This window comes from Cibotium barometz, chromosome 51 (assembly GCF_041138505.1).
Source record: "Cibotium barometz isolate CiBa-2024 chromosome 51, ASM4113850v1, whole genome shotgun sequence".
In the NCBI taxonomy this organism is placed as follows: Eukaryota; Viridiplantae; Streptophyta; class Polypodiopsida; order Cyatheales; family Cibotiaceae; genus Cibotium; species Cibotium barometz.
Genome location: NC_141096.1, coordinates 17,752,122 through 17,824,210, shown reverse-complemented (window position 1 = coordinate 17,824,210; position 72,089 = coordinate 17,752,122). Strand labels below are relative to the sequence as shown.

Here is a 72,089-nt window from a genome sequence, read left to right as displayed (position 1 = left end):
GTCAGGGTAAGTGATGTTATTTATGCTTCTAAAGTTCAAGCAGAGAAAGGTCTTGCAGAGAATAAGGTTTTGCCAATCATAGGTAGGGATTTAGATGTCAACAGATGCTTCTCTTGGCTTAAAGAGCCAGTTCAGGAACCTAAGGTGGAGAGGGGAGAGACAGAGTATGATCTACAAGAAGAGGATGGAGTGGAAGAGCAAGTAGACGAAGAGATTGAAGGAGATGGACTGCAAATGGAGGATCTAGCAGGATTTGACACGAGGGGTGAGACAAGGGAAAATCTTGAGCCTGAAGAAGAACCAAAGGTGGTTGGCAATGAGGAAGTAGAGGACAAGATGATGCTTGAAGAACCTTCGGAAATGAGTCTCTCTTCCGAAGAGGACAGTGGAGGTGGAAAGCTGGTCAAACAGATGATCCTATGAGTGAGAGCAATGTTTATGTGCTGGATTCTGGGAATTTTCTTATTGAACCGGTTGAAGAAGGACTAATACTTGAGCAACCAGGCATGTGGGAGCCAGAGTCAGGTGAATTTGGGGTTATGAGGTCTGGGAATGCTATGCTGGAAGAAGACGGAAATTTTTCCACAACAGTGAATGCTTATGAGCAAGGTAATCAAGGGCCCAAGGATTTGGGTTGTAAAATGTTAATGCATATGCTTTTGACTGTGGCTGTGCAGTGGGCAAGTGAGGCCCAAGTATGTTTGGGATTGACCCAAGGAGGAAAAGATGTGGATGAGGGTTATGCAGACCCAGTTTTTGGTGATGCTAACAGTGTGCATGAAGAGGATAGTCAGAATGGTGAGATGCCATTAGTTTTGAATGAAAGGAACTCCCAATTGGTATATCACCTAGATGAACTAGATGGGCAGGTGTGTATAATTGGAAGAGACATGCAAGTGGCCTTTTGACCCTGGAGGCTGATAGTTTATGGATACTAACTGCTAGGACATAAATGTCCTGCACGCTAGGTGGTTGGCAAAGTATGTCAGGCGTTTTTCTGAGAGATATTTTGGGCTCGTGTATATATGTGTGCATGGCATGTGTGAGAGTTTTGCTCGGGAACGCCTTGGCAGTTGTACAGAGAGAATGGTTTTGCTGTAGGCTTGTTACAGGTTTGTTCGAAGTGTGCTTTGCTGCAGGTGGTATCAGCTGCTGTTTGACAGCTCAGTATATGTATGCGTCCCAAGGATGAGTGGGCATTGGAAGGCTGTAGTTGAAAGAGGGTGTGGAAGCAAGGGCCTATGTTGCCTTTAATTTGCTGTGAAATGGAAGGATGCAGATGGCCACGTATGTGAAAAGTAGGAAGGGATGGTACAAAAGCATTGGTGTGTGAAAAGGCATTTTGGATAGCCATCTTCTAGGCCTTAGGAATAAAATTTAAAAAAAATGATGACTATGTGGCCAACTATTTAAGGGCCACATGGCTGTTTGCCTTGCAGCCAGCAACGGCCAGCACGTGAAGGCGAATTCTGGAAGCTGGCGATCAGAAAAAGGTGTTGTTGCCGTGTGTTTGTTCGGGGCTACCGAGCGTGTGCAGCCACAAGCACAGGAGAGAGCTGCAAGAGGTGTGAAGAGGCGCAGCCCGGGAGCGCCCTGGTCTTTTCTGAGAGATCCGCCTAGCAGTGAGCAGCTGGGCGTGTGCAGTGAAAGAGACAGGGAAAAGCCTTAGAAGAGGCTGTGTGTGAGTGCAAGGCTGAGGGAGCCGTCTTGGTTGTGAGCCTTGGTGAACTGCGGCTTGTGTTTTGCAAGGGCTACTGGTGGCATACGACGGGGGCCCGGGTCAGTCTACAGAGCCGACGTTGAGGGTGTGAAGGCCGTATTGGTTAAGCGAGACGGGCTGGCGTTACAGGTTGGCGTGGAAGAAGCCCTGGACATAGAGAGAGAAGACAGTGAAGGGCGGCCCTATGTAAAGAGACCGCTTGCTGGGAGTCGACGGGACCAGAGGTGACAGCGTGAAGGAGGTGGTCGCCAGAGCCCGGGTCCAGAAGGAGTGAAGTTGACGAGGCGCTGCGAAGAAGGGGTCGCACTGGAGTCTACCAGAGACAGTATGAAGAGTTGGTGGCCGCCGTGTCTACAGAGAAGTGAAGGCTGGCGACGAGTAAGTGCAGGCGCCCTGGTGATAGTAGACAGCAGCAATGGTGGTTCTGCAGGCACGACCAAGTGAGCTCTGGAATAATCGAGGAGTGAAGCAGTGGCTGGGAGACGCCAATTCAGCAAGTACACAGGCTGGTGATTGGAGCAACAAAGAGAGGGCTACTGTTAGAAGCAAGGGACTGAAGTTGATGTGGCTTGGGCTGGATGCAAGAGAAGGTGATGCTGCATTGAGCAGTTAGTGAAGGGTGCTGAAGAGATTGTGCAGAGGATCTGTGGTTGGCGAAGCTGTGGTCACGACACACAGAGAGTGGGAGCTGCTGAGTTGAGGGTTAGCTGGTGTGGGCGCCTTCTGAAGAAGAGTGGCTGGTTTTGTGTGGGCGACGATTGCAGGCAGAGAGTGGATGCTGACCAGAGAGAGAGCCTTGGTTTTTTGTGTGTGTTGGCTGCAGTAGAGGTGCTGATGTGTGGGCTGGAGACAGTGGGGCTCGCCTACGACACTTGGCAGGTAGCAGCTAGACAGAGAGGAGCCGGGCTACAGACGTGAAGTGAAGAAGGGTTGCTGGTGGGGCGCCCTCTGGAGATTGCAGAGTCCGAGAGACAGAGGCTTGGTTGTCAGACGCAAGGGTGTATTCCCTTGGCAGTAAATCCTGGCCAGAGTCCTGGTTTTTGGTGTATTTGCTGATATTGTTGAAATGTGGATGGTGCTATGTGTTTGCTGAATGATCAGTTGTCTATCATGGTTTTGAGCTATCTGTCTGGCGTGGGTGGGTGGTGAAGAGAGAGAGAGTGATTTCTGTTTCCAGCATTGTGTTGGTGGTGCCCCCTGTGTTTATTGGGTGCTGAATGATCAGTTGTCTATCATGGTTTTGAGCTATCTGTCTGGCGTGGGTGGTGAAGAGAGAGAGAGTGATTTCTGTTTCCAGCATTGTGTTGGTGGTGCCCCCTGTGTTTATTGTGTTTTCCAAGGCTGCTGGGTAGGTAGCTGTAGAGGCATTTTTTCTTTTCCCAGCCTCCCGATAACAGATACTTGACTTAGTCTAAATATATATAGAAGCTATTGAAGAAGTTGAATCTTGAAGACTGTAAACCTGTGGCTACACCTATGGAGACAGATACTTGACTGTCTTCAAGATGCAGGAGACTCTTTTGATGCTAGTTTGTATCCAGCGGCTATTGGATCCCTTCTTTATGTGTGCAACAAGAGGCCAGATATACAGTATGCAGCCTCACAGTTGAGCAAATTTATGTATATCCCTTGTACAAAGCATTGGCAGGCTGTTAAGCGGGTTTTCCACTATTTACAGGGCACTCAGTATTTTGGATTATTTTATCCAAAGGGGGGTGAGTCACAGCTGCATGCTTTTAGTGATTTATTGGGTTGGATGTCATGACACACGAGTGTCCACTAGTGGGTTTTGCTTTCGCCTTGGTGATTCATGTATATCATGGCTCAACAAGAAGTAGCCTACAGTGGCCTTTTCCAGTTATGAAGTTGAGTACAAGGCAGCTTTTACAACTACAGTTGAGTGTGTGTGGCTTAGATGTCTTATGCTGATTTGGGTGTTGGATAGTCGTCCAGCACTACGATTTTCACTGGCAGCCCCATAGCATATTAGTAGTTTGCGAGAGGAACCCAGTGTTTCATGCTTGCACTAAGAACATTAAGGTGCATTACCACTATGTCAAGGAAAGACTCTCTTGCAGTAGAGATTAGCTTGGTCTATGTGCCTACACATGACAACATGGCAGATTTATTCACAAAGTCTCTTCCTCATGAAAAGTTCTAAGCTTTTCGTAAAGCTTTGGGCTTACTTCCTTTTCTGATCAGCCATACCCTGTACATGTTCACATCACCACTCCCAGGGGAGATTTGTAGCATTATATGGTAGTGATGCACGTGTGAACACACTTAGGACCGCCAGAGCACTTTTTCCCTCACTAGGAGGTTTTTTCCCTCGTGCGTATGTACACCCTCTTATCTAGTCATTTTGGGGTGTGTACTTATCTTTTATATCTAGCACACATTTGTTTATTCTAATCTAATGAGTTTGTGTGCTCTCAAACTTCTCTATCTTGTGTGTGTGTATTGTTGCAACCCTAACCCTAATTCCAACACACACCACTAAGGAGACTTGACCAAAATCTAGACTAACTCCAAAATACCTAATAAACTCTCCTTTGGAGTGATGGTGCAGTTGCATACATAACCTTTAATAGTCTCATAATCCAACACAAGAAAAGACCAAACATAGACCCTGCAAACTAGCTTAAACACTCATGAACATGGCTCAGAGGCTAAAAGCACAGCTCAAAGATTCATAAAACATAGCCCAGTGTGTAAAGGACTCAGAGGTTAAGTCCTACCTAGGGGATAAAGGCCACTTACATCCGCATACCAAAACAACCCCCCCCCCCCCCCCGACGGGTGTGCCTAAAGCAAGGGTAAAAAGGGAATAATGGAGAGGAACCTTTTACAAAAAACAAGGTATTGCAAAATCCAAAAAGATCCAAAAATATACAAGTCACATTTTGGGGGACTACTCGAGCAGAGAACCGAAGACTACAAAGTTTAAAAGGACTAGAAGTTGAGGAAGAAGAGTCTTCCCTTGATGTCCATAAAGATCCTTTTGTGTCATCTCGTTTCTAAGATTCCGACACTTAATGGTCAAGTGTGGGATGTGTACATGCAAGGATACTTCATAATGGTGCTTTTTGCAGTACTTCTAGGTATATTCCTTTTTGGCATGAAAGCCAAGCTAGAGGACTCAAGGGAAAGGTTGAACTCCTCCATGATACGTTATCTCAAAATATTAATGATACGAGCACTAAGTACCTTAGTGGCATGATGGTGTTGCAAAGGAGTACTGCGAGGCCAAAATCAGGCCGGTACTTAGAGTAAGATATGAGGAGAAGAGTGACCCACTGTGATGAAGGCAGGTTGGAATAGATCATAGATTAGAAATTAATGGCGAGACAAAGGAGCCATAATAGGACAAGAAAGACATTGCCAAGAAAAGACATAGGAGGGAAAAAAGAGCCTCCAAAGCCTATGGGCCAGATTGGCCATACAGAAGCTGGTAGGGAGAGAGTTGTGGTGCAGTGGAGGAGCCGCAGTGAGGTGTTATTGGCCGAGATATTATCAAGGAATATCACATGTATGGCTATTTATAGCACGAAAAGCCCATGATGATAAAGAGGTGACAAGGAGAAGCTCTCATCTGCGTATGGACATCATTGAAGACCTATGTTATCCTTCCCCTTCGGCACCATGAATGGCTACATTAAGTTCAGCCTACTATAGACAACTTATGTAACCTCATAAGTGCTTGTGTTAAGGGATGTATATGATGCTACAGTGGGCTAAATGGAGAACATATAGAAAAACACAAGGGAATAGGCAGCTATAGATAGGGTAGCATATCATAGGTGTGGCAGCTAAAAAAGCATCATTACATGAGGAAAACCCAGATAGGTGATAGGGGGATGTAGAGGAAAATGCAGAAACCACAAAAACTCAAAAACCATGGAAATGCAAAAAACCTAAAAGTGTAAAAACCCTAAAAATACAAAAACCCTAAAAGTGTAAAAAGCCTAAAAATACAAAAACCCTAAAAGTGTAAAAACCCTAAAAACATAGAAGTTAGCCTAGCTCTGATACCATATTAGAATCAGGGTGTCCTGGGAGAAGATATGGAGGACGAAAGATATCCATGATAGGTGTGTAGGAGTAAAATGCAAGTAGAGAGATGATATGGAAGCTCAAGCCATGTCAATGAGAGAGAGAGAGAGAGAGAGAGAGAGAGAGAGAGAGAGAGAGACTAAGAGAGAGAGAGAGAGAGAGAGAGAGAGAGAGAGAGAGAGTTGATAGCACACAATAGAGAGAAGTTGTACCACACAAGAATGATTGTTATGATAATACGTCCACAATTTATAATGCTTTTATAGGCACCAAGGCCTTATCTTCTAACCCTAAATAAGAGGGTGTTCACACCATTAAGGATACAATTAGACTCTAGACTAACTCTGAAATACCCAACAAGGACTAAGTGTCCTATAAGTATGGAAATACTCGCTTGGCAGCCTACTAATGTTATCCTATTGATAAAGTGATGCATCATATAGTTCACATGCATCTTGGAGACTAAGCCTAACACCTGTCTCTACTACTAGTGTAGCAAGCTTATAGCCTTTAAGAGAGCAAACTGTGTAAGTAGCCTCTATATGTACTTTGATTGCAACATCATCATACCACCATCACATTGCATAAAAATGTATGCCAAATAATAATACAACGAGCCCAAATCTCTTATCTCAAATGACACATGGAATTTAATCTTGAAGGCTAAAATCCTCTCCTCATTAGTACTTGTGTGAGCAGCATGTCGTCAACATATAAATTGATTGGCCAAAAAACAATCTTTAGTCCTTTTTACATAGAGGGTACTCTCAGTTAGATTATTGATGGCCAAAAAACAATCTTTAGTCCTTTTTAAATAGAGAGAGGGTAATAGAGAGAGGGTACTCTCAGTTAGACTATTGTGAGCAGCATGTCGTCAACATATAAATTGATGGCCATAAAACAATCTTTAGTCCTTTTTACAATCTTTAGTACTTTTTACATAGAGGGTACTCTCAGTTATAGACTATTGCAAAGACCATTTGTAACCAAGTATGTGTTTACTCTAGGAGGAGAAAAAGATCCTTCCATTCGTTAAAAAAAACAACCCACACAACAAAGGGCTAAGTACAACCACGATGGGCAGCATCACCTCATATAAGGGCGGGAGACAAATGATCAAAGGGAAAGAGATGCTTCTCCTTCAGTTGGCCACTCTGTGAGGAGAAGAAGGCTATCTCATACAAGGGGAGGGGGGGGGAACAACCATACAGGTGGTCTATAATGCCAAATGGGGTCATCGCCTCTATCCGTGAGGAAAGGTCTAGGCCTCCAAAGTCTGAATAAGGCTTCCCGCCGCTTTCGCATGACGGTCGGAACCTCCCTGTAGCTTCCCCCAACTGACCGCTGTGAGGGTGTGAATGATGTCAAGCCATATGCTCCTGATGGTCTCAGTCGCCACAATCATTTTATAGGTCCTCTCGGCCTTCAGTTTCTCTTGGTCTGAATTGGGCTTCTTCTCAGAATACTTGTCCGATGAAGCCTTCCCTTTGCCCTTGTTGTTGTTATTACAGCGTTTCGACCGTTGGCCAGTTAAGGCCTCAAAACCTTCGCCCTATGGAGGGTTCATGAATTGCTCTTCTTGGTCTAAGACCATGGGCACAAGCTCCTCCCATGTGATGCTGTTGAGCCTGCCAACCACTGGTGATCAATGAAGAGTAAAAGGCTGAGTATTGAGAGTGCAAATGTGACAGCAACATTATGGCCATATCCTCTGATGATATCTCTTTCCCTACCTGGAGAACTTCCCTTCTAAGCCTGCAGCTTGTTGATGTGCTCCTGCATCGTCGATGGCTTTGCAAGATTCATCACCTACATCTGAACTTCCAAGGAGATTCTCTTCATGGGTGATACCCTATTGTAAAGAGAAGCCAAATGCTACCAAATACCTCTGGTTAGCATCATATGCTTTATATGATTGATCGCCTATGGTTTGCAATTGAGGAAGGTGAAAGAGCGGACTCTGGCATTGACACGATCCCATAATTGTGCATGTGCCTCCCGTTCCTTCTGAATAGAGGGTAACTCCCCCCTTCTTCTAACTCTGGCTGTGGAACCCTAATAACAATGAAATCAGCCAAGTCATAGGACTCCAGAACAGATTCCATCATTACCTTTCATATGTCGTAGTTGTTCCCGTTCCAACTGGCGGTCCACCGAGAACATGGGGAGTGTCAGGATCTTCACATGCTTCTCAGCCATCTCAAGAGAATCTACCATCTCAAGGGTTCACAAGGTCTTGTGAAGGGAGGGTGGGTGGGAAAAAAGAAGAAGAAGAGGCTACAAATAGAATGCAAGGTGGCTGTCCAACAGTGATGGTCACCTTCTACACGATCTCCAAGTCCTGTACAGCCCAAAACAATCTCCAATCAGCACCTAAATCAGCAAACCCTCGACGTCCCACTGTCTCCAAGCTTCAATCCACCTGGGGCTCTAATACCATGTTAGAATGCATAGCGAAAATGAAGACAACTACTGTAGAGAGCAATACACAGATGCAAGAGAGAGAAGATAGTGTAACTCTGCTATATATACACCAAGAAATCCCAAAGTGCTCAATGACAAGTGTGGGAGGCATGGGGCCATTTTATATGGCCCTAGGTTGCTGGTCGGCCACAACCTCCCACATGTAGCAAAAAATGGGAAAAATCCAACCCTCCATGTACTACCACTCAGCTCGAGCTCGAGAGTATGCATATTCCATGCTCCATCGATCACAATGGAGATATCTGTGTAAGAAGGGGGGAGAGGTACTGCGAGAGAGAGGTATGCATGAACACAAAAAGCAGTACCTCTAAGCTGGAGGTCACCACCATCTCCCCTCCCTGGTCTCTTGGGCTGATCTACCAAGCTCCATCCTGGCCAGAGGCCATAAATGAGTAAGAATGTCGATGATGTGAAGATCCTAAAGATGATGCGATAGCTCAACTGCCTGATCCTGAATGGTAACAGCCACCAACTATGGATCCCACTCTATCTCGAGGGCTACAATCAAGGGGAAAGAGAAGATCAAGCGTTATTCTCTGGCATAGAGGGTCTGGAGTGGTGGAAGACCACACATACTCGAATAGGGGCTATGGTCTCTTTGAACTTGTCTGTCCCTTCCATCGAAAGACACCGGAAGAAACTATAATCCACAGGCTACCCCAAGATCCTAGGGGGGCACCTGCTGGAGACTCAAGTGGGAGAGCCCTCGCTGGTGAGGCTGCAATGGTCATCTCCACCGGCTCTAAGAAACAATGAATCAGGCGACAAATGGAACTCGCTGGTTGTCTCCTCTCTGGATCAGGGGTTGCAGGGGGTCAACGGGAAGAGGGGGGATGGTAGGCATAGAGAAAGAGGAAGGGGAAAATGGAGCAACTATGGGTATAGTCGGAGGCAAGGGTAAGGAAGGGGGGGAGGAGGTGAGGGGGAATGGGAAGGCAGAGAGTCTAGAGAGGGATGTTGCTGAGAGGTATCCATCGAGGAGAGGAAGACTGTTGGGGAAGGCTCGACGAAGAGAGGGGGAATGGGAAGGCAGAGAGGCTAGAAAGGGATGTTGCTGAGAGGTATCCATCGGAGAGGAAGACTGTTGGAGAAGGCTCGACGAAGAGAGGGTGGGGTCAACCTGGCCCACTGGGCATAATGAGGTCCAAAGGAGAAGTCGCAAGACGAGGAATCGGCAGGGGGGCGGAGGGACCCTCTCCGGGACCGCCGTTTAAGTGCTCGAAACGGTTCTCTGACAGAACAAAATCCTCCTGCATGCTACTAGCCTGGCATGCATGGTGGCGACGCTCAGCTCTGGTGCTCGACCGGCGGACCAAGGTGGGGGCCAACCGTCTGCCACTCTCTGAGACTGATGGATCATCCATGGTCGGAACCTAGTGCTCTGTAGCCTGGGAACCTACTCCTCCCTCGGCCCCATGGTGAGGATCTGAGTGGGAAGTAGGAGGGGGAACCACGGGGGGCGGGGGTCTCCTAGTTTGACGCCGAGGGCAAGCTCTAGACAGAGGGCCCATCTGTATGCAAATGAAGCATTGGCCTAGGAGGCCAGAATACTCCATGCACTGCTGTATGGGATCCCCTCAGAGAGGCTAGGAAGAGAAATGCAATGCATACTGACTCTAGTGAGGCCACACAGATACAGAGGGATGGGATCCCAGCTGCCCTTGCCGAGGGAGCGGTGGTGGTTGGGGGGGGCTCCACCACTCTCCCGATGGCACCACCAATAATCGAGAGAAGAGGAAGGTACTTGTTCCTAAGGCATGGGAAGCAAACTGTCACTAGGAAGCCCGAAACGCTAGCCAATGGGTCAGATGCAGGATCAAAGCCATGCTGCCCACTGAGCAAAGAAGGCTTGTGCTATTGGTAGTACAAGAGGGCTCAGCTGCATGACTCGGTTTGACATCAATGGGCGAGTCGAACTCCACCTGGTGGTATCCGCGTCCCAAAGGGTGAATATTGGTGATCTTTGCAGGTTTGCCACAATGAGGCTAGCCTGAAAAAGATCCCTAAGCTGTCCGCGCGTGGGGCGACTACTTTGCAGACCAGGGTGGAGGCCTCAAGTGAGGCAATAGTTGTGCAAGAACCTGAAGATCCGCTTCGGAGAAAGAAATACAAGCGACAATGGCTTCGATTGGGAATGACGGAGCGGCTGCCATGGAGTCCTCTTGAGGTTGAAGACCAGAATGAACCAAAGCTTGGCAAGAAAACTTAAACCCCTAGAAATCGGGAAGCAACAACTTGCACGGGAGGGGAGGGAGGAGAGAGGTGAGGAAACAAGAAGAAGAAGAATAAAGGAGGGAGGAGGCTCAAAATTTGTTTAAAAAAACGGGTGGAGACACACACAATAACAATTAAAAATATAAAAAATATTTTTAAAAAATCGGGTGGAGACACATAATAACAATTAAAAATTAAAATAAAAATTAAAATTTTTAAAAGAGAAAAAGAAAAAGAAAAAGAAAAAGAAAAGAAAGAAAGAAAAGGGGGGAAGGGGGGGCATTCCCAAAAAGAAGAGGCAAGCAAAAGGCTGACAAAGGGAGTAGCAAACAAGGGGGGCAACGAAAGGGGAGGGGGGTGGACAGCAAATCGAAGAGAGGGGGGAAGGAAGCAGGCACCGAAGCACAGAAAGGGGGGAGGGGCAGTGAAGAGATGAAAGGGGGGGACATGGGCCACTAAGCTAAGAAAGGGGGGGCAACAAAGCAAGGAAAAGGGGGGGAAAGAGAGGCACACAGCAGGTTGGGGGAAGAGGGCGCAGGCAATGCGCACGATAGGGGGGATCTAACGGGAGCTTGCCGACGAGCCTACTCTGGGAGGCTACTTAATGCTATATAAAGCTTTTCTTAACCTACATACTTTAAACTCATGTCCCTTCTCGATAATATGATAAGGCTAAGATACATAAATCTCCTCATGAAAATCACTATTCAAGTAGTCTTAATATCAAACTGATGTACATTTCAACCATGATACATTCCAAAATCACTATTCAAGATAGTAGTCTTAATATCAAACTGATGTACATTCCAACCATGATACATTGTATATATTAATACTCCTGATTGTAGTCATATGAGATGTGGGTACAAATGTCTTGTTATAATCTATACCCTTCTCTTGAGCATAACCCTTTGCAACAAGCCTTACCTTGTAGCGGTCTCAATGCTACCATCACCTTTACATTTAAGCTTATAAACCCACTTCCTACCAATGGTCTTTCTACCATAAGGAAAACCTACCAAATACCAAGTGTCTTTTTTAAGGATTGAGTTGTACTTTTGCATGATCATTTTCATGTGCTTCCTGGAAAGAAGATAGATTACTCATCATTTCATATACTAATAATGAGGGCATGATCCAAAAATAATAAGATTTATGATGAGAACCTGCACATATCTTGCTAGGCAAAGGAGTTGCTCATTCTCACAATTCCCTCATCAATAGCCTAATCTATGGGTTGAAATTTAAGATGATTTTCAGTCAGTATGGGCTAATTTTGTAGCACCTTGTTGAGCATCCATGTGCTCCACATACGGCTTCCCGGAATTATACAAAGATAGGAGTGTATCAAAGATGTCTTGTAAGCATAATTTTTGTTTTATTTTGCATAAAAGCACGGGATAAACTAAGTTCTCAAGAAATACAACATATCTACTCACCAACAAATGCCTTATGGCTAGATGGTAGAGTTTATACTCTTTGTCTTTTGAGTTCTATCTCATAAAAATACATTTTACTGCCTTATCATCTAGCTTATTACATTGTTGCTTAGGCACAAGAGCATATTTAAGACAGCCAAAAAAATTCAAATGTGTCACAGAGGTCTTCCTACCATTCCAAGCTTCATAAGGGGTAATTGTCTACAAGGCCTTTGTGGGGCATCTATTTAGCATATAAGTGGCACATATAACTACCTCCAACCAAAAAACATGAGCCAAATCTTTGCCTTTAACCATGCACAACGTGCCATATCTATGAGAGATATGTTCTTCCACTCGGCCATATCATTTTTTGAGGTGTGCAAGGCATTCTGCCATCTCCACATGAGAGATATGGTCTTCTAATCAGCTACATCATTTTGTTGAGATAAGGCATTGTGCATTGATGTTTTATGCCTCTGTCAACCTTATATGCATGAAACTCCCTTTGATATATACTCTCCTCCTCGATTTGTATAAAGGGTGCTAACTTCATATGTAGACACATTTTTCAACCATTAAAACAAACTGTCAAGAATATAAAGTCTTTAAATTTATAACACCCAAGTGTGCCTAGAGTAGTCATTATTAAAAGTCACAAAGTAGAGATATCCCCCAATCAAATGGTGTCCTCATAGGACCACATACATCATTAAAAGTCATAAATTAGAGACATCCCCCAATCAAATGGTGTCCTCATAAGACCACATATATCACTATATATAAGTTATTATTTCTGGAAAATCCTTATTGATCCATCTTTTGGGAATGATTCCAGTTGCATCTTACCCAAAATGCACCCCTCACATACATGTTTGAAAGGGGCCTCAAGATTTGGTTACTTTGACACCATCTCTTACCCTTTAAAGTGCAACAAACTACCAAAGTTCAAGTGACCAAAGTGGGCATGCCATAGCTCCACATCACTCATAGAACATGTACCCGTAAGTGAACAATCATTATACGCCAATCTCTCATACCTATCTAACCAGTGATGTCTCCATCACTCCAATCATGAACTATACACCTATCATCAATAAATATAACCACTAGGCCTACCCTAGTAATGGAAAAGACTATAACAAGTTCTTTTTAATGCCTAAAACAAAGAAAACTTCTGAGAGAGTAATTGTCCCATCATTTACCAACATGCCTCCTTGAGGAGAAAACTCAAGGGAGGAAACTAAATCACACAAAGAAGTAAGATGCTTTCTAGCACCACTTATAACACTTGAGATATCAAGTTCAACCAGTGTATATATGGGTAACATGCCGAGATGACAACTCTACACTTATTCCACTGGCATGTTTGGTGAGATTGGATGATATGTTGCCATTGGTTTACTCTATGTTAGTCTTAGTTATGTGAAATTGTAAAGTCCATGTCAAAAAAAGTAATAGCCAATATGAAACTCTGATGTTTCCATTGGTTTACACTATGTTAGTCTTAGTTATGTCAAATTGTAAAGCCCATGTCAAAAAAGTAATAACCAATATGAAACTCTGATCCAATTATATGTTGATACATTGACTTGGGAATCTAGTATATAGTGCTCCTAAAATTATTAACAAAATGTTCAGTGTGGGTAAACAAACCTTGGTATGATTAATGTTTTATGTTATTCTTTGTAAACAGCAAACCCACTTTTCATAATGCGATTTTGATATATACAATGACCATCACATGTATGTCAACAAAGTTTGATGGTTGGTCATGCAACACATGAAGGTTAAGGAAGAATGAGGGGTGTGATGCATCACATTACTTATGTGTATGATTTAATCAGTCAAAGGGCATCACATCTATGGATTTTATATTAATTTAAATGGGTGCAATTAAAAGTGGGTGTAATTGAAAGTGTATGATTTAATGGGTCGAAGTTCATCATGTCTATGTAGGGTGTATCAATTGAAGTGGGTGCAATTAAGTATGAATTAATGGGTCGAAGTTCATCATGTCTATGTAGGTTGTATCAATTGAAGTGGGTGCAATTAAGTATGAATTAATGGGTCAAAGGTCATCACATCTATGTAGGTGAAATTAAAAGTGACTGAGAAATAAAAATAAACTTGATGACATGTTGTATAGTTGAGCCATAGGGCTCCACTTGTCTCTACTTTGTGCAAAATTTGCTATGAACACATTCGAATTCAATTTTAATTATTAAGAAATGTTCATTAAAATTATTGATATAATGTGAATTATTAAGAAAAAATCATTAAAGTTATTAAAATAGTATGAATTATTTCTTTTTTAAAATATATAATGTGAATTAAATCAATTTTCTCTTATATATAATGTACTTTTGTTAATGCAATAAAATGTTTAGGTTATGCCACCTTTTTTTGTGTAATATTTTTAATTTTTTTAAGCCTTGATATTGGAATCATAAAAAGCCTTAAAAATTGTTCCCTACATATTTTTAATTTGGTTGAGATTATGTATTTACACCTTTTCATTTCAGTATTGTTCTATACAAGCACACACCATGCGTTGACATAGAGGTGATCTCCCCCCCTCTCCCTCTTCCTCCCATTCCCAATATCATAAGTTAATCTCCTAACCTCTTCCTCCCATTCCAATATTGTGAAGGTAATGTCCTACCCTCTTCTTCTTCTTCTTCTTCTTTCATATAAGAAGAAAAAGACCAAATCCCCATGCTTATGTGTAAGAACAAATACAAGAATAAGAAGAAGAAGAATGAGCTCTTTTTCTTCTTCTTATATAACATAGAGATTAGACTTATAAGAATAAGAAGAATAATAAGCTCTCATTCTTATTCTTATTATGACATAGAGATTAGACTTATAAGAATAAGAAGAACAATAATCTCTTATTCTTATTCTTCTTCTTCTTATGTGAAATAGAGATCAGTCTTAACATGTATTCTCGGATTTAAGAACATCAAGCTCTTCATCTTCTTATGTGTGACACAGAGATTAGTCTTAACATGTATTCTCTGCGATTTATTTTTGTAGGGGTAGAGCATTTAAGTTTTTACGTAAGAAAGAAAGATAAGGTGTAAGTTAAAAAGTTTCTCCCTATCTCTTTTTCAATTTTTATCTTTTTTTTTTCATTTAGTTATGGAAGAAGATGGTAACCACATCTTTGCACCACCGAATCGATGGTGAAGATGTTGTAGAGAAGGTGATGGTGTGGATGGTCTAAGATATGCCATGGAGTTGGCGATACAAATTAAGTGGTTAGTTTGGGACTGATCTATAACCAGATGTAGGGCAAAGTGATGGGTAGCTTTGGGTAGCCTTGATGGCAAGTAGCTTGTTAAGGTAACATGGAAAGTGATAGGCGATGTAGAGGTTCTTCATGCCTAGCCTCTATTAGTTGAGGAAGTGGTATGGACCCATCATTTTTAAGTGATGGTGGTTATTTAGCCCGTTTGCTCTAGAAGCATAACAATTTTGGTGGGATGAATGGAAGCATTACACATCTCAGCTTGGGAGTGAATGTTGGAATGCCGAACACTATCGGCCATGCAACATCATTTTGACCTTTTGGTCACCTCTATCTTGCTTGATTAGCATAAATATAGGCTAGGTTTGTGCCATGGAGGGAGATGTAGAGTACTGAGTGTGAAGATTACCATTTAGGTGGATGGATTAGAATGCCCATGTGATGGGGCAAGATGGAGGCTTCCCAATGGCATCTTCACGGATGGGAAGCTAGTAGCCCTCTTATGAGTATACAGACACCGAAATTGGGAAGAAGAGGGCTAGACTGAGCAAGACTCAATGAGAAATTCAAGACAACATGATCAAACGCATCCATGCAATTTATTGGCAAAGGGGATGGATGTTGCATGAAAGAATGAGAGACAATGTCAAAGTGCCCAAATAAGGTGTGGTTTAGACTATTAGGTGCAATTGGCAGAAGGAATGGGTGTAAGGATTGGTGCCAAAAAGACTCTAAGCCTATGTGCATAAGTACCTATGGGGTGCCAAAAAGACTCTAGGCCTATGTGCATAAGTACCTATGGGGTGGCAAAAGGATGTGGCATTGTCCATCATTGTGATATATGTGTAAAATTCCTTAAGCTCAATGGATTAAACCCTTAGGTTTTGGATAAGTGCACAATCATTACGTAGTGAGAGCATGTTGGTGTTTTGTACTATCTGGGAGAGTAGCAATAAATAACCAGCTATACCAGCTCTACTCTCCATGAGATTGCTTTACCCGCTCTTCGTGCGGAGCTAATATAAGTAGTAAGGGTGAAGGGGTTAGGTTTTGGATAAGTGCACAATCATTACGTAGTGAGAGCATGTTGGTGTTTTGTACTATCTGGGAGAGTAGCAATAAATAACCAGCTATACCAGCTCTACTCTCCATGAGAGTGCTCTACCCGCTCTTCGTGCGAAGCTAATATAAGTAGTAAGGGTGAAGGGGTTACTTGTGCCTACCGGTTTATGTCAAGGAAGGGGATGGGGAAACCAGCCTCTATCTAAACCTGCAAAAGCTTGACCACCACATTGACCTTAAAAATATGGCATTAGTGAACCATTATGCATGTGCTTAAACATAGTCCAATGTGGGACATGCATGCCTACTCCTTCGATTATGTCACACTATCTCCTATCTAGTCACAAGCACTCAAGGTACATAAAATATATGGGGACTCTAAAGAGATCACTTGCTTTATATCTGGGGACTCTAAAGAGATCACTTGCTTTGTATCTGGCAATCTCAACAATAAAACTTGACAACAATGGAAGAGACAAGCAGGCTTCTTGTTCCACTAGGAATCTGAAAACTTATACTTCATGGCCCTTGTCTCTAACTCCTATGCTACCACAATCCTCCAAGGTGTAAGATTCTGGAAAGACTCCCTCAAGTTGCATATCTAGCAAGCCAATGTTCATCTTATCTTACACATAGCACACTCAGCAATAGCATCAGCCTTGAAAAGGAAACTTGTGAAATGCTTTCCATGCTTTAGTTTGCGTGCCACATTTGGCATACATGTAATGGCATGCCCATTATAAGGTATCCTTTACACCCAAAGCACACGTGTCACTTCCACATTATTCCCATGTTTAGCATTTATCCTAGAAGGAGCAGACTCCACAAGACCATTGGCCATGGCCATGGAGATGGTTAGGCAACATCAATAAATTCATGGGGCCTTCATTATGTACTAGAGAGACTATAAAATTTGTTTAGATCAAAAATCATGGTAGATGTTATGACCTCGGGCAGTGGGTGGGTCACTCTGTTAACCCCCTATGTAGCATGTGCGTTTAAGGGGTATTTAAAAAACCCCCAACTTACGGATTTTAAAAAAAAACACCCCTTCTGTAACACTATTTACAATAAAAGAACCCCTTTTGTACCAAATTTTTTACTATTTCAATTAAAAATCCCCTTATGTATGTAAATTTTCTGTAACTCCACAAGAGGAAAAAACCCCTTCTATTGAGCTCACGTGCTATCTTACATATTTTTGAGTACCCCCCCTCTCCTCCTCGAGGTTATGACCAACATCTCATCATGGGTGAAACAACACTACCTAAGGCTACATCTAGGAGACCAAGTTCATTATACAAATAAGTGTGTTATGAAGCACATGCAAAAGGGCCTAGATAAGCAAGATGACCTATGGTTGTCTGTAATGCCATGAAAAAGGTGTAGAGTGCACTACCAATGTCATGGGGAATCAATAAACCACCATTAGGAGCACATAAGAGCCTAGTCAAGCAACCACTTACCATGGCATTGCCAGTTGTGGTATGTCACTTGCTCGAATTCCTTGATTCTCATAGAAGGAAGCGTCATCGATGGAGCACACAACAGCTTGACCTTTATGTTGATGTCACACGCAAGAGAAGCTCCACCCTCTGCTTGATATCTCACTCACCCACACACATAGATAAGCACACTAGAGCTCAAATCAAGCAAGGTAAGTGATAGGCAAGAAAAAGAGAGTAGAGAAGAAGAGCACTCAACTACTTTAGCATAGGAGAATACACAAGTGAGAATGAGGGGTAGGGTTTCATTTTGCCTTATCTCCTCGTTTTTAGGGTTTACACCATCTAGGCAATCAAAGCTAAAAATTAGATCCTAGGCCTCCTAACCCGCTTACACCAATGTAAACCTTATGGTGGTAGCCTTAATTAAGTTATGTTGTGGCACACCTTTCATATACAAGTGGTAATCACGTACATAAAATAATACATTATAATTGCTTAATGTGAATTCGACCTTTTTGACACCCATGGTCAAAAGAGGTGAAAGTGACTGGCATCAAGAACTAAGATATCTCCAATAATGGTTGTCTCCCTTCTTGATGCAAATCCCATCCTCAAAATATGGCAATGAAGATGAGTTGACACTGTATGCAAGATAGGTTGGCATTGCTTGATTGTGTTATGGATCTCCTAGGGATACATGGAGAAGTCTGGCAAGATCTACATGACAACATAGCAACCAATAAAGTATTTTTATTGGAAATAATACTTAAACCTGTAATTGTGTGTTATGTGAGTGAACTTTCTTGAGAATTGAGTTATCTTTCTTGAGAATTTAATTATATTTATTCAATAAAAGTTAGATTTAGAGATGAGAGTATATGAATATCTCTAAACAGTTATTAGAAAAATATAAAGAAAATAAATTTGTGATAAAAATAGCATCTTTAATAGAGATCCCCAAAAGTAGGTCAACTTTTTGCATATGGACAAATTTAGCAAAACGGCTCACACTTATTAGTAGACTAGACCTATTCCCGTAATTTTAAGTACCAACTCGACTATATTCTGGCGAAAATCCAGAGAGTTAAAGTGACTACAAGTTGCAGGGTTGTAGTTGCATACAGGGAGCCAAGACAGGCCGAGACAAGCAAACGTCTACATGGAGTATCAATGTCTCTTATTGTTTTCCTTGTATGGTTTAATTATTTCATAAGTGTGTGTGTGAGAGAGAGAGATATTGAACATGGTTTGTAAGAATTACAAGCTCCTTGGTTAAAGCTCTCTTTTCTTTCCATCTTCTTTTTTCTCCTCTGATGAGAAGATGTATTGATTGTATCAAATTACTTCATACCTTAATACATCATTGAAATACTCATATGTGATACCACGGGTCTCACAAATGTGGGTGCATATTGGACCCAATGCTTTTGTCTTGTGTTGATAAATATTTTTCATTTAAGTTATTTTTGTTCAATTCTTGTTCTAAGGTTGATGTATTAACTTGTAGTTAACTTAGTTAAAGCAATTGTAAAATTTGTTGAAAGCTTATACTTGGAGAAAAGGTCCTATAACATCGTGAAACTTTGTTTATGACTAGTCAATTTTCCCTAGTTATTACGCAAATAAATATTAAAGTTGGTCCAAATTCTATCAAACCAAAACTTATTTAAGAAATATCTAGGGGTTATGGCCTTAGTCTCAACACACACTCACTTATGTAAACCTATCTCAAGCTATAGCCTCAAGCTATAGCCTAGCCTTATAAGTAAAATTTCTAGGGGTTATGGCCTTAGTCTCAACACACACTCACTTATGTAAACCTATCTCAAGCTATAGCCTAGCCTTATAAGTAAAATTTCTAAGTGATTTATTTATAAATATTTTTTAATTATTATTTTATAAAATTAAAAATAAATAAGTAGTAATAAGGCACCACCCCGGAGACCAAAGCAATGGCCCAGAGACCTTTTTCAAGAGTATCTAAGAACTGCTAAGTACCTCTTGATTGCAATGATGGATTTGCTTTAGCCTTTTTCAACACAAGGTCCCACCCCATGAAGGTCCAAAGGCTATACAGCCTCAAGGAACTAGTACTAAGAGCCAAAAGAGCTACCAAGATCTAACAAGATGGTGGTTATCTTCTTGGTTCTTCTTCTTTTGGATTCTAGATTTTTGTTTTTTTATTTTAAATAAAACTATCACCTTTGCAACTCACTTGGAAGGCTACACTCGAACTAGAGAAGACACACTAAAAGGAAGGTGGAGTATTCGGCATATTCCTTTAGCATACCTTTAGGTCAATCTAGGTAAAGATTGAACTAAGAACATATCCAAGAGAGGAATTTAGCATCAATGGTCATCCAAATAATAACTAGAGGATATTTTAACCGATCATATGAAATATGACTGATTCCCAGTCATATGAAATATAAGTAGACACTTAATTAAATACCAAAAAGAAAATTAAAAATTAAAAATAATAGTGACATGTGAGGATTTTAAAAATTAAAAATAATAGTGACATGTGAGGATTAGTCTTGAATGCACCCAGTCGATCATATGGTTTGGAAGTTGCATTTGTAGAATTGCATCCTATATTACGTACACTTCTTTTCATGGTTTTCATCTTGCTGGACCTATAAAAATCTTCAACCTTATCGCAATAGTTAGTCACATTAAATAGCCATGACTCAAGCCTATGACAGGGTTGTGGAAAACAAGCACACATATTGATGAATATTATGGAGGATTAAACAGAGCAATCATCTTCACATAATCTAAAACACACGGAATTTTGATTAATCTATGAGCCATTAAATAGGCTTTTGTAAACAAGTGATTAGTTGCTAAATGATTTTGATTAAGGCTTAATCTTGGCGATTCTCTCTTCCTAGATTCTCTCTACCTCCTCTATTTTCTTGGAGTGCCTATTCTATATCCTTTGATTATTCCATAATTTCCTCTACACTTGCCTTCTAAGGTTGCTTACCTTCTAAGGTTTTTCCTAAACCCTTTAAAGATGACTTTGGATATGGTTGATATCTTTTTAACAATTTCTCCCTTTAGATATATCCATGACAATGATTAATCCCCCTAGCTTTGATGACTCTTACTAAACTTCCTATACATGGCTTGTCTAGTTATGTTTACATGGCCATGCCCCATGGGTCTTATAGGCTTCAAAACAATGCTAGTTGGCCTAGGTAAGTGCTGAAAAGTTTACAAGCTTGAGGGTTCACAATTTATGTTTAGGAGCGTTGGGATTTGTAAAACTTGAGCATTTATCTTCAATGACAAAGTTTGCCTCATGTGAGGCTCCTCCTGCTTCAGCAAGTCTTTCACCTTCTTCATAGTTGTTGTCAACAACATAGGAATTTTGTGCTTTCTTTTTGAAAAAGCATTTATCTTCAAGATGATTTTCGTTTCCACAAAAACTGCAATCTTTCTTCTTGTCCTTGAAAGTCCATGGAGTTTACTTTGACTAGAACCTGTCTTTGAAGAGATAGGCTGTATCCACTAGCTTCTCTTCATAAGCTTTATGTCGGAGTTGTTTCTTTTTATATTCTCTCATAAGAGAGAACTCCACATCTTGAATTTTTAGGTCTAGAACATTAAGAAGTGTAGTTACACTATTATCATATTCTTCAGGCATACTATTTAGTAATAAAGCTATTGTATCTTCATCATTGACAGGTGCCTTGATATCTGCTAGTTGTGCAAGGAGACTTTTCATTTTATTAAGATGATTGGGAAATGAGTCTCCAGTCTTCATAGTGAGCCTAAAAATTTGTAACTTCAGATTTATCTTAGAATTCTTTCCAGTAGCACCAAAGAGTCTATCGAGAGTTTCCCATGCTGCTTTAGCTGACTCTATGTTTGAAAAATGATGCAAATATTAATCACCAAGCTCAAATGCTAAAATAACTAGTGCCTTTGTGTCATAGATTTCCCATTGTGCTTTTTCTTCCCTTGTGGCAGGTTTATCATTTTAGATGTAATAATTACTTTCCACAAATCTTTCTTTTGAAAGGATAAACTTGTTCCTAGTCTACCAAGTATGAAAATTTCCCCCAATAAATCTCTCTAACTATGAGGTTTTAGACATGATGGCAAGGGTCTTACTTGAGAGACTCTCTTCAAGAAGTGTCTAATGCCTTGTACAAAGAAACTAAGCTAGAGGATGCAAAAAAGATCAGTTATCCATTCCAATTCCATACAAATGCATATTTGTTGCAATAGCATACACGGGGTAGTAGCCTAGCACCATGGTGGAACCTTCATAAAGCTAGTTTATAGAATTGAGCGTACAAAATTGAGCATGCATGCTATGGCAAGAAGGGTGAAATAGAGCTCTAATACCAGATTGTGGAAAACAAACACATATACTAATTAATATTATGGAGGATTAAACAGAACAATTATCTTCACATACTCTAAAACACATATAATTTTTGTTGATCTATGAGACATTAAATAAGCTTTTGTAAATAAGTGATTAGTTGCTAAATGATTTTGATTAAGGCTTAATCCCCACGATTCTCTCATCCTACATTCTCTCTACCTCTATTTTCTTGGAGTGCCTATTCTATCTCCTTTGATTATTTCATAATTTCCTCTACACTTACCTTCTAAGGTTTTTCCTAAACCCTTTAAAGCTAACTTTGGATATGGTTGATATTTTTTCAAAAAGGGTTACAAAGAACAAGAATTTTCCTTAGAAATTATAGCTGGTAAAGATTGTATGACAAGAATAACTTCCAAGGACATATGTAGGTGTGTTTGTACGGGTTTTTATTATGGATGTAATAATTGGTTCATAGTATATTAGGTATAGTTTACTAGGTACACCTGTCTCCAAGCTCACGACTCACAGCTCACATGTCTAGGCCCATAGCTCACATGTCCAAGCTCACGACTCATGGTTCACGTGTCCAAAATCATGTCTTTTTGTGCAAAATTGTGGACTCACGCATAATATATTGCCAATGTTTCTAAAGCAAAGTTGTAAGCTCTAATAGCAAATCATCGGTCTCGCCACCATGAATCATCACCAAAGGGTATTAGAAAATGGTTAAGGCGAAAGCGCTATTAAGCTGCTAGACCACTTTAAAAACATGAGCATTGAGCTCCATTAGGTTGAATTAGAGTGAAGTTATCAACTTTAGTTCATGCATTTTATAATTTTTCATAATTTGTTTATGTATTATGGAAGTGGTAGAGTAGAAGCATGCTAAATCATCTAAAAATAATATTCACTTATGCTCCACCATCTGGGATCGCAATTGCCTAACATCCATTATGTTGATAGGGAATGTCAACATTCATGTCGTCATTCTCATAGTAATGTCCTAATTGATTGACTAGAATTTGGATAAATCTAGAAGCATTATTATCCTCCCTTAAATCTTGTGACCTCTCCATTGTTTCTTAGTTTAGCCTATGGTTCCAAAGTTCTTTCAATCCATTCTTTTACATCCCTCCTCAAGGTACAATTTCTATGAAGCAAGGGCCCAATAGGCATTTTCACTTCTGATGATAAGACTCACGCCAAGCTGGCTGTATCTCGTGGTCCACATGCTACTTCAGTCTCTCTAATAAGCTATGCAATCCCATTTTTTGATCTAGGAGTATAAAGTTCATCTCTTGTTTCAAACATTCTATTCATGAGGTCATCTCCCAACCCTTCCTCAAAGAGCTAAGTTCTTACTCCTCCTCTTGTTCTTCAATAGATTATGGGATATCTGATTTCCTGTTTCATGGGGTACATTGTTTTAATGCCCTTACTTCTCCTTAGTCTGTGCTCAAATTTTCCCTAGGCTTCCTTGAGTTTTTCAATTTCTTTTTCAGCATTAGGATATTCTCCCACACCCTTTGGGGTCACTGGACTTTCTAGGTCCATATGTTTAAGATATTTCCGTGTATGGGGATGCTATATTGGCTAGATCCTATTGATCCTATTTATATAGTCCCTTCATCTAAACCATCTTGGATCAACTATTCACCCTTGTCTACTCTCTTTGGTTGCCTTTGCCTACCTTTTTTAGAGGTAGAGGTTAGTAACTAATGAATATCCACTTGCCTTTATTTAACTAGTGGGCTTGAGCTTAGGTTAATACATTCAATGGGGTAATTTTTTATCTAGGTTGTGTACTTATCAAACAGAAGCTTATTGTAGGATTGGTGAAAGTTGTCATTTCCCCGTGCTTGACTTGTATGGACAGTCCTTAATTAGATGGTCTACTCCACACTTCTTCGTACAGGTAAATGATGAAGAAATTATTTCTTGTTAAGGAGCTTGCTACTAAGCAAGAGCAACCATTTTGAGTGGGCACTCTACCACTTGATGAGGTCCTTGACAATGATGGCCCTCTGAGCTATTATATTTATTTCTCTCCCCTTCCATTAAATAGAGGTTTGAAATACGGGCAATGTCATAGCTCCTTGCATAACATAACATAAAAGTTTGACACAATATCTTGTAGCTCCTCATAATAGTTATGATTGAGTTATGAATCAGGGATATTCACTTTCCTCCAATGCTTCTTCAACCAAAACCTAATTAATTGATGTTATCTTTGGTGGAGATGGTCAAGGTGGTAGGATTGGTGGTGGTAAGTGCACGTTAGGCACCCTACACATCCCCCATGCTTAACCTTATCCTAGTGTTTGTGGTGGTCCATGATTTCCAGTATGCTAGAATGGTGGTGCTAGTAAAGCTAGAGAGTTGGTCTAGTTGGCCAGAATTTGTGCTAACAATTTTGGTTGCCATACTATCTATCTACACATGGATGTATTGTGGTTTCCCATGCATCTATAATTTGCACAATAGAAGATGAGGGCACTCCGTGCTTGTGTGATTTTTTCTTCATATCAAACACCAAACTAACTCTCTCCTTGGATAAAGGTGTGCATTATTAGAGGCTCCCTTACCTCCTTTAACTTGACCTTTTCGAGGATAGTTGAGGTTAATTCATCGACAATCATGTTGTTTACATGTCGTCCCCTTCTAGTGTCATAGTCATGTGCCTGCTAGAATCTCCTTCAAGTGACAACTCAAACACATTAGTTTCTTCCCTTGTTTCTTGATGTTGTAGAGCTATGCCACAGGGCTCCACTTATCATTGCTTCTTGCAAAGCTTGGCACAAATATATTCTTAAGCCAAGTAAAATGGACCTTATCCTTCAACTTTTTAGAGTCATGTACCATATAATAAATTTTAGGGAAAATGAATGGATCGTGAGCTCATCAATGGGTCTACATGTTTCACAAATGGACTCAAATATTTCCACATGTTGGATGGGGTCACTATCTCCATCGAAGCTTTGCATAAATTATGTAATATGGTACGACTTCATGGTGTTTTGCCTTGGGGCATAAAATTGAGCAGCCCCCATTCCCTACCTATTTCTATTACTGTCCTTAGCAAATCAGCTGGGGTAGTTATGGTTTAGACTGGGCTAGCTCATAAGCTGGTTCTATGAAGTGTCTTATTCCTCTCCCTCTTCCCTTCCCTCTTCCTGACTTGGTTTCTAGGTGATACTCTTCTCTAGTTGAGGTCATGGGAAAAGGTGGAATCCCCTTTTTAGTGTGTCTTCCCCTTGGTGGGGGAACCCTTTCTTATCCATGTAATAGAGTTGATTACATTTATGTCAGGGACTCTTGATCAGTCATCATCCTATTGATGTCCTCCTTGGTATAGCGTTGTTCTTTAGATTTCCCCTCTTTTTCTAGGTTGGGTCCTCATAACCCATAAAGGTTTGCTATTTCCCATTCTCCCTTTGGATCTTCCCGAATCATCTCTAAGTGTGACATCCCCTCTGCCAACAATTCTTGTGCAAAGGGCTTGGGCTTGTGCCATAGCCTCCAATTCCCTTTCTTGTATGTCTGGCTCTAGAGTTTGCATTATTTATAGATTTTTTTTGTTATGTTACTAAGGCTCTTCTCATATCCAGTTATTGTTTCCTTTGATCAAAGATTTGTGTTTGCCTCTAGGCCTTCTTGAATTTCATTTCTACCTCCATGTCCTCACTCATTTCAGGAAAAAGGTTTCTCCAGTCCCTGGTGATGCCTTCCACACATCCCTCTAAATCCTAGGAGTGAAAGAGATTTGCTCATTAGGATGGGTAAAGGTGTGAGGTTGGGATTTCTATCCAAGACCCTTGGGGCTATGGGGGGATGCTAACGTGTGCCAAGCTTCATGCATCTATATGGGGATGACATGCAAAGGAGAGGTGTAGCACAAACTCACACCTAGGCATTTAGAAACATGAGTGCCTAGGTATGAGTCCATGCTGTGCCTCTCCTTTTCACTTCATCATCATACAGATGCATGAAGCTTGGTGCAACATCCTCTTGGATAAAAATCCCAACCTTCCAAAGGTTTCCCTTGGGCACAAAAGTCTATAGGGGAGGTTCTACTTGTGCAACTCCTCTTCATGTTAGGAACCTTTAAGTATTGCTCATTGCAGCTCCTCTTCATGTTAGGAACCTTTAATTATTGCTCATTGCACAACCTTCGTCAACTAAGTGAGCCTCTTAGTCAATATTTTGGTAATTTTAAATAGACCACCGGATACTATTGTGAGGGAGTCTCCTCCACTTGCTCATCAATAATTTAAGCTTCTTCCATGGATTCTCCTCCACTTGCTCATCAATAATTTAAGCTTCTTCCATGGATTCTTTTCTATGGGTGTCGCTTAAATTTAGACCTTTTCAAATAAACACACTTTGATACGTGCTAACTGAAGGACCGGACCAAATACGTATCTATTAAGAAGATCCTTGTTAGTTAGATGCAGGCCACTGGATATTATTATGAGGGAGTCTCCTCCACTTTATCATCAATCATTTGAGCTTCTTCCATGGATTCTTTGCTATTGATGTCACTTAAATTCAGACCTTTTCAGATAAACACACTTTAATATGTGATAGCTGAAGGACCAGACCCAATACTTCTATGTTAAGAAGATCCCTGTTAGTTAGATGCACTATCTTTTGGAGCATTTTCATCTCCTAGAATCTTTATGGATCTCAAGTGCTTTCAGTAGGCCAAATCTCAGTGCTTGGACCCAGAGTTTTTGTTTATAAGCCTCTGGTTACCCAAGGGTTGAGTTATTCCAACGTGTGAATAACTTTAGTTTTTACCATTATAAAATTTCTCTTATCCTTCAATTTCAGGGTGATAACATGGATTACTATTGTTCCACCAGCTGATTAGACTAAGCATTATCCACAATTGAGCTATTCCCAAAGATAATCATGACAAGAATATCTGGGAGATATTCACACATGAATAGCTTGAGATAGTCACGGACTTTTCACACCAAGTGGACTTGATCTTTCAAGTGCAATTTATTCATCATTAATAGACTTTAATAGTCAAGATATGACCTTTAGTTACCATAGCAAGTTAAACAAACAAAATAATTTTGACATGAATTTCTCAAATGATTCACAATCATGAAAAACTCTGGTTTTTCATGCCAAAATTTTTTAATCTTTTGATATCGAAGTCACTTGCAATGAACTTAGATAATCATTCTTGATCATGTAGTCACCTTAATATCCTTAATTGATGAAATTATTTTGGCATGATTTTCTCAAGAAACTCACAACATGAATATCTAGGAGATAGTCATGTGTGAATAACTCAAGATAATCACGGCCATGAAAAACTCTCATTTTTCATGCCAATTTTTTTCAAGATAAGAGGTGTGCACCAAGTACTATTGCACTGATGTGGGTTACCTCGTGCAACCTCTCTCCCCATCCTTGACTTTGTCTCCTCTTCCACCCTTAGAAACCCCCGTTCACCACATCCTTTTTTCCCACCACCTCCCACTAAGGTTTCTTCCTCAACCTTTCCCGTGCCCCATCCACCATCACATCCGAGCTCCAAAGGTTTGTTCCACACTATTACATTATTTTTGACATCTTGTTAGAGGCATCATGACACATTACGACTATCACCCTTTCCCATTAACAAATAGTGGCACCTACATTGACATCAATCAACAGCTTAGGCATTCTCTTTACATGGCTAAGAGGGAAGCTCAAGATGCCATCATTTAGGGTAGAGGATGTGGAGGAGGAGCATGAGAGGTTGTAGAGGAGGAAGATACACTACTCACCCATCTATAGGAGGAACTTTAAGCTTTATGAGTCCCCCATTATGGACAATGATGCTATGGCCACCATTAGAGAGCACGAGGATTAGGTAATAGCAAAGATTTACTTCACCGTAATCTTGAGAGTGTGCAGCCATCATGAGATCGAGTTGGCCACCACCATTCATCGTTAGTATGAGTGGGAGTTGGCTGCTCTTAGCGAGCTGGCTTTAGTAGCTAAAGAGGATCTCACTAAGTTTCAGTGCCTTGTCGAGAGGCATCGTTCCGTTGGTCATTAGCTAAGGTTTTAATACCTTAGCTAGCCTAAGGTACCCAGCTACCTAGCGGAGCACTAGCCAGCAAGCGAGCAGCAGGCGAAAAAAAAAGAGCGAGCAACAGGCAGATTTCTCTGTCTCTCTCTCTCTTGTTGGAGGCTGACGGCCGCATGCAGTGACAAAGAAACTAGGCCACCTTCTATACCCCGCAATGGTTACGGGAAGATTCCAGATAACCTACCTCAGCCTAAGGTTGAAATCACATTATTAATTAACTGAGACTAAGATTGCCTTTGTCTCAACTAAATAATTAATGTGCAAATAGAATTTTTGTCCATATATATATATATATGAAGGAGGTTTAATAATAAAGTCTCATCTTGTTTAATTAATTAAGGCTTTCACACACCATAGAGGGAATTGGGCAAAAAGGTATTTTTTAGTGTGAGTTTTTTAAAAATAAAAAAGCGGAAGTGTGATTTTTATTAGAGAAACTGCCAAATCATCTCCCTCGGCACATTAGAATCGAAGTCCAGCCTCTGCAAATCATCTCCCTCGGCACATTAGTATCGAAGTCCAGCCTCTGCAAATCTACAGCACGAAGGTAATTCTTTGTCTTGGTGAGGAGCGATCTCCCGAGTTCCCAACGCAGCGATCTGCTAACTTCCTTAAAATGGCCATTTTTTTATTCTGCAAAATTTAATTGCTTGTTTTTAAGCATCCTTAGCTTTGAAGGTTAAAAAAAAGATACACAGCCTTATGCAAGGGTTGTGTCACATATACAAATTGTAGCTTGGTTTTTTCACATCAGATGGCAACCCTTGGGAGCAGTCGGACAGGGCATGTGTCACTTGGCAGTGATGGCATGGCGGCGATGATACCTGGCAGGTCGTGGACCTGGCTCCTGACAGCAGGAAAACAAACCGACCAGTAGCATTGGTGCATATATATACGTGGGTAGCCAAATCATCATAATCATCTCCATTTGCTCAGCTCTAGTATCGGCAGAGCGTTTCTCTACACACAAGCTTGCCAGGCGGTGTTCAGCCGGTCGTTTGGGCTGTTTTCTCACTTTCCGTCTCTCTCTTGTACCAAGACTTCAGTTGTAAGCGTCCTGTTTTTTGTACATAATACAGACAATAGTTTCAGGGATGCTTGTGTGTGCTGTGTGATTCCACTGTACTCTTCTCTATTTCTCACACATAGACATGTGTTCTACACTTGGTATCAGACCCTAGCTGTGAGATGGTTGCCATTGATGTTTTTCGGCTCCATTTGGTGTGTATGGCTTTGACAAGTGCCGCCCTCTTGTGGTGGGAAGACCACCTTCGGCACCACTCCGTGACATGCTGGGATGATTGCCGCAAGGCTGAGTTGAAGCAATTTATGCCCATAGATTACCGGCGTGAATTGAAGAAACAACGGGAGTGTTTTATGGAGAAACATGGCGAATTGATAACCAACTATCTCACTGCTTTTTGGAAGATTTTTCTCATGCTCTTAGGGACCCTCGGCCGTCAGAGCAGATTGAACAATTTATGAATGGTTTGAAACCATCCTTGCACATAGACATTCTTGAACATCGGCCCTATGATCTTTTCGATGCGGTTCGTATTGCTATGACCCTCAAAATGCAGGAGCATTCAATTGTGGGACTCAACGACTTGTGCATCAGAAAGGCAAAGACAAGGGTAGTAAGTCCAAGACCAAGGATAGTAAGGACAAGTTAGTGAGGGAGCCTCAATGACTTGCCTCACCCCTGAAGAGCGTTGCACTAAGATGATTGCAAGACAATGCTTTTATTGTGACTCCACCGAGCATATTGGAAGGCACTGTGGTTGAGCAGTTGAAGTTGCCTACGATGGTGGACACCAATGGCATAGTCCTAGTCATCACTATGAGAGGCAAGCGAAAGAAATCGAACTAGTTTCGGACTGCAGAGACTTTGGAAAATGCCTTGTTGGCCTTTGGTGAGTTTTCTAGATGTCGAACGTTCAAGGTGCACCTTTCAATTAGGTGGATATTATTCTAGGCCACCCATGGTCGTATGATAATGCGGGCGTGGTTTACCACAAGGAGCAAAGGTTGACTTTCTAGGATACTTCCGGTTGCTCCTTAGAGGTGATTGGGAAGAATCAATGTCTCACATAGGTCCTCTTACAATTATATACGCCCTTCAAATGAAACGGGTGGATATGCAGGGATGGGTATACCTATATGGTATATGTTCAGGCTATACCTATACGGTAGATAGACATCACTGTTAGAAGTCATCTCCTGTCCAGTTTTATACACCAGGGCCTTTGTTGTGGGTGTGCCCGCCCTTATGAGGTGTTTTATCATTTTTCCCCACTCTCTGCATTTTTTCCTTATTTTTTCCATTTTTTCTGTGGCTTGGGAGGGAGCCCTGAGGCGGCTGGAGGACAGTAGCTGGCCGACTGCCCAGACATCAGTCGTGGACTTCTGTATGCTGGCCGACTGGATGTATGCAGTCGTGGGCCTCATTTGCTGCTGGCCGACTGTTGATACAATCGTGGAGTGCCTTTTTCAGCAGGTCGGCTGCTCATATGGGGGCATATAAATAGGCCCCCAGTCCCCTTGCCATTTGTGTATCATACCCGGGATTTTCTTGTGTATATAGAGCAGAGTTACACGCCTACATCTCTCTCTCTCTTGTGCTGTATTTTTCTGCATGCATTTTTGCTCTTGTGTTCCTAGATTTGGTCATCATCTCCGCTGCGTATTCTGACATGGTATCAGAGCCCTAGGCTCTAGATAGTTCTTGGGATTTGTGTGAGCAAGAGGGGGACTGTTTTGTGGCTGATTGGTGGACTGTTTGGGACTGTTCGGGAAGAGGAGAAGCAAGAGGACGGCGGGCTGATTTGCTGGACAGCCACTTGCAGGTATTAGTTCTTCTTTGTTCCCACCCACCCACGCACTTTAAGTTCCATCCTTTCCGTGAGGATAAAATGATACAGATGGCACATGGATTCCTGACAGGAAAAGCCCTTACGTGGTAGAAAGAGTTATGAGTGAAGCCCAATGACGTGGGTAGATTTTGAGAGGGTTTTCCTGGAAGAGTTCCTGCAAGCTGAGGATGAGTACGACATTGTATCCAAGTTTAAAAACTTGGAAATGAAGAATATGCCTTTCGACGCATATTTGTAGAAGTTTAGAGAGTTGCCGGCTCGGGCAACTCATCACTATTTTGGGATTCTTTGTGGATGGATTGCCTGATGGATATCAGCTCCAAATGAGAAATAATCGCAGCAAAACATTGGATGATGCTATCCGATATGCCAAGATTTTTGATGACATTGTGGTGAAGAAACAGTCATCAAAGAAACCCCAACAATCCTCAGTAATAGACCAGGCAGGATCCCGATGTAAACAAAGGTTTAAGCACGGGAAGACTCCTGCATAGACCTAGAGTGAGTCACAGACTACGAGTGACCCTAGTTCAAAGAAATCAAAGAAAGCGGAGCAGACGCTTCAATTCATTAAGGAGGGTTAGTGCTTCACTTGTGGTCAACAAGGTCACATGAGGATGAACTGCCCACAGGCAAAGGGCAAATCAAAGTCAAAGGGAGCCCATGCGACCGAGGCTAAAGGTAAGATTACCTCCGTACATACTATTGTTTCATATCAGAGTTCTTGCAAGGATTGTAGCTTTAGAATGAAAGTTTTCAGTTCTATAGACCTAATATGGATGTATAGGTTGGTCGTTGGGAAAAGCAATACACATTCTTTTTGACCCTAGGAGTACTCACAACTTCATGAATGCCAAGCTTGTGCAGAAGTTGGGAGTGAAGATGCAGCCAAGCGATCACCAGTATCGTGTCCACATGCCGTTTGGCAAACAATTTTGGGATCGACGGGTGTCTCTATTGCCTATAACTATACAGAGCTACTTGGAGCCACTAGATTCGATGATTATGAATCTGGATATAGTGGATGTTATTATAGGTAAAGAGTGGTTTCATAACAACAATTTATAGATAAATTGGAAGTCATAAGCTATCTTTTGTCATGGACGATGTCTAGTTTTGTCTACAAGGTGATTTTGATGCATCCACTACACTTGTAAATTCAGTGGAACTTCGTAATATAGTAAAGAATTCTAATTATGAAGTGTTCCAATGTATGGGAGACACAGGCTTTAGAGAACATTAGGGCAGAGTTTTCCGATGTTTTCCTGCTGAGTTACATGGTCCTCCACCCAGTCGGTCAGCTGATCATAAGATTGATTTAGTTCCAAGGTCTCAACCTGGGAACATTGCTCGCTGGAAGAGGATGAGATTGCCCGACAAGTGTCGGAATATATCAGGATGGGACAGATTTGTAAGAGCAAATCTCTTTTGGGAGAACCGGTAATTTTAAAGCACAAGAAGGACAATGTTGGAAAATATATCATCTCTAGATGGTCTACATGTACCCTAGCATGCTTGTACTTGGTCATTTCTATGAGGCCTTGCATTGGCATGTCTAACTGACATCATTTAGGATTTTTCTAGCATTTTATGATTCTTTTTGAGTCTTTTTTATGGCTGTCACCTTGCAACCAGTTGCCTGACTCGCTCATATGAGAGATATATAAGGGTTCACACCCTTCTCCTCTCATCTCATCTCATTCTTGCATATTTGCTGGAGGTCATTGGCTGTTGCAACAGTCTCTTATTCTTGTAAGCACCTATGGGCTTCCCTCGTGCTCATTTTCCGCAATAATCAACTATCTATAGTCTTCTACAGTTTGTACTTGTGCCCACAACCTGTGTTCTCTCTTTCTTTCATGGTATCAGAAGGAAAGTGCTGCGTTTTTCTGATTGGAGTAGAGGCTTCTTTAAGAGTGCTGCGTTTTCTGCATCTGTAGCCTGGGACTGCTGCGTTTTTGCTGCTGGAGGCTGAGGCTCTCTTCTAGGTGCTGAGGACAGGGTTCCTAAGAGATTTATTTTCTCTCTTTTTGGTTCCCACCCTCCCTTCCTTTCTTCTTTCTCTGCCCTTGCTATGCACAGCATGAGAGGAGGCTATTTGCTGTATTTTACAGCCCTCTTGCTTCAAAGAAGGTTTCTTGAGATGACATGGCTTCAGGAGATTTCTCTACTGGTGCTCTTTCTCCAGTGGATACTCCAGCACCTTCACTGCCTGGATCCCCTACTCCCGCTCCCTAGGTGGTTCCTATTCCCGATCTTTCTTCTTTGAGTTTCTCTCATCAAGTTCATGCTTGCACCCCTACCCACATATCCCTCCCCAAGTCAGTGACTCCATGAAGCTTACACCCACCAATTATCATACTTAGTCTTTCTACACTCAGTTATTGCTAGAAAGAGCCGATGTGTGGATGTCCATCTCCACACCTCACTTGGTGGACCCTGCTTTGAGAAGCATATTGGATGTTAGGGCCCATCTTATCATCATCCACTGCATGACTCCATCTATATAGGCACAATTTGTCTCGACCCGGAGTAATGCTCATTAGATATGGACGGAGATCCAGAGGAGGTATGGGAGATTTCGACAGTGAAGATTGCCAAACTGGAGTCAGATCTCAAGAAGATTACAATCAATGAGTTAGATAACATGGTTGAGAAGATTGGAGAGCTCACCCATATCAAGGTGCAGATTGAGGAGTATGGGAGCACAATCAACAATCCTATCCATAAGCTTCTTGGTAAATTGCCTGCTTCCTTTGATTCTTTTAGGGATCATATTTACTTCCGTGATCCTCTTCCCCCTTTTAAGGAAGTCGTGAGTTATCTCCACAATTGCATGCTTCGCGGAAAAGGCAAGTCGGAGTTTGCTTTTGTTGCCACTAACAAGGGCAAAGGCAAAGGCGGAAAAGGAAACTCTAACAACAACAAAAACAAAGGCAAAGGCAAGGGTAAACAAGATTATTCAAAGGAGTCCAGGGACAAAAGCAATGAATGTGACTACTATGGCAAGACAGGTCATATTGAGGCTCGTTGCTTTGCTCGTCGCGATAGCTCTCGAGCAGCCAAAGCCAAGTATAAAGGCTAGGATGCTTTCGAAGCATCTGACAAGGACAACACCAAAGACAAGGGCAAGGACAAAGTTCGAAAGGAAGGATATGTGAAAGTAGCATACATGGCAGTCATAGATTCATCCACTTCTTCATAGGATTCACTCCTTGTGATCACAGAGATGACTTTTCGAGAAGAGGTTAGTGGCACACCTGAAGCGGTGGAATTGGTTGGTGATAGTGGTGCTTTTGCCCTCATGACCAATCAAGCCCATATCCTGGAGGACTACCAGACTCTCTCTTCTTCAGTTCGCATCGGCGCCAACTCCTCGCTTCTTGTCATCGGTGTTGGTAATGTTTCTTTGGGTTCTGCTGCCACCTTACATGATGCTTTATATGTACCACGGATTTTGAAAAATATGTTTTCAGTATACAACGCTTCTCAGAAGAGACTTGGTGTGTACTTTGATGATGAGGCCATTGAAGTGATCGGTTGGAAGACTCTCTCAGTTGTTGCCAATGGAGTCCATGATGGGGGTCTGTCTGATGTCACCAGCCTAGACATTTCCTAGTATGAAAGGGGTCTGGTGGACGACATGACGTCCAAATATTCGGAAAGAACAAGCTTTGGGAATGGGGGATTATCCTTGAGTACAAAGGATCTCTCACTCCTAAAATTTAGGAGGTTGCTATTTTTGGACCGACTCCGATGGAAATTTTGTTCACGTCATTACGTCTGGAATTGAGCAGATACCAAGAGTTGCCAAAGTACCTATGACAAATGGGATACCAGTTGGGATATTTTTAGACATAAAGATTATGGGAGAACCCATCTCTTAGATTGGGACATGTGGCAAGAAAGTGGATCAAAGTGAGACAAGTGGCCTCACACTTGTCATTATAGCCTTCTCTTGCCATTTTAGCTCATGGGAGGGCTAAATCTATAAATTGGAGCCCTCTCTCTTCATTTGGGAAGGCTCTCTTGCTGCTTACTAGTCTCTACCACCGTTACAGGCTTCCCTAATGATGGCTACTCTCTTTTTCTCTCTTGAAGGCTGCCCATGAAGAATACCGGCTGTTGGGGATTGTTTTGGAGGCTTCCATCGCGACGAAATACTGAAGGCAAGGGTATTTAATCATTTTATTATAATTTCTAGTCACTGGACTTGTTGTACGAGCCCTTGTACTTGCTATACCTACTGTACCAACCGTTGTACCGGTTGTACCAGCAATTGTACCTACTGTACCAGCCCTTGTACTTGTTGTACCAACCACTCTCCCAGCTGTATCCCACTGTACCAACCACTGTACTATCAAAATATGCAGCAGAGATCAAGACAAAATCTGAAAACACAAGAGCAAGTGCACTGCAGAAAAATACAGCAATAGAGAGGGAGAGAGAGAGAGGCGTGTAACTCTACTATATACACTAGGAATCCTGAAATACAAGAATACAATGAGTGGGGGCCAAGGGGCCATTTTATATGGCCCCTACAAGCAGTCGGCCTGCTGTAGAGACAGCCGACAGCCACCTCGAGGTACCCGACCAGGAGTGCTCCTAGTCGGTTGGAGAAAATCTTGTCGGCTAGCAGTACCTGAGTCGGCTAGCTCTAACAGACATGTTGGATACCACACAGAGGCAGGTGGGCAGCCGACAACCCTCCACACAACATAAAAATAGGGAAAATCATGGAGAGTGGGGAAAAATGAGAAAACACCTAAATCGGGCGGGCACACCCACAATAGAGGCCTTGGTGTAAATATACAGACAGGAGATGACTGCTAACACCCCCTCTCAGCTCCTGGATGTGGAACCAACCCCAGGAAGCTGGAGTGTTGTCGGAGCATAGCCCGAGGTAGAGACCTCGTGAAGAGGTCCGCCACATTGTCCTTCGTCGAACGATAAAGAAGCAAGATGTCACCAGCCAAGATCTTCTCACGTACAAAGTGATATTGTATCTCTATGTGCTTGGTCCGGGCATGGAAGACCGGGTTCCGAGCAATAGCTATACAGCTCTGGTTATCGCACTGGATGACTGTGGGCTCCTTCTGTGGAAACCCAATCTCGCCAAGCAACCTCCGCAGTCACACAACCTCGCAAGCACCACCACAAGCAGCCCAGTACTCTGCCTTTGTCGATGATAAGGCAATAGTTGGCTGCCTCTTACTGCTCCATGAAACCGCTCCTGAGCCGAGGGAAAAACTGTAGGCTGATGTGGATCTCCTTGTGTCTGGATCTCCTCCCCAATCTAAGTCACTCCATCCTTGGAGTCCGACTCCATCCATCAATCCAACATCTGGCAAGCCAACCACCATCTGGTCCTGGAAAGCTCGCCGTAGTGCATCCACATTTAAGTGGCCAAACCGAAAGTGCCACAAGTCACCAACCTGAGAACCTGTCAATGAGGAGAGTGGGGAGAGTTTGTAGATACCATTCTCCACGCCACCTTCCCAAACAACCTGGCTAGTCTCGCGGTCCCGTAGAGCAATTGAATGCTCCTCAAACTCCACCCAGAAGCCAGTCTTGCATACCTCATGCACTGACAATAGATGAAAACCAAGTGCTGGGAGGTAAAGAACACAAGAGGAGTGCTTACCCCCCTTGCTGTCGGGATCCGGCCCTCACTGTGTATCGGAATTGTGGAATTGTCGCCAATGAAAATGTGACCTGATTGCCGTTTCAGATCCAAAAAGAAGTCACGGGAAGGAGTCATGTGCCTGGAAGCACCACTGTCGAGAATCCACTCCTGAGTATCCTTTGCGGTGAAGCCAACTGCCTCCTCACTTGAAGAAGATGAAGCATCTGAGTCCATCATCTCTAAGTGCACAAAGGTTGGAGTCTTTGCAGCTGAAGCTGAAGAATCAGCACTCTTCCCAGTCCGCTTAGGACACTTCCTCCAATAGTGGCCTTTCTCGCCACAATCATTGCAAGTCCTCTCGGCCTTCAGTTTCTCTCGGTCTGCGTCAGGCTTCTTCTCAGAAGACTTCTCCGATGAAGCCTTCCCTTTGCCCTTCTTGTTGTTATTTCGGCCTTTCCACCGTTGGCCAGTTAAGGCCTCCGAACCTCCGCCCTGTGGAGGGTTCGTGAATCTTTTTGGTCCAAGACCATGGGCACAAGCTCCTCCCATGTGATGGTGCTGAGCCTGCCACTGGTAATCAAAGAAGAGTAAAATGCTGAGTACTGAGAGGGAAAATGCGACGGCAACGTAATGGCCATATCCTCCGATGATATCTCTTTCCCAGCCTGGAGAACTTCCTGCTGAAGAGCTTGTAGCTTGTTGATGTGCTCCCGCATCATTGACGACTTTGCGGGATTCATCACCCGCATGTGTACTTCCAAGGAGATCCTCTTCATGGGCGATATCCTGTTATAGAGAGAAGCCAAATGCTGCCATATACCTCTGGCCAGCGTCATATGCTTGATATGTTTGATTACCTGTGGTGTGTAGTTGAGGAAAATGAAAGAACGGACCTTGGCATTGACACGATCCCACAACTGTGCTTGTGCCTCGCGTTCCTTCCGAATGGAGGGCAACTCCCCTTCCTCTTAACTCCGGCCGTGGAACCGCAACAACAATGAAATCAGCAAGGTCATAAGACTCCAAAACAGATTCCATCATTACCTTCCATATGCCATAGTTATTCCCGTCCAACTGCCGGTCCACTGGGAACGTGGGGAGTGTCGGGATCTTTACATGCTTCTTAGCCATCTCAAGTAAATCTGCCATTGCGGGGGTGTAAGTGAAAAGGGTGGGTGGGTGGGAAAAAAGAAGAACTTAAACCTGCAAGTGGCTGTCCAGCAAATCAGCCCGCCTTCCTTTTGCTTCTCCTCTTCCCGAACTGTCCAAAACAGTCCACCAATCAGCAACAACAAAACAGTCCCCCTCTTGCTCACACAGTTCCCAAGATCTATCAAGAGCCTAGAGCTTTGATACTGAAACCGGCCTTCAGAAATTTGATGGGCGGTGAAACAAACACTCGCACACAAAACACTTCAACACCCATGGGGACTTGGAAAAAGGAAAATAAATAGGGGGAGCTAGAGTGCTCCTGCAAATAGTACAAGGACACCGATTGGCCCCAAAACACAGTGGCGCCCCTTGCGGTATTTCTTTACTTGATCGAATTTGAATACAAAGTACAACTTGTAGAATCCTCCACCACTAGGATCCCTTATAGTTTCACCCAGGACTTCCAAATAAGAACTCTTGTTATTACAACACAGCATACCATGGAGAAGGCACTGTTAGAAGTCATCTCCTGTCCAGTTTTATACACCAGGGCCTTTGTTGTGGGTGTGCCCGCCCTTATGAGGTGTTTTATCATTTTTCCCCACTCTCCGCATTTTTTTCCCCTATTTTTCCCATTTTTTCAGTGGCTTGGGAGGCAGCCCTGAGGCGGCTGGAGGACCAGTAGCTGGCCGACTGCCTAGATGTCACCATTGAGCTATCTAGTGGTCCTCTTATCTTCTTGTGTGAGCTTTGGGCTCTGGATGAGCATACTCTGTAGTGGTGCTCCATCGCTAGGACTGGCACGGCGTGATTCGTAGTGCCAGGGACGGGTGGATTGCACACGGTGTATGCTTCTGGATTACCACCGCTAGGACTGGCACGGCGTGATCCGTAGTGCCAGGGACGGGTGGATTGTACACTGTGTGTGTACCTGGAATTGACTTTCCGGTGGGCCTGCTTGTGCCCGGAAATGTCAAGTATTGTGCAAGTACATGAACGGAGATTATCCTTTAACAATGTTGCATTGTGCACTCATGTTTGCCTGCCTTTGAAATGTTTTCGCGTGAACTGGTTTCGTTTGCATGCCTGACATGTGTGTCTAGCTCAGGGGTCGGGGACGCCCTCCCGTGAGCCGTGGAATGCCTTGTCTTCTGACAGGTTTTGTGGCGTGTGAACAGGTGGGAAATCCTTATTTTAATAAGAGTTTTAAGTTATAAGCCTTATAACTTACAGGTTTCATACTTCATTAAAAGTAGGTGGACACTTTATAAGTGTGGGCACCCTCTTTTGGCCTGGGCACCCTTTTATAGCATGTGGGGTGGGGGTTGGCCACCTACCCCACCTACCACACCCAATCCTTTGCATGGGAAGAAGGCGCCTCACTTCCAGCCCTCTCCCTTGCATTTTGGAGGAAGAAAACACAACTGCTTGCTGGGATTTAGAGAAAACAGGCTGTACAGCAGCTGGAGCACTCATTATTCTCATGAAACAGGTCGTACAGCTCCTATTCCAACTATTGTTTGAGGACTGAACCACACAGCAGGTACAACAGGTATATTATCCTCATTTTCTTGCTGATTCTGGTCGTACAGCAGGTACAGCAGGTACAATACCATCATTACCTGTTGATTCTGGCCGTACAGCATCCTTGGAACCCTTTTCCCATGGACTGAAGGGTACAGCTTTCTCTCTATTCACTTCCACACGTGGATTCAGGTCTGGACAGCACTCTTTTTCTCTCATGTGTGTGCTCAAAACAGCTAGCAGGAGCCCTCTTCACTCCCACGTGTGATTCAGGTCAAACCAGTGGGGTTATCCGCGTGGATTTAGGTCATACGCATTTCCTACTAGTGGCCCAGGTTGTTTCACTCTTCCTACTGGCTGTACGGTGGCTCCAGAAGATTTTCATCGCGAAGAATGAGGAATTCTCCTGCTCTCCTATGTCTGGACTCCTCTTCCATTCACCGAGTCAACTCCGTGAGGGTGCCCCATCGCTAGGACTGGCACGGCGTGATCCGTAGTGCCAGGGACGGGTGGATTGCACGCAGAGTGTGACTCTGGAAGGTGCTATGGACGGGACAGCCCTTGGTGATTGCAGACTCGGCATCAACAAACATATTTGGGTTTGATACTTTGTTTTTCATTGTGCATTGCTTATTGGAAATCTGGCCTTGGGCCCGTGTACTTGTAACAAATTCTCCCAAGTAATAATATCATTCCTTGGGGGGGGCCCGGCCGTTCCGGCCTCAGTGTGGTGTCATCTATCTATGCTCAGAGTTGTTAATTACTTGTTATTGCTATTTTGTCTTGTGCTATTGTCTTTTAAGAGTGTATATTAAAGTGCTAATTGGAGAAGTGAGTCCAGGAAGGGGTGACCCCTGCTTGGGTCTCGTTTCAGTGGTATCAGAGCACGGATCTTCCTTTTTCTATATTGGGAGACGATCCAAAGGCTTCCTGACCACTCTCCATTAGTGACTTTACTCTTATTATGGCTAGCCAAGCAAGTAGCAAGGAAGTGCCAAATTCAAAGGGGCACTCCAGTGGAACACAAGCAAGTGGACGGATGCCTTATGCCCGTGATCATGTATGGTTGGGACAGCCGTCCCGTGGCAAGGAGAAAATGCAGGAGCAAGAGCAAGAGCCAAGTGCCATGAATGCTGAAATTCAGCGTATGCGAGAGCTTCTCCATGCCAGGGAGATGGAACTGGCCAGCCTACGTGAGGACCCACACATTCAACAAGTGCTAGATGCAAAGAAAAAGGAGGCAACCGTCTTTCAAGACTTTGAAGCTTTGGCTCGTGGATCAGGGCTGAAACCTCGTGAGCTAGCTCTTTCATTCTTAGTGGACAAGGGTGATGTATTGCAGGGCCAGGATGGGGAGCTTGTTATAAAGAGATCTCCATTGGTGGACATGCCTGGGATAGCCTCTCCAAAGCTGAAATCTGCTGTCCACAAAGAGGAGCCTTCCATTACATCCCGACGTGATTCTACCTTACATGGGAGGCATAGCCATGCCTATGAAGGTAACATTACTTCTAGAGATGATCGTTACAAGCCTCATTCTTCATCTTTGCAGGTTTCTCATGGGCTTAGAGCGCACCGACATCCTCGTACTACTACTTTACCTGTTGAACTCTCCCGTGAAGAGCCATTTCTTCATGCTCCCATCTCCACACCCTCTCCGGATTATGCTTATGCTGCAAGAGATAGTGGTAGGGCTACACACATGCATGCAGGTACAGCACATGGTTCACGTCCACCTATGCCACCTATGTATGCAGGAGCATCTATGGATGCCAGGGCTGATCCACATGAACGTGGAAGCAAGAGGAAGCATGGGGATTATGAGCATCATGTTCATAAGCAAAAGGAATTCAAAGCCGGGGACAAATCCGTCAAGTTCGAGACATATCATGGTGAGTTTGATGCTTCCAAGGCTATGTCATTTGTTTCCTAGTTTGACATTGCTTTTAGTGAAGAGAATTTTTCAGAAAAGTCCAAGGTGAGGCATGCCAGCATGTTCTTGAAGGGCACGGTCGCTCATTGGTGGCTTGCAGAAAAGCTCTCAGGCACTCCCGTGGACACTTGGGCTGAATTCAAAACTAGATTCTATGCCCAATTCTTACCCCCTAATGCCAAGAAGAACATCTGCAAGAAGTGGGATTGGGTTAAGCAGAATGAAGGTGAGTCAGTTCATGCTTATGTATCCAAGTTTTGGAAAACACTCTTGGAAGTTTCCCCTATTATGCAGGTAAATGATGAGGAACGCAAGAGAAAGTTTGAATCGGGACTCCAACCGGTTTATCAATCGGGCTTGGAGTTGTACCCAAACCACACTCTACAACAGCTCATTTCAGCTGCTTTGGCCACCGAGCAATTGGAGCAAAAGCTGAAGCAAAACAATAGAGATGGACATGCTCAAAAGGGGAAGGACAAGGCTGTCACAAATCTGCATAAGGGTGGACAGCCACCTAAAAGGGACTCCAATGAAGTTAAGGGAGCTCCAAAAGCTGAAAGTACCTCAGAGAAGAAGCGTCCCAACAAAAGGCCTAACTATGGACTTACTCCGGAACAAAGGGTGCAATATATTCGTGACGGTAAGTGCTCTTCTTGTGGTAGTAAAGATCACATGGTCCGGCAATGCCCAAAGAAAGCAGGCAAAGAGGATGCAAAGGAAACCAAGGTTAATGTGCATATGGTGCCCGATGTACAAGGGGGGACAGCCCATGATGCTTTGGATAGGATGGTATGCAAGGCATGGGGACAGCTCAAAGATCAACCCGCATTATTTATGTTTGATGATTGTGCCACGGACAACTTCATATCATTGGAAATGGCTACAGCATTGGGCATTAGTGTGGGTGATATGGGACCGGAGATTGAGGCCGGAAGTGCATTTGTTGGCAAGAAAGTCAAGGTCACACCCCTTATTGGCAAGCTTCGCATGCATATTCAGGGATATTTGGACCATGAGAACTTCCTCATTGCACCATTAAATGGGTGTGATGTATTGCTTGGAAAGCCTGGGCACTCCCGTCTTGATCCTCGCAAAGCTTACAAGACCAACCGGATCACATTTATGCATAGGGGCAAAGAGCATGTTATTGATGCCGGTGTGGAAGGAAATTCTATCCCTATTGTATCCCACATACAAATAAATAAAGCCATGAGAAAGGGTCTTTGCTCGTACATGATTTTTGTTCGTGATAGAGTAGACCATGTTGATCATTCTCTTGATTCATAGGCTGGAATTTTTGAAACAATATGAAGATTGCTTTACAGATTCACTTCCAGGGGAGCTACCACCACCACGGCCGGAGGATCATCGTATAGACCTTGTGCCTGGCAGTTCTCCACCAAATAGGCCGGCATACCGTGTGAGTGCATCACAGCAGGAGGAGATCATGAAGCAAGTCAATGAGCTCATGCAAAGAGGTTTGATCCGCCCTAGCTCTTCACCGTATTGCTCTCCCGTACTTCTAGTGCAGAAGAAGGATCTCTCTTATCGTATGTGTGTGGATTATCGGGCTCTAAATAAGCTAACCATCAAGAATAGGTTTCCTATTCCTCGCATTGATGATATTTTGGATAGATTGGATGGCTCGGCATATTTCAGCCGGATTGATTTGAAGAGTGGATATCATCAAGTACGGGTAGTACCAGAGGATGTGCATAAGACCGCTTTCAGGACAGCATTTGGTTTGTACGAGTATCTTGTTATGCCTTTCGGTCTTACAAATGCTCCTGCCACTTTTAACCGTATGATGGACAGGATTTTTAGAGATCATCGATCTTTCACTGGAGTTTTCTTCGATGACATCTTGGTTTATTCCAAGAGTGAAGAAGAGCACAGAAAGCATTTGGCCATAGTTTTTGAAGAACTCCGAAAGCATAGACTTCACATCAATGCTAAGAAGAGTGAGTTCTTCCTCTCCGAAATTCATTATCTTGGGCATATTGTTTCTCAAGATGGCATACGAATGGATCCCGCCAAGATTGAGGCTATCAAGAATTGGCCTGAACTCAAGTCAGTGCATGAGGTTCGTAGTTTTCTTGGGTTATGCTCATACTATAGACGGTTTATATGGCATTTTGCTTTGATTGCTGCCCCTCTTCATCAGTTGACAAAGAAGAAAGTCCCCTTTCAGTGGACTTCATTGGAAAGCAAAGCTTTCTATTCACTAAAGGATGCAATCATATCTGGGCCCGTGTTGATCATTCCTGACTTGCACAAGCCATTCTTTGTGGAATGTGATGCATGTGGAGATTGTTTAGGTGCTGTCCTAAACCAGGAAGGACATCCCGTGGCATTTGAGAGCCGCCGTTTGTGTGATACCGAGCTTTCTTTGGGGATCTATGAGAAGGAGCTATTGGCAGTGATTCATGCATTGACCATATGGAAGCACTATCTTCTGGGTGCAGAGTTTATGGTGAAGACCGACAACCAAAGCTTACGGTATTTTCTCACACAAACTAAGCTCTCAGAGAAGCATATGCGGATGGCAAATTTCCTCTCTATGTTTCATTTTCAGATTGTGCATACACCGGGAAAGAAGAATGTGGTGGCCGATGCATTGTCTCGAAGGCCGTATGTAGCTTCTATCTCAATTGCCTCTCATGGAGACTTGTCGTCTATGCAAAATAAGTACCATATAGATGCTGATTTTTCAGATTTATGGGCTGATTTGGTGGCTGGTCATACTCATGCATCATATGTGATCAAAGATGGGTATCTCCTTAAAGATAATTGCCTTTGTGTGCTCACAGATTTGAGGCAAAAAGTGTTGGAAGAATGCCATGCTCCACCGTATGCAGGACATAGAGGTATTCTACCTACTACTCATATGGTTGAACGCTACTTCTTTTGGCCAGGGATGAGGAAGGACATTGAGGCTTATGTACGTGCTTGCCTCACTTGCCAAAAGGTCAAGTTTGATCGTCAGAAGTCTCCTGGATTGCTTCTACCATTGCCTATTCCCTCGCAGCCATGGGAGAGTATAGCTATGGATTTCATCATGGATTTGCCTCGCACTCAGCAAGGTAATGATGCTATATGGACTATCGTTGACCGATTTAGTAAGCAAGCTCATTTCTTGCCGGTCAAGAAAACGATCAAGGCAGATCATATGGCAAAAGTTTTCTTATCACAGGTCCTCAAGCATCATGGTATGCCTAAATCTATTGTGGGTGACCGTGATCCTCGAACTACCAGTCTCTTCTGGAGAGCACTTTTTGACAATATGGGCACAAAGCTGAATTTTTCATCCGCTTTTCATCCTCAATCCGATGGTCAAAGTGAAGCAGCAAATTCAGCCGTATTGGACCTTCTCAAATGCTATGTGGCTGATCAAAAGACTTTTTGGGAAAAGTATTTGCCACTTGTGGAGTTTGCATACAATAACACGGTCCATGCTTCTACTGGGAAGGCTCCCTTTGAGATAGTTTATGGCAAAGTGGTATTGCCTCCCATCCTACGTACTAAGGATGAGATTTTTGCTGCTGATGACTTTGTCAGGGACTTGGATGTTGCTTTTGCACAGGTTCGGACAGCCATAGCCCGTTCTCAAGAGAAGCATAAGAAGGCTGCAGACAAGCATAGAAAGCATTTGGATGTCAAGGTAAATGATTGGGTATTGCTGAAATTCGAAAAAGCTAGACTCCGTAAGAGATCTGGTAAGGAGGGGATGTTTCCCAAGCTCTCATCCAGGTATTATGGGCCTTTCAAGGTCATTGAGCAGATCAATGAAGTTGCTTTTCGTTTAGCATTGCCATCCCATTGGAAGATACATAATGCTTTCCATGTTAGCCTCTTACGAAAGTATGTGGGTCCGGAACCAAGTCTTCCTATCATTGAGGATCCACCAGAAGTGGATGAGTTGGAAGAGATTTTGCAACCGGAGCAGATTGTGTTCCATAAAGAGCGTAAGCTATCTGCAGGCAAGCTTCTGAGACGCTATTTGGTGAAGTTCAAGAACTATCTCCCCATTGATGCTAAGTGGGTTGATGAGGACTACTTCAAGATTATCCGCAGCTTCTCCATGACTATTTGGAAGCTTTTCAGTTGCATACAACTGTTTAGAAGACGGGGAGATGTCACCATTGAGCTATCTAATGGTCCTCTTATCTTCTTGTGTGAGCTTTGGGCTCTGGATGAGCATACTCTGTAGTGGTGCTCCATCGCTAGGACTGGCACGGCGTGATTCGTAGTGCCAGGGACGGGTGGATTGCACACGGTGTATGCTTCTGGATTACCACCGCTAGGACTGGCACGGCGTGATCCGTAGTGCCAGGGACGGGTGGATTGTACACTGTGTGTGTACCTGGAATTGACTTTCCGGTGGGCCTGCTTGTGCTCGGAAATGTCAAGTATTGTGCAAGTACATGAACGGAGATTATCCTTTAACAATGTTGCATTGTGCACTCATGTTTGCCTGCCTTTGAAATGTTTTCGCGTGAACTGGTTTCGTTTGCATGCCTGACATGTGTGTCTAGCTCAGGGGTCGGGGACGCCCTCCCGTGAGCCGTGGAATGCCTTGTCTTCTGACAGGTTTTGTGGCGTGTGAACAGGTGGGAAATCCTTATTTTAATAAGAGTTTTAAGTTATAAGCCTTATAACTTACAGGTTTCATACTTCATTAAAAGTAGGTGGACACTTTATAAGTGTGGGCACCCTCTTTTGGCCTGGGCACCCTTTTATAGCATGTGGGGTGGGGGTTGGCCACCTACCCCACCTACCACACCCAATCCTTTGCATGGGAAGAAGGCGCCTCACTTCCAGCCCTCTCCCTTGCATTTTGGAGGAAGAAAACACAACTGCTTGCTGGGATTTAGAGAAAACAGGCTGTACAGCAGCTGGAGCACTCATTATTCTCATGAAACAGGTCGTACAGCTCCTATTCCAACTATTGTTTGAGGACTGAACCACACAGCAGGTACAGCAGGTATATTATCCTCATTTTCTTGCTGATTTTGGTCGTACAGCAGGTACAGCAGGTACAATACCATCATTACCTGTTGATTCTGGCCGTACAGCATCCTTGGAACCCTTTTCCCATGGACTGAAGGGTACAGCTTTCTCTCTATTCACTTCCACACGTGGATTCAGGTCTGGACAGCACTCTTTTTCTCTCATGTGTGTGCTCAAAACAGCTAGCAGGAGCCCTCTTCACTCCCACATGTGATTCAGGTCAAACCAGTGGGGTTATCCGCGTGGATTTAGGTCATACGCATTTCCTACTAGTGGCCCAGGTTGTTTCACTCTTCCTACTGGCTGTACGGTGGCTCCAGAAGATTTTCATCGCGAAGAATGAGGAATTCTCCTGCTCTCCTATGTCTGGACTCCTCTTCCATTCACCGAGTCAACTCCGTGAGGGTGCCCCATCGCTAGGACTGGCACGGCGTGATCCGTAGTGCCAGGGACGGGTGGATTGCACGCAGAGTGTGACTCTGGAAGGTGCTATGGACGGGGCAGCCCTTGGTGATTGCAGACTCGGCATCAACAAACATATTTGGGTTTGATACTTTGTTTTTCATTGTGCATTGCTTATTGGAAATCTGGCCTTGGGCCCGTGTACTTGTAACAAATTCTCCCAAGTAATAATATCATTCCTTGGGGGGGGGCCGGCCGTTCCGGCCTCAGTGTGGTGTCATCTATCTATGCTCAGAGTTGTTAATTACTTGTTATTGCTATTTTGTCTTGTGCTATTGTCTTTTAAGAGTGTATATTAAAGTGCTAATTGGAGAAGTGAGTCCAGGAAGGGGTGACCCTTGCTTGGGTCTCGTTTCACTAGACATCAGTCGTGGACTTCTGTATGCTGGCCGACTGGATGTATGCAGTCGTGGGCCTCATTTGCTGCTGGCCGACTGTTGATACAGTCGTGGAGTGCCTTTTTCAGCAGGCCGACTGCTCATATGGGGGCATATAAATAGGCCCCCAGCCCCCTTGCCACTTGTGTATCATACCCGAGATTTTCTTGTGTATATAGAGCAGAGTTACACGCCTACATCTCTCTCTCTCTTGTGCTGTATTTTTCTGCATGCCTTTTGCTCGTGTTCCCAGATCTGGTCATCATCTCCGCTGCGTATTCTGACATGGTATCAGAGCCCTAGGCTCTAGATAGTTCTTGGGATTTGTGTGAGCAAGAGGGGGATTGTTGTGTGGCTGATTGGTGGACCGTACGGGACTGTTTGGGAAGAGGAGAAGCAAGAGGACGGCGGGCTGATTTGCTGGACAGCCACTTGCAGGTGTTAGTTCTTCTTTGTTCCCACCCACCCACCCTTTTCAGAGTACGTCCCCGCAATGGCAGATCTATTTGAGATGGCTGAGAGGCATGTGAAGATCCCGACACTCCCCACGTTCCCGGTGGACCGTCAGTTGGACGGGAGCAACTACGGCATATGGAAGGTTATGATGGAATCTGTTCTGGAGTCTTACGACCTCGCTGATTTCGTCGTTGTTGGGGTTCCACGGTCGGAAGTAGAGGAAGGGGAGTTACCGTCGATCCGAAAGGACCGGGAGGCTCAGACACAGATATGGGATCGTGTCAATGCCAGGGTCCGTTCGTTTATCTTTCTCAACTGCACACCGCAGGTAATCAATCATGTAAAGCATATGACGCTGGCCAGAGGTATATGGCAGCATTTGGCTTCTCTTTACAACAGGGTATCGCCCATGAAGAGGATTTCCTTGGAAGTACAGATGCGGGTTATGAGCCCTGCAAAGTTGTTGACGATGCGGGAGCATATTAACAAGCTGCAGGCTCTTCAGCAGGAAGTTCTTCAGGCTGGGAAGGAGATATCGTTAGAGGACATGGCCATAACGTTGCTGTCACACTTGCCCTCTCAGTACTCAGCATTTTACTCGTCTTTGATTACCAGTGGCAGGCTCAGCACCATTACGTGGGAGGAGCTTGTGCCCATGGTCCTGGACCAGGAGGAACGATTCACGAATCCTCCTCAGGGTGGAGGTTCGGAGGCCTTAACTGGCCAACGGTCGAAAGGCCATAACACGGGCAAAGGGAAGGCTTCGTCGGAGAAGTCTTCTGAGAAGAAGTCCGTTACTAACCGCGAGAAACTAAAGGCAGAGAGGACCTGTAATGATTGTGGCGAGAAAGGCCACTACTGGAGGCAGTGTCCCAAGCGGAAGACCGAGAAGGGTGAAGATTCCTCAGCAGCAATCATGAAGACTCCGGCATTCGTGCACCTGGAGGTGGTGGACACCGATGTTTCATTTTCTTCAGGCAGGGAGGAGATTGGAGGACTCTCCGCAACGGATACTCGGGAGTGGATTCTCGATAGTGGTGCTTCCAGGCACATGACTCCTTCCCGTTCCGGTTTACAGGATCTCTGCAAGCTTTTTGGTCACATACTTACTGGGGATACATCTGTTAGAAGTCATCTCCTGTCTAGATTTATACACCAGGGCCTTTGTTGTGGGTGTGCCCGCCCTTATGAGGTGTTTTCCCATTTTTCCCCACTCTCCGTATTTTTCCCCTATTTTTTCCCATTTTTCTGAGGCTTGGGAGGGCTGCCAGGTGATGCCAGGAGCACCCTATTGCTGGCCGACTGCATCTACATCAGTCGTGGGCTTCAGGGCTGCTGGCCGACTGGATTTGATCAGTCGTGGGCACCTGTTTTGCTGGCCGACTGCATTTATGCAGTCGTGGGTCTTTTCATCAGTCGTGGGCATTCCTGATGCTGGCCGACTGCCCTCTAGGGGGGTATATATAGGACCTCAGCCCCCATGCCTTATTTGTATCATATCTCGGGATCTTCTTGTGTATATAGAGCAGAGTTACACGCCTACATCTGTCTCTCTCTTGTGCTGTTTTTCTGCCTGCGTTTTTGCTTTTGCTCTTGTGTTCCCAGATTTGGTCATCATCTCCGCTGCATATTCTGACATGGTATCAGAGCCCTAGGCTCTAGGTCTTGGGATTTGTGTGAGCAAGAGGGGGGCTGTTTTGTGGCTGATTGGTGGACTGTTCTGGACTATTCGGGAAGAGGAGAAGCAAGAGGAAGGCGGGCTGATTTGCTGGACAGCCACTTGCAGGTATCAGTTCTTCTTTGTTCCCACCCACCCACCCTTTTCAGAGTACATCCCCGCAATGGCAGATCTGTTTGAGATGGCCGAGAGACATGTGAAGATCCCGACACTCCCCACGTTCCCGGTGGACCGTCAGTTGGACGGGAGCAACTACGGCATATGGAAGGTGATGATGGAATCCGTTCTGGAGTCCTACGATCTCGCCGATTTCGTTGTTGTTGGTGTTCCACGGCCGGAAGTAGAGGAAGGGGAGTTACCGTCAACCCGAAAGGACCGAGAGGCCCAGATGCAGACGCAGATGTGGGATCGCGTCAACGCCAGGGTCCGTTCGTTTATTTTCCTCAACTGCACACCACAGGTAATCAATCATGTAAAGCACATGACGCTGGCCAGAGGTATATGGCAGCATTTGGCCTCACTTTACAACAGGGTATCGCCCATGAAGAGGATTTCCTTGGAAGTACAGATGTGGGTTATGAGCCCTGCAAAGTCATCGACGATGCGGGAGCATATTAACAAGCTGCAGGCTCTTCAGCAGGAAGTTCTCCAAGCTGGGAAGGAGATATCGTCAGAGGACATGGCCATAACGTTGCTGTCACATTTGCCCTCTTCGTACTCAGCATTTTACTCGTCGTTAATTACCAGTGGCAGGCTCAGCACCATCATGTGGGAGGAGCTTGTGCCCATGGTCCTGGACCAGGAGGAACGATTTACGAACCCTCCTCGGGGTGGAGGTTTGGAGGCCTTTACTGGCCAACGGTCGAAAGGCCGTAACTCGGGCAAAGGGAAGGCTTCATCGGAGAAGTCTTCTGAGAAGAAGTCCGACGCTGACCGCGAGAAACTGAAGGCAGAGAGGACCTGTAATGATTGTGGCGAGAAAGGCCACTACTGGAGGCAGTGTCCCAAGCGGAAGACCGAGAAGGGTGAAGACTCCTCAGCAATCATGAAGACTCCGGCTTTTGTGCACCTGGAGGTGATGGACACCGATGCTTCATTTTCTTCAGGCAGGGAGGAGATTGGAGGACTCTCCGCAACAGATACACGGGAGTGGATTCTCGATAGTGGTGCTTCGAGGCACATGACTCCTTCCCGTTCCGGTTTACATGATCTCTGCAGGCTTTCTGGTCATATTCTTACTGGGGATACGTCCACTATCCCAGTTCACAGTGAGGGCAGGATGGAGATAGTTCCCGATGGCAGAGGGGGGAAGCATTCCTCCCAGGTGTTGTATGTTCCGGCACTTGGTTTTCATCTGTTGTCAGTGCATCAGGTTTGCAAGACTGGCGTACGGGTGGAGTTTGATGAGCATTTTGTTGCTCTCCGGGACAAAGCAACAGGCCAAGTGGTTTGGGAAGGTGGAGTGGAGAATGGAGTCTACAGGCTTTCAGCACTCTCTCCCAGGTCCTCAAGATTGTGATGAGTGGCAGTGTGGTAATAGCTACTCAGGTGTGGATACGCTGCAGATGCGGGCTTTCCGAGACCAGATGGTGGATAGCTTGCCAGTAGATAGCAGCAGTTGGCAGGAACTTTCCAGTACTGAGGTTGGTAGTTCTTGTGTTCGTGAGTCAGAGGAAGCTGAACAGGTCACTTATGCTCTGATGTCTCGTCGTGTTCGGGACATAGAACTTCCAGTAGTTGAGGATGTTCTTTCCACGGGGACCTTTCGGAAAGCCAGGCAGGTGACAGGTGCTTACTTGCAGAAGGAGGTGGTTTCTCCAGGCTTTGTGGTTCCGGATTCAGAGGGGGTTGTTGACAGGTTTCATCAGGTTTCCAGGACTTGCTTGTGCACCGTAACAGGTGTTGATCCTTGTGAGCAGCGTGATGTCTCTGTGACTCAGAAGCTGTATGGTTCATTGATCTGGTTGATGGACACCGGATTGGACGGGAGCTTCCTGATGAGGCAGTTGAGCTCTTGGTTGCAGATGTCTCTTTGTGAGGCAGGATTGTGTTTCCTGTGGTTTCTGCGGCATGCGAAGGATCATGGACTCTTGTACACAGGAGGGGGATTGTTGGATGGAGTTCGACTCCACGGTTGGAGTGACTCGGTTTGGGGAGGAGATCCGGACACGAGGAGATCTACTTATGCCCCAGGAGCAGTTTTACGGAGCAGGAGGAGGTTACATTGCAGGTTTGGGCTTCCACTGGAGGAACCCATGGTCATCCAGAGGCACTTTGTTCGTGAACAGATTGTTGCTGATGACATCTTACTGGAGTTCTGTTCGACGGAGGACAGTACGGTGGACCTCTTCACGAAGTCGCTCTCAGGATTTGCTCAGGCGGCACCCCAGCTCCCAGTGGTTGGTTACACAGCCAGGAGCTGAGAGGGGGTGTTAGAAGTCATCTCCTGTCTAGATTTATACACCAGGGCCTTTGTTGTGGGTGTGCCCGCCCTTATGAGGTGTTTTCCCATTTTTCCCCACTCTCCGTATTTTCCCCTATTTTTTCCCATTTTTCTGAGGCTTGGGAGGGCTGCCAGGTGATGCCAGGAGCACCCTATTGCTGGCCGACTGGATCTACATCAGTCGTGGGCGTCAGGGCTGCTGGCCGACTGGATTTGATCAGTCGTGGGCACCTGTTTTGCTGGCCGACTGCATTTATGCAGTCGTGGGTCTTTTCATCAGTCGTGGGCATTCCTGATGTTGGCCGACTGCCCTCTAGGGGGGTATATATAGGACCTCAGCCCCTATGCCTTATTTGTATCATATCTCGGGATCTTCTTGTGTATATAGAGCAGAGTTACACGCCTACATCTGTCTCTCTCTTGTGCTGTTTTTCTGCCTGCGTTTTTGCTTTTGCTCTTGTGTTCCCAGATTTGGTTATCATCTCCGCTGCATATTCTGACAACATCCACTATCCTAGTTCACAGTGAGGGCAGGATGGAGATAGTTCCCGATGGCAGAGGGGGGAAGCATTCCTCCCAGGTGTTGTATGTTTCGGCACTTGGTTTTCATCTGTTGTCAGTGCATCAGGTTTGCAAGATTGGCGTACGGGTGGAGTTTGATGAGCATTTTGTTGCTCTCCGGGACAAAGCAACAGGCCAAGTGGTTTGGAAAGGCGGAGTGGAGAATGGAGTTTACAAGCTTTCAGCACTCTCTCTTCCAGGTCCTCAGGTTTGTGATGAGTGGCAGTCTGGTAATGGCCACTTAAGTGTGGACGCTGCAGGTGCGGGCTTTCCGGGACCAGATGGTGGATAGCTTGCCAGTAGATGGCAGCAGTTGGCAGGAACTCTTCAGTACTGATGTTGGTAGTTCTTGTGTTCGTCAGTCAGAGGAAACTGAACAGGTCACTTATGCTCTGATGTCTCGTAGTATTCGGGACAAAGAACCTCCAGTAGATGAGGATGTTCTTTCCACGGGGACCTTTCGGAAAGCCAGGCAGGTGGTAGTTGATTACTTGCAGAAGGAGGTGGTTTCTCCAGGCTTTGTGGTTCCGGATTCAGAGGGGGTGGTTGACAGGTTTCAGAAGGCCTTGCGTGGTCTTCAGCAGGTTTCCAGGACTTGGTTTTGCACCGTAATAACAGGTGTTGATCCTTGTGAGCAGTGTGATGCCTCTTTGACTCCGAAGCAGAATGGTTCATTGATCTGGTTGATGGACACCAGATTGGACGGGAGCTTCCTGATGAGGCAGTTGAGCTCATGGTTGTGGATGACTCTTTGGGAGGCAGGATTGCGTTTCTTGTGGTTTCTACGGCATGCGAAGGATCATGGACTCTTGTACACAGGAGGGGGATTGTTGGATGGATCAGGAGATCTACTTTAAGCCCAGGAGCAGTTTTACGGAGCAGTAAGACACAATCATCTTTTGCCTTGTCGAGCACAGCGGCAGAGTTCCGGGCTGATTGTGATGATGCTTGTGAGGTGGTGAGGATGCCGAGGTTGCATTGCAGGTTTGGGCTTCCACTGGAGGAACCCATGGTCATCCAGAGGCACTTAGTTCGTGAACAGATCGTTGCTGATGACATCTTGCTAGAGTTCTGCTCAGAGGACAGTACAGTGGACCTCTTCACGAAGTCGCTATCTCAGGATTTGCTCAGGCGGCACCCCAGCTCCCTGTGGTTGGTTTCACAGCCAGGAGCTGAGAGGGGGTGTTAGAAGTCATCTCCTGTCCAGTTTTATACACCAGGGCCTTTGTTGTGGGTGTGCCCGCCCTTATGAGGTGTTTTATCATTTTTCCCCACTCTGCATTTTTTCCCCTATTTTTCCCATTTTTTCTGTGGCTTGGGAGGCAGCACTGAGGCGGCTGGAGGACTAGTAGCTGGCCGACTGCCCAGACATCAGTCGTGGACTTCTGTATGCTGGCCGACTGGATGTATGCAGTCGTGGGCCTCATTTGCTGCTGGCCGACTGTTGATACAGTCGTGGAGTGCCTTTTTCAGCAGGCCGACTGCTCATATGGGGGCATATAAATAGGCCCCCAGCCCCCATCATACCCGGGATTTTCTTGTGTATATAGAGCAGAGTTACACGCCTACATCTCTCTCTCTCTTGTGCTGTATTTTTTCTGCATGCGTTTTGCTCGTGTTCCTAGATCTGGTCATCATCTCCGCTGCGTATTCTGACAGGCACACCTGTACAACACCTCCCTGCTTGAAAAGGTCTTCTCCATCTCCACCATGGATCCCTCAAACCCTTTCCCAAACAGCAGTAGGGCTGTACCAAACCATATGTCCTTCCCTATAGTCACAGCTTGCATGTAACCTCGAGAAGACTACAACCTGTTCACATAAATCCAAAGACATGCTTTCCACATGAAACCAAAGACCTGTATCCGATAAACCAAAGACCTACATGTATCCCATAAACCATAGGCCTGTTTCCTCGATACCAAAGTCCTGTTTCCTCTCGAAAAACCAATGTCTTGTTTTCATGAGAAATCCAAAGATACACCATCCAAGCACGGTGCCAAAACCAGGGTTGTTTTCCATAGCGATACCTTGGGCTTTTCCATAACCCAGAGAGAGAAAGATAGAGAAAAGCCTATCTCTATTCTCCTTCAGCCAACCCACGTGCATCCCATAGAGAGAAAGAATAGAGAACTCTCTGACAGAGGTGTCGATGATCTGGCAGACGGCGAGAGCGATCATGGAGGTCTTGTTGGTGCCGGACTGGGCTTGAGCGATGACGTCCCGGTTCAGGATGATGAGACGGATAGCGCGCTGCTGAATGGCCGTGGGTCTCTCGAAGCCGTAGATGTAAATGACCCACAGGAGCTCGTCCCGGATTCCATCGCGTCAAGTTGTTGTATACTTCCACGACCGGGCTTGTCTCGAAGGCCATGCCATCGTCGTCCTTCGGTGCCCTGCCTCCGCCACCACCTGAGGCCATCGCTCCGCCTACACCACCATCTGCGCTCTCTGGTGACCAGCCTTAGATGCGCCTCACACCACCACCACGTCCTATTCGAATTCTACCACCCTTCGCCTTATAACAAGGATGCGATTCGCTTTTCTCCAAAAGAAAACTAAAAGCAAATAGCAAAACGCATGCTTCCAAAAATAATATTATTTTAAGTCACAAAAGGTTATAAAACCTTATAAACTCAAAATCCTTTTGTCCCTTTCTTTAAAACCTTTTGTCCCCTTCACACTTGGGCTAGCCACACATGGGTTTCTTTTCTTGATTCCAAGCTGATGCCTTTCACACTGTCCATCCCGTGCCCGTGCCCACTTGCTTTCTGTCTAGAGAAAAACACAGGGTCGTAACATACCCCCCTCTTGAAAAAAATAGCAAGCGTCCTCGATTGCACTCAATAACACAGTAGGGCATCGTAAGAGCAAAGATTCCCCATATGACAAAAGCAATGCCCCTTCCAATGCATCTGGGTGATGAAACAATCATCTTGGACAATAAGGCCACACTGTCACATCAAAGTGACGAACAACTCTTGCTTGTTCCTTGAGAACTTGCGAGACAGAAGTCTAAAACCAAGTGGAAACACGTAACTTGTGTTAGCCAAAAACAAAATCATGCATCATTCTACATATGACACACATATGCTTGACACATATATGCATTCGCAAGCAATATGCTCCTCAAGATGCTCTACCTACTCCAAAATAACACTCGGGGCTGCTCGCAAGCCTTACACCCAGGGATATCCCGCAGGACCCACGATTGATGGTACAACATGAGCATATGAAAGCACTCAATGCATCCAAACAATACATCCACTAAGTACTTCCCACATATGTCCCTCTTGATGCTTTACCTACTCTGTTTATGGCCATCCCGCAGGAGCCACACTCAGTGAGGCATCCATGAACATAATAAAGTACTTGATATACCAATATACATGCCTCACACGACAGAATCTAGAGTATTACCCAATGTATTCTCAAGGGTACCAAGATCCAATGACACCAGAATACAATAATACCTCGGAAAGTGTATGCATACATGCACAGATCCATATATCCATGAACCAAACCAACTCTAGGACTGCTCGCAAGACTTATGCCCTTCATAGAGTCTCGAAGTGTTAGCTCAGGTTGCCGCAGACTTGAGCTCAACCAAACCATGCCATTCCAAAGGAGACCAACTCCACAAATAGCATCATCTCAATATCCAATTGACCAACACTGTGGTCAAGAACAGCCAGAACCATATGACAAAGATCACATCCCAATCTTCCGCAGTCATACATTAGTTCCAAAGGCAAAAACCATCTCTGTTAACCATAAGTGTAGACAGAGTTATCCATAGTTGCAGTTATAGTTCATGGTGCGGCCGACTGTGAACCATACCCAACTTTACCATCTCATGTGACTAGTACACAATATCATAGAAGTCCCATAAGCAGATGTACTGTCAGTCTCCAATACCTTCGTGTGAATACAAAGATGTCACCAAGCGACTCCTAGATGACAACTGAGCCTGTCTTTAACAAGGGAGCGGAGGTGCTACCCCCCTCTTGAGCATCAGACAATGCTCCAGACCCCAGCTCTGCTGAACCTGAATGAGCCGTAGCAAGAGTCGGCTCCAACTTGGTTTTTGTTAACTAATAGAAGGATCTTTTTCCCGGGAAAAAACAAAGGCTAGGCCATCATTAGTCATAGTTATCTGCTCCCCACTTGGGGGCAGGTCACAGTCAGTCAGCAGATAAGTTTAGTAAATCAGAATTCAGTCCTCTTTTGGGAAGGCCAAAGGCCATAGTCATATACATCTTTTTGTACCATAGTAATATACTGAAAATACAGTTCATCTCTCTCCTCTATGCTGTCTATTCATTGTTATTGCATTAGTGTTCCTAATCAGTAGGCTTAGGGCTGGATCAATTACAACAAGGCTCCCATGCATGCAACATTAGAGGCAAATTGAGAGGATATTATGGGCAGATTGGACCCATTTTGGCAGCCTAATAGGTGCTCGGAGGTGCAGAGAACATGCACCAACAGTTGGGACATATTTTGGGCTTAGTATGAAGATGATTGGTGACCTTTTTTATGATGTTTAATACCTGAAAAAAGGGCTGGTGGGCCAGAAAACGAATTGCCATCAGATCCATATATAAAGGGAGGTCAAAGGTCATTCTTGGGCATTCAAAGATAGAGGTTGCAGAGCCAAGACCAAGGGCATGCAACCAAGGCATCTGGAACAGCCGAAGAAGCTCTGAATTAGCAAGAACCGGCAGTCCTCATGTGCAACAGAACATGCACAAGTGGAGGACAGCCAAGAATATTTGGGACAACCATGAAACTTTTGGTATGCATCAGTAGATAGGCATGCACATTCCATGGCTTAATGGGCTAGAGTCTAGACATGATCATACCAGCCTCAGATTAGCAAGTGCTAGACTAGCCAAGGGCCAGCAGATGCGGATTAGGCAATTCCTAAAGCTTAGGTAGATAATACATGGTTATTGATTTCTCATAAGCTTCCAAGGGCTGATATCGGTAACCCCCTAAACTGAGTGTTGCTAACACGAGCTGCAGTTGAGGAAATTTTCAGGAAGTTGGTTTACCAGTCTAATTCACAATGTCTTTCTCATTACATCCTTATAAGTCTAGGCGTATAAAGCTTGTGGTAGGGTATTGATTAATTATTGAAGTTAAATTCACAAATTCATCATGTTCATGTTTCCAGCCTTTGGAGCTTCAACGGCAAGTCCCTTTGGAGGTGCCTCACCTTCTCCAAACCCATTTGGTATGGCAACACCATCGAGTCCATTTGGGGCCAATCAAAACACATCAATATTTGGTGCAAAATCTTTTGGAAGTCCCACTTTTGGAGCCCAGACCGGGAGTTCTTTATTTGGTGGAACGGCAACTGGTGTGTTTGGAGCACCCCAGGCTTCGCCTTTAGGGTCCTCAACCTCAGCATTTGGTGCATCCTCCGCACCTGCTTTTGGCAGCACTCCATCATTTGGATCAGGCTAGCTTCTCCAACCGATGCTGCATTTCTATTATAGTGACTAATTACTCAAGCATGGGTATCAGAAGTGTACTTAGTACTGCTGGCTGGGGCATTGTGATCTAATAGAGTAGAGTGTTGGAGATTAGCATGGTTTACATTAACATTGTCAATTTATGGTGGTATTTTTTTCAGGGACATCTATGTTTGGCCAAAAACCTGCAACACCATTTGCTGGTTTTGGCTCTACCTCTACACAAGCCAATCCTTTTGGGAGCACACTCTTTGGACAGAGTCAACCTGCATTCGGATCACCGTCCTTTGGTTCTACTGTTTCTGCATTTGGTTCAACCACCCCTGCTTTTGGTTCAACACCATTCAGTTCAACCACTCCTGCCTTTGGTGCATCTTCAGCCCCTGCGTTTGGTGCATCATCAGCCCCTGTCTTTGGTGCATCATCAGCCCCTCTCTTTGGTGCCTCTTCAACCCCTGCCTTTGGTGCCTCGTCTGCCCCTGCCTTTGGTACAACTTCAACTTCTTTATTCGGTAGCACCACACCCACTTTTGGACAGTCGGCTCCACCATTTGGAAGCAGTTCAACTCCAGCATTTGGTAGCACATCTGTGTTTGGGAGTGGGGGTGGAGCTTCACCATTCGGAGCATCTAGTACTCCTGCTTTTGGTATGGGTCACTTATGCTTTTTATTTTATTCTCTCTTTCTCTCATATTACTGCTTAATTTCTACAATTTACCGATCTTCTCGTTTGGTCCAGGAGCAGGTTCCTCTCCAACCTTTGGATCCTCTACTTTTACTTCATCTCCTTTTGGCGGGCAGCAGCGCGCTGGCAGTAGAGCTACCGCTTACACTGTAACAAATGATGCAGAGGCTGGGGTTAGTGGACAAACTGGAAAGCTTATGTGCATATCTGCTATGCCTGCTTACAAGAATAAATCTCCTGAAGAACTGCGGTGGGAAGATTACCAAGCCGGGGATAAAGGTTGGTGTCTCTCTATCAGTGCTCGCAATTTGAGATCTATATGGCCATGCATTTTTTTTGCACAGTAAAGTAGTATTTCCATGAGGATTCGTGCTGGCTTTATGCTAATGTGTGTTTTGCAGGTGGTCCAAGTTCATTAGCGCAGCAACCGGGGGCTGGAATTTTTGGGCAAGCTGCCACTTCAACCCCATTCGGAGGGAATCCAGCGTTCAGCCCGACCCCAACACCCAACCCTTTTGGTGCTAGTACTCCTAATATCTTTGGGAGCAAACCAGCAGGATCATTTGGGATGCCCAGTTCTGGGTCGGTGATCACGCCATCTCCATCTCCATTTGGAAGTCTCTCAACTGGTTCTGCTTTTGGTCAAGCAAGCTCATCAGCTTTTGGATTAGGAATAAGCTCCCCCTTTGGGACTGGAAGCACTCCTGGTTTCGCTTCAGGCTTTGGTAGTTCTTCCTCCACGTTTGGATTATCTGCACCTGCATTCAGTTCTACACCTGTATTTTCGTCTTCTACTTCGAACATGTTTAGTGCTGGCACATCAGCTTTTGGTTCAAATCCATTTGGACAAAGTCAGCCGAGTGGTGCCTTATTTTCAACTTCAAACCAGCCATTTGGTGTGGCTGCCTCTGCCTTTAGTACACCAGCTATCGGTTCTAGCATATTTGGAAGTTCTGTGTCACCTTTTCAAACCTCAAAGCCTCCAGGTCTTTTGCAGCCAGGGGTAAGGACGTGTGTTTTGAAATAGTCCTCTTGAAGCATAGGTTGGCTTGAATTGAATCTTTCAAATTTTGTGAGTAGGCTTCTATATTTGGTGGTACTCAGTCTAACCCAGGCCAGCAGCAGAATATGGGAAGTTTTGGCTTTCCAAGCCTTGGACAGTCTCAGCCAGGTTGAAAATTTGCCACTTGTGCTTTGATTCTTCAATCTTTATGGTAGGTTAGAGGATGCCTGCTCCTTATGTGTCTCTAAACTATCTAATTTTCTCTTACAGCTGCGAACGCATTCGGTGCACCCTCTATTCCAGGAGCGGGTTTGAGTATGTTTACACAGCAGTATGTACCCTTCTATAATCCCTGCGCTTTTTGGCAGTTGTGAAAGCTCTTTGCAATCGTGTTGTGTGATTTTGTTTTGTTTCTACAGGCCTAGTGTTCCAGTGCCTGTAAGTAATCCTTTTGGCACGCTACCTGCCATACCTCAGATGTCCATTGGTCGTAGTGCTGGTACGGGTCCATCAGTACAGTATGGTATATCTAGTCTTCCGGTATGTGCTGTTGGCTTTGTAGCTTCTTGGTATGCTTCTATGTTTTCAGCTGATATCCTGGGGATCTTACTTTGCAGGTGTCTGAAAGACCCACCCAAGTACGAAGTTCTTCACTTCTAACTCCAAGGCACATAACCCAAAGGTCAAGGGTCCGTATGCAGGCACGGCGATACCAGCCCAATAAGGATAGTCCAAAGGTATTGTTAGGTGATCCATATTTTTGGTTAATTGATTTGCACAAAGGCTTCTATTAATAATGCATATTTCCTTTTGTGCAGGTTTCCTTCTTTAGTGATGGTGATGAAACACACAGCACTCCTAAAGCAGATGCACTGTTTGTCCCTCGGGAGAACCCTCGAGCTTTGTTCATTCGTCAACAACCAGATCACTCCCCAAGTAGTCCTGCAAATGCAAGCCTGAAAATCAGAGACATTGCTACACCTGTGAAGCAAGGTAGAAGCTGCATTGTATCAAGAAGTTGTTGTTTTCGCAGTAGTAAAAACATGTACTTTTAATAGAGAGTATGCTCTTGATGATGGCTGTTTGCTGAGATCAAATGCTACTGTTGAAGGAAATGGAACAGCAGATGCATCAAGTTCTCAACCTCAAGGGACAGAAAGTAAGTGGTGATACTTATGAGAGCAAGGTGTGACTGTCTGTTTTACTATAGAGGTCGTGAGTTACAACTGATGGATGTAGACGTTGGCCCTCCATTGATATGTGATCTTCATTGGTTGTTAATACTAATTTGTAGTTTTGAAGCCGTAAATTTTTACCATGCAGGTCCATTACAGGGTGGTTCAAGTGATGGCATGGGCATGCCAACAAGCTCTACACATGAAGCAATGAATTCTCCAAAAAATGCACCAGAGCAAAATGGTCTGCATGTAGAACACACCCATAGAGGGAATGGATACATCTCCATCGCAGGGCATCGAGCAGGAGAAGCAGCAGTTGCATATGAACATGGTGCAGATATTGAAGCTCTCATGCCAAAATTGAGACATTCTGATTACTACATTCAACCTAGAGTGCAGGAGTTGGCTGCAAAGGAGCGGGCAGAACCTGGTTATTGTCGTAGAGTGAAGGGCTTTGTGGTTGGAAGACATGGGTATGGTTTTGTGAAGTTTTTGGGTGAGACAGATGTGCGAGGGCTTGACCTGGAAAGCATTATTCAATTCAACAAGTGTGAGGTGCTCGTGTACATGGATGAGAGTAAAAAACCACCCCCAGGGGTGGGCTTGAACAAGCCTGCTGAAATTACTCTGCTAAATGTGAAGTGCGTGGACAAGAAGTCAGGCCAGCATTTCACTAAGGGGGTTGAAGTTGAGAAGTTTGAAAAGAGACTCAAGAAGAAGACAGAGGAACAAGGTGCTGAGTTCTTATCTTATGATGCAATCAAAGGAGAATGGAATTTTCGTGTAATGCACTTTAGCAAATACTGCCTTGAAGATGCAGGCTATGAGCAGCTTTTTAACCACCACGAGGACAAAGGATCAGTTGATACCCCAGCTGAAGAGGAAGCCAAGATTACTGAAGAGAAAGACCAGGACCCTGATGACAGCAGAAGGTGGTGTAATGTGAGATGTGGTTCATGCTGTGGGTCTTCTACATGCAGCTGTGCATGCCTGTACAATTGTTTGTGAAAGATTTGAGTCAGCTCAGGTTAGTCATTGTAGGCTTAAGAGTGTGTTCACTAGCTAAATATTTGTGGGGACTGTTGATGGGTATGTGGGGACTGTTGATGAGTTCTACTTATTTCCTTCTCTGGAAAGCACAATGCATGGATGTGTGAGGGTATCAACTCTGCTTTTCAGAGTCCGCTTTATATAGATCGATTGTAAGTAATGAAAGATGGCAATAGAAGTTTTGGGTGGCTTCCTGAGATGGTAAATTCCGTTTATGTGCAATGCCAGTTCAATGTTTTTGCATGACAAATGTGAAAGTGCTTGTTTTCATGTGTGATATGTTGTTATGTACATCCGTATAATTTATTTGGGCTTTCTGATGTGTACCATGCGGAGCCTGTCAACAGCCTCTTGGGGGATAGGGAAAGTCTTCTGGTCACAGGACAGGCACCTAAGTCTGGGACCAATCATAGTGCATTATGTCCCCTTGCTCCCCCCTCCCTGAGTATGCTAGAATAGTGTGGATGTGTAGTTTTACTCATTGATCAAGTAAAAAAAGTGTGGTGCCCGGCGTGCCCTCTTCTGATCGTAGTTAATGCCGTTCGTTTTCCATACATTATGGCATCCAGTTTTGATTTTCCAGTCAGAACATTGAGCATTCCATTGTGAATTTTGTGAGGTATTTTTTGTCAAAAATGGCAAAATGCTTAAAATAAAAGAAATATATCATAGATGTTTATGGAAAAGGTTTAACAACCCATTTTTCGTGTCAACCACGTTGAGATATCGAGCTCAAATAGTGCGAATATGGATGCCATGTTAAAATTATAGCTCCACACATCACTGGTAATGATTGGTGAGATTATGGTTGATATACTGTCATCGGTTTATAAGCCACTTTGGTTTACCAGAGTTATGGCATAGTCAGAGCACTAGGTCATATAGTTGGATTCACACTATGGGCTGATCTTGTATGTTTTATTAGTAGAAGAGTACTTTCCTTATAGTATGTATTATCTTTATGTTATGGTTGTAGAGAAGTAAGAAGACAAAAGAAAATTTAGCCATCCGTCTCTATTGTGTGCTTGTTTACTCGTGTGTGTGTATGTGTGAGAGAGAGAGAGAGAAGAAGAAGAAAGTTTGCAAGGAGCTAAAGCTCACCCTCTTCTCTAGGTTCTTCTCATGGTATCAAAGTGTTGGTTCACATGAAGAGCTTAGGAGGAGACTTAAGAGGAGGAGTGCACAGGTAGGATAATTATATCTATTTTTCTTTGATGCCCGAGCAAATCTTTGTAGGTCATCATTAGTCAGGGACAACAGTAGTAGTCACAGCAGGAGGGGATACTATCATATCTTAGGGAACTCTCTTCAGCGAAGAAAGAGTATTCTGTATATTGTGTGGAAGGTCAAAGGCCGTTTTGATATTTGAAAGATCGATTTAATGTTATTTTGGGCCTCGTTTTGGACGTGTAAGGTTTTTGCAAACATTGTGGAAGTGTTGATTGTGTTTGTTTTGGCATGTGCAACATTTTTGTGCTTGTTACGTACAAATGATCGAGCATTTTGATTGAGTGAAGTGCTTACAGAGTTTTCAGGATATTATACATGCAAGTTAATGTGACTAACTCACATAAAGTGATAGTATAATAAGTTTAGAATACCATAAGTGATTATGTATGTATATGTTTAATATATTACTAAAGATTGCAGTGAGTGTAAAATTTATTGTAACTGTCATTTACAATTTTTATCAGATGAAAGTTATTGTAGGTAACTATGGTTTCAACATTGTGAATGAGAAGTTGAACAAGAATAATTTCTAAGCATGGAAGTTCAAGATTTATGGAAAAAAGATATTGGGAGTTTATCACAGGTGATGAGAAGGAGCCGAAGCTTCTCGAAGAAAATACCACTCCACAAAAGGTACAAGCTTTTAAAGCATGGCATGAGAGGTTCGGTCTCTATTAGTGTGTCGGACTCTATGATTGGTTATATACAGGGTGTAGTGACCCCCAAATTTGCATGGGATACCTTGATTAAGCTGTATAGTACAAGTACTAAGGCTAGAAATATATAGTTAAAGCAGGAGCTACATAATGTGACCAAGGGACACCTATGTATATCAATGATTCATTAAGGGTTAAAGGGCTTTTAGATATCCTCGGCTATATTGGAGCACCACAGTTGATGTTAATAACATGGTGTCCTAGCCACCACCACTGCTTACTAGAGCACCTAGAGCTGATGAGGAGAGAAAAGAAGATGATATGTCATAATGTACTTACCTTGTACACCATTCTCTTACTATACTGAGCTAATATCTTCACACCCAATTCCTCAATCACCCACTGATAATGTCACTAACATACATCATACTAACATTTCTTATTCTCCTCCACATAAGTGGTTTGTCCACTAATACTTTAGACCCTGAAGAGTTAGTAGCTTAGGAGCAAGTATAGATCCTAATCAATGTAGCAATTCATTACAAAATGCTCAGCACTAGGTGGTATATGACCCAACATAGGAGTTAATCAAGATATGTAATCAATTGCTAAATCCAAGACTCATGTGGAAGTCTCTCATGGAAATTACTCCATTTAATCCGACTACAAGAATATGTCCAGAGACATATCCTTGTAAATATAGCCATGGAAGCTATATCTTATGCACCATGGTCAGAATGGATGATGCCCATAATTATAGGAAAGCGTGGCCAAGCACACCAAGTTAGCCAACCCAAGAATTGTAAGATTGTTGGAATCTTACTTGGCCAATTAGCCGACCTGCAATTACAAGATTCTTAGAATTTGCTTGGTTACTTACATTATTGTGCACATTGTTGAAAATTTACTTAGTCACTTACAATATTGTGCACATCTACAAAAGATGGAAGTGGATGGATCTGTTGGTATATACACAAGAGGTGGCTATGTGAGCGTTGCATATGATAGTGAAGCTACCACCAATTTAGGCCTTCAAAATATAGCCTACATGGAGAGAACATAATTCATATGTATAGAAGAGTTTGCAAGAATATACATGTATAAATTACCAATGTTAAGGGTGAACCCAACTTACATACCCAAGAAAAGAAGATTTACTCCACTAGAATTTCAAGGTGTGAAGAAAAGGGATTCACATAGATGCTATAACTTTCCATTTTTTAAGCTAGTTGTATTTAGCATATTACAAACCAAGGCAACAATAGCTATTGCTATGGATTTAGAGCAATAGCTATTGCTATGGATCAAATCTTGGTAGAGGATATATAATCTAGGAATGGTGGTAGCATGAGAATTCATGAATATAATTATGATTCTTATTGAAAAAAGAAAATAAAGGTGTAAAGAGTATGATCCAAAAATTCTATGGTTTAACATGAATAGAGGCCCAACAGAAGAAATCATGATGTCCTACTATCATCTACTTCGATTGACTTTGATGATAGTAGTGCACGAACAGAGGCCCAATATCAAAAGTCACAATGTACTACTATCATCATCTTTGTTGTCAACTTTGATGATAGTAGTATATGAATAGAGAATCACCAATAGAAAAAGTCATGACATACTACTATCATTTGACTTCGATGCTCACCTTCTTGCACGCACCAAACTTTTTGAAGATATGGTCCATAGCGGCTTCTGGATGCTATACCCATACTTCAAATGAACACTCAAGAGGCTCCATCCAAGTCAAAATCATTATCGTTAACTAGGTGATGATGTATTCACACCATAACCAAGTTCTGAGAACCAAATCTATATTTTTGGTTAACTAGATGCTCTTCACCATACATGAGAGTGAAGAATAAGTGTTAAAATGACACTATAAAACTTGTAATATGAGACACAGAGAGAGAGCGGAAGCAGGAGGAGACGACCCGTATTTTGGTGGTAGCTAATACTACCTTATCTTTCTTTTCTTCCATTCATTCAAGTGCGATGCAATGGATCCACCCTCTTTCATCTCCAGCTCAAATAACCGTTTCATGAGATAGACTTTGTTGGAGGCAGTCTCTTTCTCATATGTGGAACATAGCTTCATCCACAGCTCATGCGTAGTCTTCTCATTTACCACTGTAAAGTACACTAACTCAGCAAGATGAAGTCTGATAGTAGACTTTGCTAAGGCATCCAACTCATTCCAATCCTCTGCATCCATATCTGCAGGCTTAGCAGTTATCCCCTTCAAGGGCTTCAACTGCTTCTTCTGAATGAGCACATCCTGAATCTGCTCTTTCCAAAGCGAGACGTTCGTACCATCGAACTTCTTGATGTTGTACAATTCGCGCTCTGAATGCGACGAAGACATGATGTACAACACCAATGGCAAAGATCACAGATTTTGAAAAATTTGGGTAGAGTTTCCCGTGCAAAACCTCAGTATCCACCTCAAACTGTATGCCAAAATCACTATCCAAGTGTCACAGACAGATGCATAAACCAATGCGTACTGTCACATCAAGGTTACATGCCAAAACTGATGTACCTGCACCTGCAAGAAAAGTATGCAAACCACTCACTAGAATGAGAGAGCCGAAAAGAGAGTGTTGATGTAGGTAGCCGGAAGTTGATTTGCTAACCAAAAACACTCTATCCCACACTTAAACCAGTGCCAAAACCTTCAGCAACAAGTGCATAATCCTTGCATACAATTTGCATTGACCCATCATGGCACATGACATCCAAAATGTAGCTAAAACATTGTGCAGGCTGCAACTTTTTGTTGTCTTGCAGACCTTATAACTTGTGATGCATAATTCAGATGAACCGGCTGTCAAAAGCAAACTTGTAGCCTGTTTAATGGTCGCAAACTGTCCAGTTCAGACCGAGAATTAATTCTTTACAGTCAAAAAGATATTCAGGTCAGAAGCAGGCTCTACAGGCTGCAAACTGCAACTTTTGCCTCTCATTGATTGTAAGACTCTGTGGGGCAGCCCATTGTTTCCTTCCATGAAGAAACGCTACTCCAAGCTTCTCCCATGAGACATACTCCACATGAGAGCCCACAGCTTCTACGAAAGCCCTCGGCCAACCCTAGAAGCCTTCAACATGCTCACAGCCCTCTGTACGGTATGCATAATAACACCATGAGCAGCCCGAACATGATGAAGAAGGCGCTTGGATGCCAGCCGGCCTGGTTCTTCACACCCACATGCTGTCCGGCGCATAAACGGTCCACTACAGGTCAGCTCCTCTCACGCCTCCACGCTACAGAGCAGCCCGACTACTTACGATTGTCCACAGCTCTACATGCTGTAGCGCTCTTCTCACAGCTCACACGTAAGGAAGGGAGAGTAAGAAGGTTACCTCTTCACTGCTGTCTGCACGTTGGGCTCTGCACCATGATTCTCTTACCTCAGCCGGCTCTGCACTCCTTTGCGCACTCTCCAGAGCACACTGTGGATAAGGCTGAGAAGAGGCGTTCCCACGTTGGCTATGCCGCAAGCGCCACCAAGGCTCCCGGCTAACTCCGCTCTTGCAGATCTGCAAGTGCAAGCTCCACGAGCTACGAGAGCTCACACAATCGGGCAAGGCAGCCTCTCCGGATCTCCTCTCCGTCGCCGCGAACTAAGCTCTTTGAGCTTCCATGGCTGGAAGCTCCTCTCGCGAGGCGATGACGGCGACGACGACCGGCTCCGCACACCGGCAAGCGCACACACCCAGCTCACCAGGCTCTGATACCAGACAGAGAGAGAGAGCGGAAGCAGGAGGAGACGACCCGTATTTTGGTGGTAGCTAATACTACCTTATCTTTATTTTCTTCCATTTATATATAATGGGCTAAATACCCATATACAGGGGCCTTTACCCCCAACAGTAATATTTATGAGAAAGTTAGCCACACTCAAACTCAAATAGTTAACTTATGATTTTGTGCTCCAAAGAGTGAATAAAGGCCAATTATATAGAAGGCATCATCTCATAATGAATGAACACAATCTCCCTTTATGCTAAACAAGTTCTCAAGTCTTCTACTTTATGTTTTTTCTCTTTGTTGTTGTTGTTGTTGTTGTTGTTGTTGTTGTGTGTGTGTGAGGAGAGAGAGAGAGAGAGAGAGAGAGAGAGAGAGCTGAGAGTTGAGATTAGATTACTCTTTAGCTCATGTTTTTGTCTACGCTTGGTGTGCGAGAGAGTAGATAGTGAGAGGTGTGTGAGTCCTTGCACAAAGGTGAAGCAACTTCCTTTGTGCTAGAGGGGAAGAGAGATCTTGAAGAGAGGAGATGTCAACCATCAGTCAAGCTTGGATGGCTTCAAGAGACGTGATCTTAGAAGCAAGGTAAGCTTCCCATGGCCATTGTTACTTGTTTATTCTCTTGTCAGTGAATGTGGGAGTTCTAGAGAGGTAACACGGGCCAGAATCATGGTTAATCATGATGTGATGTTTGTGGAATAACCCCATCAAGTGCAACATGAGTTTCCCTCCACGTTATCATCAAAACGATGTAGCCTAGTAGGCATAGCCACCAAATATAGTACTGTAGGCTCCCACTTCTCCCACTTCAATGGAAAAGGGGAGGCCCATACCCATTCCACATGAATCTGAAGATGAAGATGATAGGCCTACTAAAGCACATATAGAAGAATTCCAAAACTAAAGTGGGTGAAGTAGCCATTTGATAGGAAATCTTTGTCGAATCTAGAAGATGAGCCAAGATATTAGAGGAGTAGAAGAGTACATACACACATTGTTAATATGGCCTTGATGGTTGAGATAATGAAGGTGCAAGGGCTAGTAAGCTTTGAGGAACTATAGGTAGATCTAAACTAGAAGGGGGGCATGTAGAATGAGTATGACTCAATGGTGAGGAACCACACTTGGATCTAGTGGATCATCTATATAGATATAAGGTCAATGGAAGCAAGTGGGTCTAGAAGAAGTATAGATTTGATGGTACATTGGAGAATTCTAGATGTGATGGTACATTGGAGAAGTATAAGGCATGGCTAGTGGCAACAAAAGGAGTTGCAGCATAGGTTGAGGGATTTGACTTTTAGGAGATATTCACCCCTATATATTTCCACCCCATTCGCATGATACTAGTTTTAGTTGCTCATTCAACCCCACAACTAGATTGACCACCAGTACTAGCTAGATTGACCATGAGTACTAGTTTTGGCTTCTCATGAGAAGTTCCTAATAATGTAGATAAATATGAAGTCCGGCTTTCTAAATAGAAAGAGGTGTATTGTGAATAGCCCCCATGATTTTTGATGCTTGTTAGCTCAAAAGGCAGGCAAGGTATGTAGACTCCAAAGAAAGGCATTGAAAATAGGCATGGTATGTAGACTCAAGAGAAAGGCATTGAAAATATGCATGAGCACACTAACACATATTTTATGAGTATTAGTGAGATTGGAAATGTGAATCGCTTTCAAACAAAATGTATTCAATATCATCAATAAATTTATGTAAACAATTAAATATATCCATGGCAATGAATTTCTCCACAATGATTTTCACGGAAGGAACATTATCATCCACTTTTCTATAAAGTCAGATGATGTGCATGTGGGCTTGATTGATTGGGAAATGAGCACCTCTATCAATACAATCAAACACTACCCAACTCTTTAATATGAAAAGCCAAAAACGTAGAATAGGCATCATAAGAAGTACTGTCAAGTTGCTCCAGAGTGTTTCAGTACCCACCCCCTACATACAAGAAGTTTTAAGATATCTATTGTCTATATTATCATGTCAAACATCTATACAACAATGTAAAGATTAAGGATACAAGTGATATTCTTGTAATATTTATAGATCTTGTAATAAAGGGTTTTTTGTTGATCCTAAAGAAAGACCTCCATGACCATGAAATCTCTTGCAATATTTATAGATTGAAAGAGAGTTGGGAGTTCTGAAAAAATTTGCCAAGATTATGTTCCAAAGTCACACAACACATTATGCTCAATAAATTTGGGGCTTAGTAGTTAATTAGTGTTTTTATTTTTCAATCAAAAACCAAGCAAATGGGAATCGAATGGGTGGGTGAACTTCAAGGAATTATCATTTGAGGGGTGTGCTTCATTACAATATTTTTATGGGTTTCCTTGGTTCCATACAAGGAGTATGATTTCTTTTTCATAATGTTAGTGGAGTTGTTTTTGGGGGTGAAGTGTTGGAGAAGGTTTCTTTCTTATCTTTATTAGATGTAAGTCTATGGAGATTGTGAAGTGTGTTAGTAGAACTGTTTAGAGAAAGAGTTTCTAGTTTATGAAGAGATAGAGAGTTTTGGGAGAGATGAACAGTGTGAGAAGTGTGGAAGTTTCTTTGGTATCTGATCTTGTGCAACCATGTCTCCTTTTAGTAATGGAGAGAGTGTGAGAAATCAGGAAAGCACTATAGCTTAGTTGTGTGTGTTATTTTTGGGCATTTTCTTGTGTTCATTATCTTCTTAATCTCCTTCCCAAAGCTTAAAGCTAAGCTTTTAGCATATACTTTACTAGCTTTTTACCCGCAATTTGGACTACAAGGGTTCTTAAGCGTTGTTATAGCTTGAGGGGAGAGGAGATGGAGCTTTCAAAGGTGATAAATGAGAAGTCTGATCTTGTAAAACTCTTAAATATTAGATGCTTTTTGTTTTTCCAATGAATATAGAGATCTTTAAAATTTGATTCTTTGATTTTTTATAAAATTTTAATTTTCTAGTTATGGCTTACTTGTCTACTTATGGACCCTTTATTGTGTGAAATATTGGAATCTTTTGAGAAAGTTAGCATAGGTGACAAGCTATGGTAACTTGTTAGGAAGCAATGCAAAATTTCCAATGCATAAGACTTGCATTGTTTTATGAATATTAAACCTCTTTTTATGTTTATATAATGACTTTACCTTGGGTGGAATAGGACACATTGCAGATAGTTGTTTGTAGCTTGTTCCATGCTTCTAAATGAACTTGCTATGAGACTTTTGAACTTGAGCCAAAATTTCTTTCATGTGTATTAGGTTTGTAAAAATCCTTGCTATGACATTGTCCTATTGTAGCATTTAAAAGGGGAATTAAGTAATATTTACACAAATATATTAAGAAGATTTACATTTCTTATTTAATATAATTTTAAAAACAAAATTACAACTTTTTAAAAAATGTTGTAAACGTTTTACTTGTATGCCTTTCTTAGAAAGTGTACTAGGGGTTCACTTTGTATATTCATGCACATGGACCCCTTCAACATTAATTCCCTTGAATACGTAGGCAAGTTTGAAATTTTGATACCCTCTCATATGGATATGTCCTCAAATATTTTTTCATATAGGCCTACAGAGTTCACTTAGTATATTCATACACATGGAGCCCTTCAAAAATTATTTCCCTTAAATATGTAGTAAGTTTGAAATTTTGATACCCTCTCATATATAGATGTCCTCAAATATATTTGGGTTATTGTAGAGTAAGAGTCCTCACTCTGGGACCATATTGATGAGATGGGACAAGGTTAACATAACTCGATTGAGTCACGCTTCTAATAGAATCTTGCCAAGTGGAATTCAATGGAGGCTTGAGGCATAAGTCGACCCGATTACTGTCCCTACCACCATTGAAGTAAATTTCCAATAGAGATCTTAGAAAATCTAACCATTTGACCATATGGCCGCATTGTCTGCATAACTACTTATCCTCGTTTATTTCATCAAGTAAAAATAAGTAGTTTTTGTGATACAAACGTAATGTATAAAAAAACTACTCTTGTTGCATAGCTTGAAACATATAATAATTGCACACATTGAAACATATAGTAATTCATTCAAAAAGAAATTACATGTAAAAATTACTCAATAAATCAAGTTAAGATGACCATTACATGTTTTATGATGTGCAAAGTGGGGATGGCATTGGAGTTAAAATAAGAAAGTTATTAACATTTTAAAATCATATTGTCTACATGTTCAATTTTGGGATGTGCCATATACACTATATTTGTGATGCAAGAAATTTGACATTTGGAATTTTTGATTTTTTATCAGACCATATGTTTAAGTGTACTATTAAGGTGTGATGTTTCATTAGAAGACCTCAATGTTAAAATCCTTGGCCAATTGGGTGAGATTAGCAATTTTAATAAAAAATGATTGTGTTTTGCTACAAAAATCTTGGAGGGTGTACCAAAGTGAGACCTTATTGTACATCCACCCATTTTTTTACATGAAAAAGAAACTTCATGTATAGACCATTTGTTCAAGTGTAAGGAAACAAATTATGTACACCCACAAGACATTAGATAATTGAATTTGCCTTGTGCCCATGTGATGAGCTACTAATGTTGCATTTGTGACATGTCATTAGTAGATTGATCACCCTTATGATGTTGCTTCATCTCTTGACATGCTATTCTATGGCATCGCTAGTAGCAAAGCATGATGTAGGCCTAATCACCAGTGTGAAGAACATTTATTGCCAAGCCAAGAAATGTGCAAAGAAAAAAATCATGTGATAGAATCATTTTATGTGTGTATGTGTGTGTGTAAGTGTAGACTCAAAAGAACCTCATAACATTTGATCCAATATTGATAGATTTGATTGATAACACCAAGAAAAAAAATAAAATATTAAAAATTC

General features: G+C 43.4%; 1 protein-coding gene across 7 annotated transcripts; it reads left to right on the top strand.

Annotated features, from left to right (window-relative positions):
* The first annotated feature begins 28,501 nt into the window (after positions 1-28,501).
* Positions 28,502-61,788, top strand: LOC147609379 (nuclear pore complex protein NUP98A-like). 7 transcript variants are annotated; one of them, XM_086788028.1, is made up of 13 exons: positions 28,517-28,638; positions 28,846-28,987; positions 57,366-57,653; positions 57,828-58,313; positions 58,412-58,630; positions 58,753-59,354; positions 59,432-59,522; positions 59,625-59,685; positions 59,774-59,894; positions 59,972-60,091; positions 60,173-60,347; positions 60,466-60,513; positions 60,678-61,788. In XM_086788028.1, exons 3-13 carry the CDS (start codon positions 57,428-57,430, stop codon positions 61,538-61,540), a joined length of 3,012 nt encoding a protein of 1,003 aa, XP_086644154.1. In that variant the 5' UTR covers positions 28,517-28,638; positions 28,846-28,987; positions 57,366-57,427; the 3' UTR covers positions 61,541-61,788. The 7 variants fall into 7 exon arrangements, with proteins under 7 accessions (XP_086644152.1, XP_086644155.1, XP_086644149.1 ...); XM_086788025.1 differs by having other exon boundaries at positions 28,518-28,638; positions 58,406-58,630; XM_086788026.1 differs by lacking the exon at positions 28,846-28,987 and having other exon boundaries at positions 28,502-28,638.
* Positions 61,789-72,089: the final 10,301 nt, after the last annotated feature.

What these genes read in the sequence shown, in the direction of transcription:
- LOC147609379 (XM_086788023.1), top strand. Translation starts at nt 57,428, where the DNA reads ATGGCAACACCATCGAGTCCATTTGGGGCCAATCAAAACACATCAATA. An exon ending in CAGGTCTTTTGCAGCCAGGG is followed by an intron (nt 59,355 to 59,431) that starts GTAAGGACGTGT and finishes TTTTGTGAGTAG; the next exon opens with GCTTCTATATTTGGTGGTAC. An exon ending in CCAATAAGGATAGTCCAAAG is followed by an intron (nt 60,092 to 60,172) that starts GTATTGTTAGGT and finishes CCTTTTGTGCAG; the next exon opens with GTTTCCTTCTTTAGTGATGG.